Consider the following 65940-nt stretch of genomic DNA (forward strand, 5'->3'; position numbering starts at 1 on the left):
ATACATGCCAAATCACAGGTGCCCCCATTAACCCCTCTCCCGTCAATAACGTTATACATGCCAAATCGCAGGTGCCCCCATTTCCCCATGCCAAATCACATGTCAAACGAATCCTTGATGCAGAAAAACAGCATCAATTATTTTTTTGCCTCGATTACATCAATTAAATCGATGAATCGTTTTAGCCCTACGTCCCTCTTTGCCCCGCCAAAAAGTTCGGAGGTGTCTGTATACCTCCAATGGAAAGTCCAGCAAGGGACTAAACACAGTGTGAACCCTGCCGGACATGTAAGCGGCTGTGCCTGGCGCTACTACTGATCCCATTGGATACTATTACCTTGGGTGCAACTGCAGTCACTGCGACCTCTGTAATAACTGCCGGTACCAGGCCACAGATATAAACTCAGCATATTTGCCTCAGAGACCAAGCATCAGCAGTGACTAAAGTGGTGCCAGAAAATGGACAGCCCCTTTAATTCAACTCCAGAATCTGTTTTACATAAATAGGTCAGTAATTAACGTGCTCTCATTATTTATCTGCGTCTTTTATAACAGCTTTTACATTGCTGCAGCTTGACAGGAATTCAGTAATTAAATAAGCAGGTTATATATAACACGACACAACATCGCAATGGCCGTCCCACGTTACACAAGCATATTTGTTTTGAATGTCACGGCCATGTGACCTAGTCGTCCAGTGGCCATTTTTGTTTTGGGCAACTGAACTCTTCCAATGAGCCAAAATGTTACCAATAAATGTTAAGCACAGACCCAGGATATCTCATTCACCTATATCAGAATGAAATTGCAAGTTTTTTCTTTTCCATGACTAGAATTTATAGAACAGGCGCAAAGGCTGCCCTAAACAAAAATGGCAACCGGCTGATAGTACGTGACGAGGGGCGGGGCAGTTTCCTTGGCAGCGCTTGGGGGTCGGTGACGTCACGTTGTATATATAACGGACAGCGAGTCGTTGCTGCGTCAGATAGAGCGCTGTGTGATATCGACAGTCAACGGAGGTTCCCGCTTCAACAGTGATTGGACGGAACCTATTAACCCAGAACCATGAGCTCCCAGGTCCGTCAGAATTACCACCAGGACTGTGAGGCCGCCATCAACCGCCAGGTCAACCTGGAGCTGTACGCCTCCTACGTCTACCTGTCCATGGTGCGTATTTAGCCTGCACAGCTGTGTACGCCTCACGGTCTCTTGTTTGTAACCTCTTTATGGCAGATGTTGTGATGATATTTTTAATAATAAGGGGTGATAGAGCACGGACGGCGCTATTGCCGTAAAGTATTTGTTGTGGAGCTGTAAGTCATAGCATGCTGTAGTTGTCCCCCCTCCCCCCCCCCCCCCCCCCCCCCCTCCTCTCTACAGTGGTACAAGCTTTCTATGTTAGGATTTCAGCTATGGAACGATCCATCTCTGGGGGAGTGGGGGTTTGCAGTGGTCTGCTATTTGGAAGTGGTTAGGTATGGGAGACTCCCACTTGAGAAGATGGTTTCCCCTCTAACGTGGCGGGGGCCTCGGTTTTGGGAAGCAAAGGGTTATTCTATTCCATTTTATCCACCCACTGATAGGGGCCTTGGATCTCATGTGGTTGGATTGCAGTAGATCAAGTTACTTGTGCCAGGGCTGGGTAGGATTGTGTAACTAGCTGTGCCACTGTCTTGGGCACTGATCTCGGTGCCAGGTCTATTGTTTTTATTGTGAAACCATCTTAAAGGCGTCCTTTGTAGTATCATTTGAGCTGCGTGAGGATGCCTGCTTCATGGCTGTGATCTGAGGTGTGGAGGGTCTCCCCAGGATGTGAGGAGGGGGTCTTGCAGTTCCTGATGCTTGCCTCAAACATCCAGCTAAAGTGGTAGGAAAGTCACCAGTAAGGGACTGTAAACCTAGATCCAAGAGGGCGGACTAGATGGACCGCTCGTTCCGGAGCATTATATCACAGGAAAGTGCCCAGTCATTGGCGGCCATGTGCGTGGACGGATTGTTGGCAGCACATGGTCCTGTGTTGTGGTAAGTAGCAAACAAGTTCCTGGGCACATTGTGGCCTGGCAGCTGGATCTTCATGCACATTACCACGAAAGCCCATCCAGCACTGGTACATGCTAACTGGAAGAAATGGCCTGGTGATTAGTGGCGGTAAAATGCAAGGTCTATGGGACATAGAAAATTAAGGTCCCACAAGCAATTTTTGCTACTTCTGTTTTCCTTGATGGGAGGTGGCTTTTCCAAAACCTTGGCCATTTTTGCCTTTTTCTCATGTTCTGTACAGGAGAGAAATGCGAGGACACGCTAGTGGGCAAAGCCACTGTTTACAAACTAATAAGTGGAGGCCAAAAATACCGCATGCACTGGGATTTTTGGGGATTTTTTATTTTTTTTAGTTCATGTGTTAGGAGCCCAAGGCTGGGTTTTCATGTTTTAGGTTTTCTGATGTAGTTTATAAGGCCAGGAGTGGATCCTAAAGGGAGAGAGGGGATAAAGGACAGAACTTTTCCACTTTTTACAGTCCACTCCCGGTACGTAAAATGTGTCGGCACCCTAAGGGCTCCTTCACACAACCGTCCTTTTCTTTCCGGATCTGATCTGCAATTTTGCGAACCCATTCACTTCAATACAAAATGTGCTGACAGTACACCGTGTGCCATTCGCACTTGTTCCGCAGCCCAGCAAAAAATGTAGCACCTGTCCTATTGTCTGTATGGAGGACGTTCTGATCCGCAGAAGGTACGTGGCTGGTATCTGTATTTTTGGAATCTGCAATTTGCGGTCCGCAAAACCTGATTGTGTGAATGAGCTCTTAGGCTACTTTTACACTGGCGTTTCTGGGTCCGCTTGTGAGATCCGTTTCAGGGCTCTCACAAGCAGCCCACAACGGATCAGTTCAGCCCCAATGCATTCTGAATGGATAAGGATCTGTTCAGAATGCATCAATTTGGCTGCGTTTGGTCTCCGTTGCGTTTTTTTTATACGGTCACTAAAACGCAGCTTGCAGCGATTTGGTGACTGTCTTACTATGCAGAGCCAAACGCATCCGTCCTGACTTACAATGTAAGTCAATAAGGAAGGATCTGTTTTTATTGACACAATATGGTGCAATTGAAAACGGATCCGTCCCACATTGACTTTCAATGCAAGTCAAGATGGATCTGTTTTGATTTCGACTTTTTTTTTTTTTAATGAATAATGCAAACTGATCCGTTCTGAACGGATACAAGCATTTGCATTATTGGTGCGGATCCGTGCAAGACGCATTATTTGTTCGTTACTTCCATCAGTGACTAAGCCAAAACCAGGTGTGGTTCAGAAAACGCAGAACAGGAGGAAACCTTCCATTATACCTCACCTCTATGGAGGCTTCACTACTGGTTTTGGCTCAAAATCACGGATGGAAATGACCGATCGTATAACTGAAGTGTGAACGTGGCCTTAATGGACACTAACACGTTTTATGGCTTCACTACTTCATGTAGATGGGCCCTTTATAGTGTCTCAGCCTAGTAAACCTAAGGCCTCATGCACACCACTATATGTGTTTTGCGGTCTGTGGGCTTTCAAAAAGGTAGAACATGTACTATTCTTGGTCTTAAAATGCGGACCATGGATCCATTGTAAACAATGGGTCTGCCAAAAACAGACGGCACATGGACAATCTGTTTTGCAGACTGCAAAATACATAGTTGGGGCTCATTCACATGACATGTATCTTGCTGTCTGCCTAAAAACAGATCCACAAAAAATACAGATGACTCCATGTGATTCCGTATTTTGCGGAACAGAACAGCTGGCCCGTAATAGAACAGTCCTATCCTTGTCCATAATGTGGACAATAATGGGACATGTTCTATTTTCTTGCAAAACGGAAATATATAAACAGAAAGAATATACATTTGTGTGCATGAGCCCTGATGTGTAGAAGACCAAAGGTGACACTCCACACCCCTATAATGCAAGGGGGAGACTACTAGAGTGGATGACTTTTTGGGGCTCTGCATTTGGATTTCTTGTGCATAACAAAAAAAACTCCAGTCCTAACCCAATGTCTGGATCTTTCTTCCTCACAGCGTTCGTGCTCCTTTATCATGGTTTCCCCACTTTGGCTCCTGCTGTATTGGGGGCTGCACCTTATGAAATTGTCCTCATTAAGCTGAACCAGCTCCAGGGCTTGGTTGTAATGAGGCCAGTTTGATATCGAGACCCAGCAGATCTGTAGAGCAAAGGTGAAGGGTGTGGCCGATCGATGTACTGTACGCCCGGCCTATCTATGGGGTGCAGGTGGCTGGAAACTGGGTGTTGGTGACTTGTCATGTAGTCCACGATATGGGGCTGCTCTATGATCGGCTATTGGAGAGCAAGGGGCCCCTGTGTGGTTTTTGCCTGGGGCCCTCTGCAGTTTGTGTATGATGGGTCAGTGCTCATCAGCTTTACCCTCGTCACTGACTGTATTCTAATTCTTTGAAGGATGGTCTAAGGCCACTTTCTCAGTCAGTATTTGTAAGGGCTCATTCAGACAAACGCAAGGGCTCTGTGCCGTGTGCGCAGTGATGTGCACTCATTCGCTTGAATGGGCCCGCGATCTGCAAGCTCTGTCAAAAGATGGGGCACATCCTATCTCTAGAGGTGCAGAGGCACTGACCTGAGCGCCCACGAAAGCGTAGTTTTTCCGTGGGCTTCCAATCCATGCATCCATTCCACAAAAGATAGGACATGTCTTATCTTTGGCTGTGTCTTGCAAATCGCGGACCCATTCAAGTCGGTGTTCATCCGCACCACTGGGTACACTCGGTGGGTGCCCCTGTTTATTGCAGACTTGCATTTGTGTCCTGCAATATGGGCATTTAGCCCTTATAGCTGTATGAATGGGGCCTAAGCCAGCGCTAGTAGCGGGTCCAGAACTTGGAAAAGAGACTAATCTTTCCATTATAGGTTCTCTGTAGGATCCACCCCTGGTTTTGGCTGATGCATTATTCTGCTTAAATTACTAACTTGGAGAAAGTGGCCTAAACCATAGGTCTCCAGCTGTTGGTACTACAAGTCCCAGCAGGATGCATGGACAGTCTTGTGCTGAATAGTAGTCTCACAACGGCTGGAAAGCCTGGTTTTAGTGTCCCCTCCTAAACCAAATTCGGGCTGCCCCTGCTAGACTGTTCCCCTCACATACATACCATTAGATGTACTAACTTTATAGGTTCCATCACCCGAATGTTGCATCCATCTTGCACAGCTGCTCAAAAGTGTTCGGCGAGCAAATAACAGGGTAGTGTGGTGTGACCGTGCAGCTTAAAGGCCTCTCGGGTATTATGGGGGATGCTTCAGGAACCTTCATCTTAGCGTACCTTAAGACCTAGTCTTAGAAGTTTCTCAATGTGACGTGCAGTTTTTACAATGGCTGCATCAATGAGAGGGTTAAAAGGCGAAGAGTTAACTTTGTCGGTCTTGCGCGCGTATGATACAAAGGCATGGTGACCTCTAAGAAGGCTTGTGTGTGATGGGAGGGGACTTTGTGCCATGTGCGCGCCATTGGTAAAGGATATGGTTTCACTGCCCTCTGCTGGCCAGTGTCTGCCCTGTATATGGTGCTGGGAAGTGGAGGACGCTATAGCAGTTGGGAATGATAAGTAGGTAAAATTTAATAATTGTCAATGAAAAATTGTTCACTGCAAAAGGGGGGGGGGGGGGGGGGTTGGGGGAGTGAAAGGCAGTAAAGGCATTAGAATTGCTGAAATTCCAAAATGGGCAAAGTCTTCGTCCTATGTGTTGATACTAAACTTTTAAATCGTTGGCTCATAAAGTCCACCCTATAATCCTACTGTGCTGATAGAGAAGGAAGATCAGCAATGACCGCAAATTGGTGTAGAGAAATTCCAAGCTTGGCCATCAGAATAAACCCTGGATCAGGGCCCATCTCTACAGATCTAGTGCCTGTAAACTGCAGGGTCTTTACATTCAAGAACGGCGTCCAGGCCCCTCCTGTGCAATGAATGAACCGTCACAACTGCTCTTACAGTAAAGAATCTTTGATGTTGATGGGAAAACCTTCTCTCCTTTAGATCTAGAAATGCCCTTTTGTCACTACGGGTCTAGGTATAAAGATTATTATTCCTTTAAAGGGGTTCTCACTTCAGCAAATTGCGTTCATCATGTAGAGAAAGTTAAAGGGGTTATCTGATTTCAGAAACATTCCCCCGTGTACCCAGCTCCTTGCACCACTCTTGGTCCTCGCGCTGCCGCTTCTCCCTGTACACGGGTGAAAACATTCAGTGGGGGGATGAGCCTCCCTAGCATCATGGGCTTCCAGTAGCAGACGGGATGAGCTGTGCGCTGCGATTGGCCAGCGCTGCAGCAAGGGACACGCCTAATACAAAAAATCCGTCCAGTACAACAGAGGGAGCTGCAGACACCGGAGCCTATACCGGGCGAACGGAGCGGCACCCAGACATACTAGTAAGTGCAGGGGGACCACTGATATAGTTAGTTTTTAGTTTGTAAACTAGTGAAAGGTCCTCTAAGTATGGAAATATTGATAGAGATTAGACTTTACATGTACAAATGATTAGTTCAGTGATCTGTGTTTAGCCTCTCAGTACAGTTGGACCTAAATCCATCTTAAGTAATGAACTTAAAGGGGTTTTCCAGGAGTTTTGCACAGATGACCTATCTGCAGCCTTCTCTCAGCTCACCAAGCACAGCGCCGCACATTGTATAGTGGCTGTGCTTGGTATCGCAGCTGTCACCCAGTTTTTCTGATCCTCCACCATCCTGTACATGCACCAGGAAGCCCTGGATACACTTCCTGGTCCCTCCCTGACTGAGCATGCTTCTCTGGTGATGGAAGGCCACGTGACAACTTGTAAATGTTTCTTCAGATGTTCATGTTGTGTTTTCTCCTCTTGTAGTCTTACTACTTTGATCGTGATGACGTGGCACTGAGGAACTTCGCAAAATACTTTCTGCACCAATCCCATGAAGAGCGCGAGCACGCCGAGAAGCTTATGAAGCTGCAGAATCAGCGTGGAGGAAGGATTTTCTTGCAGGACGTGAGGGTAAGCAGACTTTGACTTGTCAAGGCCAAGCATATCCTCTAATGATTAAACCTAACCAAATAAACCTGACCTTCAGCATCAGACTCGATGGCTTGTTGGCAAGTAGATGGTGGGTGGCGTGAAAGGCAGGGGGGGTGCGAATGATCAAAGGATTGGTTTCCACCTTGTGCCCCCTTACCCCCCCCCCATTGGTAACTTTGATTTGTCGTCTTATACATGCACGTCCTGGTAGGTATAGCAGGGGGCGATCCTGTGTAGACTTCTAAGAAACTGCTTCAGAATGTTGATTCATGGGGAAGGCGAGTTTTTACAAAAACCAGTCCAAAGGTAACTAGGTTGAAGGGAGTCTGTCAGCAGTTTAAGAGAATAGGTAGATGAGGGGTAAAGCTGCTTAAAGAGAACCTGTCACCAGGATTTTGTGTATAGAGCTGAGGACATGGGTTGCTAGATGGACGCTAGCACATCTGCAATACCCAGTCCCCATAGCTCTGTGTGCTTTTATTGTTTAAAAAACTGATTTGATACACATGCAAATTAACCTGAGATGAGCCCAGCACCGCCCTGCATCCTCAGAATCTCCTTGCTCCCTGACGTCAGAAAGCTAGAGCGCTGTAATCTCGCGTTGCGTGAGCTAGAGCATGTGCAATGTCTTCAGTGTTCCTTCCCTGTGCTGGCAACCTCGGGGAAGGAACTGCCCATGCGCTATCTTGTGTATTGTGAGATTACAGCGCTCTAGCTTTCTGATGTCGGGGAGCAAGGAGTTTGTGATGATGCGGTGCTGGGCTCCTTCACGCTGGACTCGTCTCAGGGTAATTTGCATATGTATAAAAATGTTTTTCTTACACAATAAAAGCACACGGAGCTATGGGGACTGGGTATTGCGGATGTGCTAGTGGCCATCTAGCAACCCATGTCCTCAGCTCTATACACAATCCCGGTGACAGGTTCCCTTTAAACACAGCTTAGTGGGTTCTCGTGCCTCGAGGAGAGGTTGTTTAGTTTTTTACCATTGATGACCTATCCTCAGGATGGGTCATCAATAACAGATCGGCAGGGGTCTGACTCCCGTAACCCCCACTGATTAGCTGTTTCTGCTCTGTGTACCTGGTCACTGCAGTGGTGAGCAGGTGTTATTACCAGTATGGCATCCTCATTCACTTCTGAGACAGTTCTGTAGTATTCACTTGAACAGACAGAGCCGTCCCATAGAAGTGAATGGGAACGCCATTACACCTGCTCACCACCATAGTTGTTGCAGCGAGCAGGTAAACAAAGCGGCGCTGGAAAGCACTGCCTTCTCTTGCATTTCTCCTCTGCAGTACCAACCTGGAATTGTAAGTATAAGCCGACAAATGGAAGTGTTCACCCAAAAGACCGCTAGAGCCATCGCTCAGAGGGGAGCGGTTGGGAAGAATTTTGTGTACAGAACCCCGGACACTGCACAGGAAGGCATTGCCCCATGGCACATGCAATCGCGGTATTAGAACTTTAGGTATTTAAAGAGGACCTGTCGCCACTCCTGACATGTCTAGTTCAATAATTGTCCTGTGTATGGAATGCCAATTCTGGTAACGTTAGTCTTCTATTTTGTGCCATTCCTCGATCTTGACTACTGGTTTATGAATAAAGGTACAGTTGCTGTCCCTGCAGTTTGACACTCCAGTCAATGCTGCAAGTGTTAGTCTGTGCAGGGGCACCCCTGACTGGTAACACCCAGTGGTACCTTTTATTCATGAATGTCTGTAGGAATAATAGAGGAATTGCACAACATACAGTTATGAGACTCTAGAATGGTGATGGGTTCTCTTCAAACATCCGTGTTTCAGTTCCCATAAGGTTTGAGTGGTAAGACGTTTGCCCTAAGGGCAGTCGGCGTTCATGCATCATGATTTGTCAGTACAAGACTTTTAATCCCCATCTTAAATTCCTTGTGTAACAGGGTGTGTCCACACATGACGCTACAGGATCTGCCATAGCATCAAAGCATATCTGTGGGTTAATGGAGACAATGCCTGCAATATGTAGGCACCACCTGCACATGATGCAGCATTCATGCTGTCACATCTAATCTGTACCAAAAAACAGTTGGAAATTGCGGAAATGCACTTGGATCCACACGGAAATTCTTGCAGATCTTATGGGCGTTCACCCTCTGTGTGCAGTCAGCCTTAGAGTAAAGGAATTGGCACAACTATGCTACGTAGTCCAACCAAATTCAGTGCAATCTGTATAATAATTGTGCACACCTACCCTGTTTTGTGGAATAGGTTAAAAGCGCACCACTGCATTAGACTGCAGTGCAGTAACATTTAGTGCATGGTTTATCACATACATTGGTCCTAATTTTTCAAACCTTGATTGGCAGATATCTACCATTTTCTCCAACTTTACTCTTCTGCATGTGGCAGACTAGAAGCTTTGGACAGTCCTAGTAAAAATGGTTTATGTAGCTGTGGCCAATGCAGTGTCATCACTGTTTGATATTAGGAACATAAAAATAGCTGTTTGTTAAATGGTTCATACATCTAGTGATTTGCAGAGCAGATAAAATAAATTGGGCGACTGTTGATGGGTTGGCGGTATCTCTGGAAAAGTCGGGCTCCTCATATGATACTAATGTTGTCTTGGACACTTGTGATTGCAGAAGCCGGAGCGTGATGAGTGGGGTAGCGGGCTGGAAGCCCTAGAGTGCGCCTTGCAGCTGGAGAAGAACGTTAACCAGTCCCTTTTGGATCTGCACAAATTGTCTACAGATCGGAATGATCCACATGTAAGTGACTGCTGAGACAGGAATTCCTAAACCGTCTGATATAGGCAATACGTAGGGTTTGTGGGGGCTGCACATAGATTACATCTACATGCACTGGGGCTAGAGATTTAAGGTTGGAGTGGCTCACAGCACTTTTAGTAATGTATCTAAAAATGACTAAATCAAAGTAAATTCTTAGGTGTCCTCTTTATGCCTCGTTCACACTTCAGTGTTCAGTTAGGTGCAGCTTTAAAGGGATTCTGTTATGACATTTGAGGCCTATAACCTAAAGATGTGGCCAGGTCCCTACTAATAACCTGAATCCAAAACTGTCCTTATTAAATGTGCCTGTGGCTCTATTAGCACATAAAACAGGTTTTTATAACCAGTCATTCACCTACCTAAGATGCCCAAGGGGACTTTGCTTCATACAGGGTGCCCGGCTGCAGCCATCTGTCTGGTGCCCAGCGCCGCCTTCCCACTAGAAATCACCGCCCTCCCTTTCTATAGAGCCACCTCCCTCACCTCAGCACCGCCTCCGAAATCGTCCGCTTTCTCAGCCAGATCCCGTGAGGATGGCTGCAATAGGGCGGTCAAGGCAGGTTTGAGCGGAGTGTGCTGGACGGCGCATGCGCACTTCACTCAACGAGGCCGATGCCAGGAGTCTGCATGGGCGCATCAGGTTATACCTAGTGCGCATGCATGGGATCTGGCTGAGGGAGCGGACAATTTTAGAAGCGGTGCTGAGGTAAGGGAGGCGGCTCTATAGCAAGGGAGGGCGGTGATTTCTAGTGGGAAGGTGGTGCTGGGCACCAGGCGGAGATGGCTGCAGCCGGGCCCCCTGTATGAAGCAATGGCCCCTTGGGCATCTTAAGTAGGTGAATGACTGGTTATAAAAACCTGTTTTATGTGCTAATAGAGCCACAGGCACATTTTTAATAAGGACAGTTATGGATTCAGGTTATTAGTAGGGACCTGGCCATATGTTTAGGTTATAGGCTTCAAATGTCATGACAGAATCCCTTTAAACACAACAGGTGCAGATATTTCCCTTATATCTGCAGAGGCTCCAATCCAGTTTTCACCTCACAATCATGGACATGTGAATGAGGCTTTATTCTGATAAATCTGGGGCAAGTTTAGGTACTTGGCCTAGGGTGGCGAGTATTTGATTTAGGTTACCCATCCCCAGATAGGGTCTGTTCATATGTGAAAAATGAAGTTTTATGATATGCAAATGAGCCTCTAGGAGCAAGAATAGGCTTGTTCTATTGTGGGCCTTCCGTTCTGCAACATGCAGAACACACACGGCCAGTATCCGTCTTTTGCAGACTTCAGAACCCTGGTCGTGTGCATGAGCCCCTATGTTTAGTCTCCACCATTTTGGCCCAGATAATAACAAAAAAAAATTGACTCGCTCACAGTTATTGTGATTTAACTTTTAACATCTAGACCTGGGTGCATGGAAAATTCCTGAAGTGGAAACACACTGACATGGTATTCCAGTGTATAAAAAAAAAAATTCTCAGCACTTAAAAAAAAAAAAAAAAAAAAAAAATCTATCCTCAATTGAAAATACATTAAAAACATTGTAGAAAAGGATAAACACAGTAATGGCATTTCATGGATAAGGACAAGTCTTGCGGTGTTGAAAATGCATGGGTTTGGTTTAAGGAGTTTAGTGAGATTTTAATACTGACTTGTACTCTGGATAGGTCATCAGTATCTGATTCGTGGGGGTCCGACACTTGGGACCCCACTGATCAGCTGTTTGAAAAGGCACTGCTGCACAGCCTTCTCACAGCTCTTCCTAGGCGCAGCCCTGCCCCATAAAGGTGAATGGGGCCGAGCACGGTGCCAGGCACTGCCACAATACCATGTTCGGCGCTGTGCTTGGCAAGCATGGATGTGGCACTCAAGGAACATCTGCCTTAAACAGTGTATTGGGGTCAGACCCCCAACGATCAGATGCTGATGACCAGACAATAGATCTCAGAAAACCCTCTTAATGTATTTACAATAAAAGGGGGGGGGGGAATTGTGGTTTTGGTAAAGTAAATCTCATTGAGCTGCACTTTAACAATACTGTTGCTGTTCACAGCTCTGTGACTTCCTGGAAACACACTACCTTGATGAGCAGGTGAAGTCCATGAAGGAATTGGGTGACTTCGTGACCAACCTTCGGCGAATGGGAGCCCCACAGAATGGCATGGCTGAATACCTCTTTGACAAACACACAATGGGGGAATCCCATGACTAGTATCCCACCCATGTCCTGCTTGATCTACGCTTCCCTTTAGGCTAGGGATACATGGCGACAGGACACACGGCAACATTTGTTGCGTGACACTACTTGTAATATATTTCAATGGTGTCACAATGCGGCCTACTGATGAGACTGTCTCTTGGTGTAGCGCATTGTGAAACAATCAAATCCATTATGTGGACTGCCATGTATCCCTAGCCTTAATGCTCGTTTGTAAATTTTTATTTGTTTCTTGCCATATTTTGCAACCAATAAAGCTCTTCAACTAGTACATCCGATTGAAGTATCTCTTCTGTTACTACTGTATTACCAGTGCGCGTTATTTCACAGCCTGCATTGCTTTATGGTTTACACAAGTCAATAGAGAATATACAATCTCCTATAATGTGACTGACAGGGGAAGGGTGCAGGGTATTTTACATATGAAGTCTTTACTAGTGAAGTTTCAATTTTTTTTTATAGTAGTAACACTTTTATGGCTGACATGTCTATTTAGTAACTGCATCTGTTCCTCATGTAATAGCAGTTCTGAAATACTCAATCTTGCAACTTTATGTGCCATTCCTTTTATTCCTGCTAAAGTTATGAATTGGTTACTAGCAAGCTGCAATGAAGGTACAGGTGGGTGTTACCAGTTGGATGTGTCCCTGCAATCTGATAGTGGCAGACTGTGGAGGGACACGCCCCAACTGGTAATATCCTGCTGGATCTTTATTGCAAACTGCTAGCAATTCATTCAAAATGTATCTAGATGAAATGAAGGAATGGCACATCATCGTACAGGGGGTCAGCAACCTTCAGCCCTCCAGATGTGAAACTACAACTCCCATCATGCTATACTTTTTTGGGAGTTCTGAAAAGCGGCTAAGCAGGTGTACATGCTGAGAGTCCACTGTAGTGTGCTACATATTTTGCACAGAAATGCCAGCTTATCCCCACGGAATGACAATGGGGACAATCCTTGTGCGCATCTGTGGCTCAGTCACTCATCTTGTAATAAAATGTGGGGTGTGCAATATAGAAATTTGACACCTACTGGGCCTGGGAAAGAGTCCTGGCCACCTGAGAAGAGTCCTGGTTATTCATAAATTCCTGCTCTCCTGCTGATGGACAGGCTTCTACCTAGTTTTCTCCCTTTCTCTCTAGGAGAGAACTGCCAATCAGCAGAAGGAGATTAGGAATAACCAGGACTCTTCTCGGGTAGATTTGACTCTTTTCGATGTCTGCGCTGCAATGACTATGATGCTGTTTCTTGGCAACCACTTTTAGCTCATGAGTGACAGACCGCTGAGATCAGCATTTGTCACTATTTTATGCTAGCCTCACTGAGGTCAGCATAAACTTGACAGGTTCCCTGTAGGCCTCCTGCACACGAACAGGCCGCAATGCACAAACACTGACCGTCTCCTATTCCAGCTCCATTTTAGCATGCTCAGTAGAGATCAGACTAGATTATGGACTCCAGACGGGAGGATGCCATCTTTACCACTCAATTTTAGTCTCAACCCAAGGAAAGAACCATCCCAATAGCGCCACCGTGTGAAAGTGATTCCCTGGGTGATGCTTTGGATGTTCTGCAAGATTTTTATTTCTTCCAGAATGCATACAATAGTCTGTGTGCAAACAGAAAAGAGCATTGAGATGCTGAGGGAAGGAAGATGACCTTGTATGAATAAGCCCTTGAGTTGTGTATCAATCTAAAAATGTAGACTATTCCAAGGCTGATCTTCAATGACAATTTATGGCAAGTGTTCTGATGTAATCTTGTTCCAGTTCTTGTCTGATTTAAAAAAAAAAATTCCTAGTACATTTAAAGTGATACTTTCAATAAAACATGTTGTATCATGTGCTAACAACCTATACTTTACTATGGTATGTACACTTTTCTTAAAGGGTTGTCAGTTATTTTTATTGATGACCTATCCTCAGCTGGTGGAAGAGGTGTGCCCACTCAGCCTTCTCCATTGCTTATCTGCTTGCCGTTGGCATTGTAACGGTGAGCAGGTGTAATTACAAAAAGCAGTCCCATTGAAGTCAATGGGATGGGTTGTTCCCTTTAATAAAAATGTGGTGGTTTCTATTCTTTTTTTTTTTCCTCACTCCATATAAAGTGCATTTGGAAAGTCTTCAGACCCTTTTACTTTTTCCACACCTTATGTTGCAGCCTTGTGCTAAAATAAAAGTTAAAAACAATTTCTTCTGCACTTAATACCCCCCATAATGAGAGAGTAAATATGCAACGACATTTTAGGCCCTTAGCACTTGGTAGAAGCATCTTTGGCAGTGATTACAGCCTCCAGTCTTTTTGGGTATGACGCCACAAGGTTTGCACATCTGGATTTGGGGATTTTCTGCCATTCTTCTCTGCAGATCCTCTCGAGCTCTATCAGGTTGGATGGGGACTGTTGGTGGACAGCCATTTTCAGGTCTCTCCAGAAATGTTTAATTGGATTCAAGTCAGGGCTCTGGCTGGGCCATTCAAGGACAGTCACAGATTTGTCCCTAAGCCACTCGTGTGTTGTCTTAGCTGTGTGCTTAGATTCATTGTCTTGGAAGGTGATCCTTCTGCACAGTGAGGTCCAGAGCATTATGATCAGCTTTTCATTAAAATATATTTGCCCCACCCTGACCAGTCTCCTTGTCCCAGACGCTGGAGCATGATGCCGCCACCATGCTTCACTGAATGGATAGTATTAGGCAGGGTATGAGCAGTGCCTGTTTTCCTCGACATGACACTTTCATCTGTCTTTTACTGAGGAGCAGCTTCTTTCTGCTATAAAGCCCACATTGGTGTAGTGCTGCAGTGATCGACCTTCTAAACGTTTCTCCTATCTGCTCGCAGGATCTTTGGAGCTCAGCCAGAGTGACCATTGGGTTCTTAGTCACCCGTCTTACCAAGGCCCTGCTCCCCCGATTACTTGTTTTGATGGGGAGGCCAGCTTTAGGAAGAATCCTGTTCCAAAGATCTTTTGTTTAAGAATTATGGAGGCCACTGTGCTCCTGGGAACTTTCATGGCAGGAAAAATGTTTTGTTCAGATCTGAGGCTCCACACAATCCTGTCTCTGAGCTCTACAGGCAGTTGTTTTTTGTCAGCTGTGAGACCTTATATATAGGCAAGGATTCCAATGAAGGTGTAGAAACATCTCAAACATGATCAAGAAAAATAGGAGGCCCTTATAGCTAAACTTCAAGTGTGTTAGCAAAGAGTCTGTATGTCCAGACAAAATGTACGTTTTTCATTTTTAATAAATTTTGCAAACATTTCTAATTCAGTTTTCACTTTCTCGTTATGTGGTATTGAGTGCAGATTAATGGAGGGGGAAACTTTTTTTCTCTCTCTATTTTAGCACAAGGCTACAACATAACAAAAAGGGAAAAATGTGAAAAGGTCTGAAGACTATCAGAATGCACTGTCCCTGCCTGGGACTACCTCTCTGTCTGGATTTTTGGCAAGGCAGACAGTTTCAATTAAAATGGATTGTCTGGGCTACAGATATTGATCTGACCCCCACCAATCTGATATTGATGACCTCACCTTAGTATAAGTAATCAATATCTGTAGCCCAGACAATCTCTAACACTCAAAACCAGAAAAATCACAGAAAAAACATCCTGCACGATATGATAGATAAATGTGTGGATGTCCCTGGCCACATTCATGAAAAAAATTAAATTACAGAAATAACATAATAATGCACTTAGTAAAGTAGATGCAAGCACCATATATGGACAAAGTCCTCACTCTGACGTGATAAAATCTGAGACACTTAGCCAATATATTTGGATTCAAACACATCTGTGCCCACCTACCAAGCACCAAGGTGGTCTCAGGTCAGGCGGAACCTACCTAAGCTGTTGGGCTTCTATGTTTAGGAGCGCAGACCCTGCACATATGGTGTGCTGCTCCTAGTCACCTCCATGTGCATCAAGCAGCTGATGGGAGGAGGAGCAAGCACAGCCATATGTACCACCTAATCAAGGGGGTCTATGAGATGGGAAGGGCAAAGGAATGCTAGTCCCAAGATAAAATAGGTGCACATTCACACTTGAAGGTGCCACTACCTCAAGCATATACTACATAAACAGAAAACATCCTGCAGTTGGTAGGCGGGCACAGATGTGTTTTGATCAAAATATATTGGCTAAGTGTCTCAGATTTTATCATATCGGAGTGAGGACTTGGTCCATATAGTGCTTGCATCTACTTTACTAAGTGCATTATTATCTTATTTCTGTGATTTAACACTGAAAAGGAATATGTGAGGGGTGATGGCTCAATTAAAGTATCGCACCTCCCCAAAGTTATCCTAGTTTGACTGGTCAGGGTTTCTCTCATTACACTTATCAATACATTGCTCCTGTTGATCTAGGCCTATGACGAGAACAATAGAGCTGCCATGCTGCAACCAGGTGAGGAGTACAAAGACAAGTGTGTCTTGCCTACAGTCAAGCATGGTGGTGTCATGGTCTGGGGCTGCATGAGTGCTGACTGGCCAAGCATGTCTCCAGACCTAAACCCTAGTGAGCATCTGTGGGGCATCCCCAAACAGAAGGTGGAGGAGCACAAGGTCTCTAACCTCCACCAGCTCTGTGATATCGTCATCGAGAAGTGGAGGAGGATTCCATTGGCAACCTGAGAAGCACTAGTGAACTCCATGCCCAAGAGAGTTAAGGCAGTGCTGTAAAATAATGGTGGCCACACAAACTATTGACACTTTAGGCACAATTTGGCCATTTTCACTTAGGGGTGTACTCACTTTTGTTGCCAGCGGTTTAGACATTAATGGCTGTGTGTGTGGAGTTATGTTGAGGACACACCAAATTTACACCGTTATACAAGCCGTACACTGACTACTTTCCATTGTGTCAAAGTGTCAGATCTTCAGTGTTGTCCCATGAAAAGATATAATAAAATATTCACAAAAATGTGAGGGGTGCACTCACTTTTGTTAGATTCTGTATGTCCTGGTGCGCTTTTTGCATCGTTTACGTACATCACAATTTAGTTTGTTGATTAGTAAATCATTTCTCATGACAGTCTGTATAGGAGAAGAGGGAACCTTTTTGCCGGCGCTGTCAGCAGGAGTCAGATGCCAGGTAAGGCCTCTTTCACACTTGCGTTGTCCGGATCCGGCGTGTACTCCACTTGCCGGAATTACACGCCGGATCCGGAAAAACACAAGTGTACTGAAAGCATTTGAAGACGGATCCGTCTTCAAAATGCTTTCAGTGTTACTATGGCAGCCAGGACGCTATTAAAGTCCTGGTTGCCATAGTAGTAGTGAGGAGCGGGGGAGCGGTATACTTACCATCCGTGTGGCTCCCGGGGCGCTCCAGAATGACGTCAGAGCGCCCTATGCGCCTGGATGACGTGCCATGCGATCACGTCATCCATGCGCCTGGGGCGCCCTGACGTCACTCTGGAGCGCCCCGGGAGCCGCACGGACGGTAAGTATGCTGCTCCCCTGCTCCCCGCTACACTTTACCATGGCTGCCAGGACTTTAGCGTCCCGGCAGCCATGGTAACCACTCTAAAAAAGCTAAACGTCGGATCCGGCAATGCGTCGAAACGACGTTTAGCTTAAGGCCGGATCCGGATCAATGCCTTTCAATGGGCATTCATTCCGGATCCGGTCTTGCGGCAAGTCTTCAGTTTTTTGGGCCGGAGCAAAAAGCGCAGCATGCTGCGGTATTTTCTCTGGCCAAAAAACGTTCCGTTCCGGAACTGAAGACATCCTGATGCATCCTTAATGGATTTCACTCCATTCAGAATGCATTAGGATAATCCTGATCAGAATTCTTCCCGCATAGAGCCCCGGCGACGGAACTCTATACCGGAAGACCATAACGCAGGTGTGAAAGAGCCCTTAGTATTGGAAAAGTAGACAATAAATTTTATTTTAAGTCGATGCGTTTCAAGGGCGGAGCGCCCCCTTCATCAGGACAGTAAACAGAGGTCATCATCATGCAACAGTTTAAAACCCCCTTTTTAGCGCGCAGCCCGGGGGGGTGTGAGAGAGGGGAGGGGGAGGGGACGGGTGTGTGTCTGCATAATTTTGCATATCAGCCTATATATAGGTAGTGCAGGGGGAGGGTGTATTGAATGTTAATAAACAGTTACAGGAAGAAAGGAAGTCATAATAGTTTTTATCTGTATTTTCTGTGGGCGGTACGGTTGCGCAGCCAGCTGTGTAACAGTATCACAAGGGCGATCGCAGCTATGTGACAGGTACGATCGCGCTGTATGTTAGTGACAGAAGATGCTATGGTGGACTGAAAGGGGAGGTTATGCATAGGGACACGGAGTGTATGTTAAACCATCAGCTGGTTCTTGGCTCGCAGGAGCGATCGCGCTGTGCACTTGCAATATGAGAAATGCAGCGGTGAGCTGGAGGAATGAGTGCGCAGAGCGGACGAAGGTACCGCAGTTGTCTGACAGTACAATGTATTTAACAGGCAACTGTTTGTATTGTAGCCGGAGACATGTGGGACTGCAGTCTGCTCCTATGAGTGGGGGGCTGTCTGGTGATGAGAATACATGACGGTACAGTGTGTCAGTTCAGTATTTCTGGGATAATTGCGTGTAGCCCAGTGAATGAGGTTATGCAGGGCATATACGCTGCTCATATGGATAGTAGGACGGTGGGGTGGGGGGAGGAAAATGCGAGTACACATATTGCCATTGGTATGGGTGGCACAATGCACATAAAAATGTATATAAGTATAAATATAAAATACATTGCAATATAATACATGTGGTCTATACAGTGGATATAAAAAGTCTACACACCTCTGTTAAAATGTCAGGTTTCTGTGATGTAAAAAAAATTAGACAAAGATAAATCATTTCAGAACTTTTTCCACCTTCAATGTGACCTATAAACTGTGCAACTCAATTGAAAAAAATAAACTGAAATCTTTTAGGTAGAGGGAAGAAAAAATATACAAATAAAATAATATGGTTGCATAAGTGTGCACACCCTTAAACTAATACTTTGTTGAAGCACCTTTTGATTTTATTACAGCACTCAGTCTTTTTGGGTATGAGTCTATCAGCATGGCACATTTGTCTTCTTGGCAAAAACACTCCAAATCTGTCAGATTGCGAGGGCATCTCCTGGGCACAGCCCTCTTCAGATCACCCCACAGATTGTCAATCGGATTCAGGTCTGGGCTCTGGCTGGGCCATTCCAAAACTTTAATCTTCTTCTGGTGAAGCCATTCCTTGGTTGATTTGGATGTATGCTTTGGGTTGTTGTCATGCTGAAAGATGAAGTTCCTCTTCATGTTCAACTTTGTAGCAGAAGCCGGAAGGTTTTGTGCCAATATTGACTGGTATTTGGAACTGTTCATAATTCCCCCTGGCTTAACTAAGGCCCCAGTTCCAGCTGAAGAAAAACAGCTTCTTGCATGATTCTGCCACCACCATGCTTCACTGTGGGGATGGTGTTCTTTGGTGATGTGCAGTGTTGTTTTTGCACCAAACATATCTTTTGGAATTATGGCCAAAAAGTTCAACCTTGGTTTCATCAGACTGTAACACCTTTTCCCACATGCTTTTGGGAGACTTCAGATGTGTTTTTGCTAAATGTAGCCTGGCTTGGATGCTTTTCTTGGTAAGAAAAGGCTTTCGTCTTACCACTGTGCCCCATAGCCCAGACATATGAAGAATAGATTGTTGTCACATGTACCACACAGCCAGTACTTGCCAGATATTCCTGCAGCTCCTTTAATGTTGCTGTAGGCCTCTTGGTCGCCTCCCAGACCAGTTTTCTTCTCGTCTTTTCATCAATTTTGAAGGGACGTCCAGTTCTTGGTAATGTCACTGTTGTGCCATATTTTCTCCACTTGATGATGAAGGTCTTCACTGGTTTCTATGGTATATCTAATGCCTTGGAAATTCATCTGTACCCTTCTCCTAACTGATACCTTTTAACAATGAGATCCCTCTGATGCTTTGGAAGCTCTCTGTGGACCGTGGCTTTTGTGGGATGGGACCAAGAAATTTTTTGGAAAGACCAACTAGAGCAGCTGAACTTTATTTGGGGTTAATCAGAGGCACTTTACATGATGGCCGGTGTATGCTGACTCCTATTTAACAGGATTTTGAATGTGATTGCTTAATTCTGAACACAGCTACATCCCCAGTTATAAGAGGGTGTGCACACTTATGCAACTACTTTATTTTATTTATTATTGTTTTTTTTTCTTCCCTCCACCTAAAAGATTTCAGTTTGTTTTTCAATTGAGTGGTACAGCTTATAGGTCGCATTAAAGGTGGAAAAAGTCCTGAAATCATTTATCTTTGTAATTTTTTTTCAGCACAGAAACCTGACATTTTAACAGGGGTGTGTAGACTTTTTATATCCACTGTATAGAACGAGGGTCACTTAATAGAGAGGGGGATGCGGTACCATAAGATCACATTGGAGAAAATAGGTTGGTATAGGTACGATGTGTACACACTGGGTAGGGTATTTTCAGTAGATAGATAAATAAATAAATAAAAAGATACATAGGAAATATGTGGATATGGCGAGGTGGATGGAACAGTAATAGATAAATTAATTAGATAAATAAATGTAAACATAAATACATCAGAAACACGTGGGTGTGGCAATGGAGAAACTATTAAGACTATAAAACGCCTGAATTTGTTGTCTAATGGAAACAAGTCTTCATAAGTAATGATCAAATTAGTGATCATAATAATAATGAGAAAAAGATAAATAATAATAAAACATATAAAATATAATGGAAATTGGCAACAAAGTTATGAATCAAATGCCAATGGTTCTAATATAATATGGAGAAGGTAAAAGGGGTTATAAGATGTGTTAAAAGATGGTCTTCGTTATCTCATTCAGTCCGTGCGGCGCAAGAGTGTCTAGTTGATAGATCCAGTAAACCTCTCGTTTTTGGAGGCTGCTGAATCTATTGAACGGATTTTCGGGTATGTGGTCTATGGGTGTAATTTTCCACGAGTGTTTTTCCTTTTCAGGCATAGATGCGCAATGCCTCGAAAGACTATGTTTTTGATATTGCCTCTGGATATTATATCTATGTTAGTTCACACGACAATGTAGTGCCTGTGTCGTGCGACCAACATATTGGAGCCCACAGCCACATTCTATGAGATAAATGACGTAACAGGATTGGCAAGTCATGTGGTGTTTTATATTAAAAACGGTCCCATTTTTGTTAGAGGTAAAATTTGTGAGATTGTGTGTAGTTACGTTACAGCAAAGGCAATGTTTAATTCCACATTTGAAGCTACCTATTTTAGGGTGGGGGAGGAGGGGGGGGGGGTTTGTGTATACTGTTGGAGTTGGCCTTTATGTGTTGCTTGGGTTTGCTTGGAGCCAGAATGTTCCTAATCGTAGGGGCCCTCCTGTAGACCGTTCTTGGTTTTGGTGGTAGATATTTGGCTAGATAAGGGTCCTGTAATAAGATGTGCCAGTGTTTTGATACACTGGCACAGTGTACAGTTTTATTCGATGGTACAGTTTTATTCTATGTATTGTACTGGGTAATGAAGTTTATACTTGTTTGTGTATTTTTTCTTTTTTTTGTAACCTGTAGGCAATCCTCCTGTGTGTTCGAGGTGCTCTTGATGTAGGTGTTTATCAGTTCTTTGGGATACCCCTTATCAATAAATCTTTTTTGCTGAGTTTTAGCTTGTGTTTTTAAATCCTAATTTTCTGTACAGTTCCGTCTGAGGCGTTTGTATTGGCTGTATGGAATATTCTGCAGCCATTTTTTGTGGTGGAAGCTGGAATAATGGATATAACTGTTTGTATCTACTGATTTTGAAATACTGTATGTTTTTGTTAGTAGCCGGTTATTTTCAATGGCAACGATAATGTCCAGAAACTCTATTTTGATCTTATTGTAATTCGAAGTGATCAAAATCCCCCAGTTGGTGTTGTTCAGGGTGTTACAGAATTCTAATGCTGTATTTTGGTCACCATCCCAAATAATGAAGATATCATCGATATATCTCTTATAATAGATGATTTGCTGTATGGGGGGTAAAACGTTTAGGATATGCCATTTTTCAAACTCCCCCATAAAGAGGTTTACAAAAGATGGCGCTACTTTCGTCCCCATTGCGGTCCCCCTGCATTGGTGATAGGTCACGTTATTATATATAAAATAATTATTCTCTAGAGTAAAACGTAGACTCTCTAGGAGGAATTCCACCTGGGGTGGTTTTAATTTGGGGTCCTCATCTAGGGTATTTCTTATACATTGAATACCCAAATCATGCTGAATGTTTGAATATAGGGCAGTAACATCCATGGTAAGTAGTGCATATGTATCTTTCCAAGTTAACCAACCTATTAACCACTGAGGAAGAGGTCAGCAAGACCTCGAAACGCGTCTGGGGATATACTGATGCTTTGAAAGACTCCATTAAGCATGGCCATGCGATTGAAAAACTCTATGAACGAGTGCAGCGATTTATGAAACGATCTCTCAGCTATACTCGAATATTGCGCGAGAAGAAATTTAGCCCGTGATTTCACATCTACGTTTTTGCAGGAATTACATACAGAGCAACACACAGAGCGGTTTGAACAATTACACGCCAGCCGGATCTCATCCCAGGTCATTGACCTGCTCCAAGTTTGTGCACACCGAACGCACACCAGCCAGCGTGAAGACCGCATGTTAGGTGGGATGAGTGCTCAGTGAGCAAGATTTTATTACCCGCACGTTGACACTTTATGGCGGACATGAATCCTTCCAGCCTACGGTTCTGAGACAATTCGAACAAAAATCGCAACGCTAGATCATAGCTTGCGTGAGCCGATACATATAGGCCATTATCGAATCAGCTGCTATATATAGGTTGTCACGAAATTAGTGGAATCATCAGATGCGCAAATAAGGCCTATACCTTGATTTCCTTGCTTCCGAAACCTCAATGCGATTATTCCTACGATTTTTTAACTATTATTTTTAATACGATTTTATTGTTATTGTGCCATATTAATCGCGATTTTTGATATTGCATTGTATTTTGTTGTGTGTATTATTTTTTTCCATTTTTGCAGCATTAAATATTGATAGCTTATCTACATTGTTAGCTCCATGATGTTTTGAGTGCTAGCCCACCAGCGTTATTGTATATATACCACATGTATTATATTGCAATGTATTTTATATTTATACTTATATATATTTTTTATGTGCATTGTGCCACCCATACCAATGGCCAGACTCGGACTGGCACACAGGGGTACATGTGAATCCCCCGGTGGGCCCCTGAGCAAGATGGGCCCCTAGTCTCCCACCCCCTGCACGAATGGCACATAACACAGTAGACTTACTGCACTACATACATATATTCAGTGTACAGCACCTCAACCAGCCGATGTTCATATAAAACACTTGACAGATTATTATAGAAACTCCCCAGTTTATTATTATAGACATGATCAGACCTGAGACGACTTCTAGGTATAGAGGAAAGCCACCAGTGTCCTCCTCTCCCCAGGACCTACCTTCTCAAAGCTGCAAATCATCTGGTAGCATCTTGCTGCTGTGTGAGCAGGTAATATTTTAATAATGTATCCGTACGGTGGGCCCCCAAAATAAATTTTACTGGTGGGCACCCCAGTCCCATACTGCCAATGGCAATATGTGTACTCTCTTTTCTCCCCCCCCCCTCACCACCGTATCGGCCCCTCATGCCGTCCTACTATCCATATGAGCAGCGTATATGCCCTGCATAACCTCGTTCACTGGGCTACACACACAAACAATTATCCCAGAAATACTGAACTGACACACTGTACCGTCATGTATTCTCATCACCAGACAGCCCCCCACTCATAGGAGCAGACTGCAGTCCCACATGTCTCCGGCTACAATACAAACAGTTGCCTGTTAAATACATTGTACTGTCAGACAACTGCGGTACCTCCGTCCGCTCTGCGCACTCATTCCTCCAGCTCACCGCTGCATTTCTCATATTGCAAGTGCACAGCGCGATCGCTCCTGCGAGCCAAGAACCAGCTGATGGTTTAACATACACTCCGTGTCCCTATGCATAACCTCCCCTTTCAGTCCACCATAGCATCCTCTGTCACTAACATACAGCGCGATCGTACCTGTCACATAGCTGCGATCGCCCTTGTGATACTGTTACACAGCTGGCTGCGCAACCGTACCACCCACAGAAAATACAGATAAAAACTATGACTTCCTTTCTTCCTGTAACTGTTTATTAACATTCAATACACCCTCCCCCTGTACTACCTATATATAGGCTGATATGCAAAATTATGCAGACACCCACACCCGTCCCCTCCCTAAAAGGGGTTTTAAACTGTTGCATGATGATGACATCTGTTTACTGTCCTGATGAAGGGGGCGCTCCGCCTTGAAACGCGTTGACTAAAAATAAAATTTATTGTCTACTTTTACCAATACTTACCTGGCATCTGACTCCTGCTGACAGCGCCGGCAAAAAAGGTTCCCTCTTCTTCTATTATCTCCTATACGGATTACCTTATCCCAACAACCGCATCCACGACACGGGTAGGAACCAAGGCAGCAGCGCAGGACCCCCGCACGCTGATCGGGCAATATCAGCCAAGCTGTACATAGCTGTTGTGACTCCTCACAACAAGAGTTGGTAAGCACAACTATTGTACGTTATTTCCTTTATTTGCCTCCTGTCTTTTTCTTCCTTTTACATTTCTCATGACCGAAAAGCGATAGTCACGACTTTAATGAAAAATTATTTTCTACAAACTCATCATATTTTCTATAATAACGTGTATAGAAAAGACTTATAGGTTAAAAGACTTTCATAGGAAGTCATTATTTGTGTAATTCCATTTTGGATATTCTGTAAAATGCTGAGGAACAGGCTGTATGGTCTATGACTGGAAGTGGAAAGCCCTCTTCTGCTGAGTGTAGTCATCGTATTGAAGCCTCTCGAACTACATTTCATATGTTTGCATGCTACTGCGTTTCCTTCACATAAGGTCAATGTATTTTTTAAATTAACCACTCTTGTCTTCTTGCTGACATGGCTCCCCAGCCTCCATGATTACTTCCATAAGCTTTGTAAAGTCTCCCTCAGTTAGACTTATGCCAGAGTCTTTAGGAGACGAACAGGGAGATCCATTATGTTCTTTGGTTCCTCCTTCACAGCTTATATCGGGCTGCCCGTGAGAGAATCTGGAAGCCGGCCTTTGCAAATTTGGGGAGTTTATAGGAGAAAATGAAAAGATAGGGCGTGATGTCTTGTGCCCTGGGGTGTGTAGACCATCAGGTGAAGCCAAGGACTGGTTTTCATGGAGTAATGCAGATAAGCGTTGGGCTCGTAGTAACCTTTGGGGCATCAGTATAGGACTCTGCACATTTTGGTCAGTTGTTTTCAGTGAAGAAGTACTTTTAAGACTATCTAAAATGGCTTCCTCTTGTTCCTCCATGCTTCCTAGTGGCCACACAAAACACTCTTTAGACCCAGGAGATAAACTGGATGCCTCGTCTCCACTTTCATTAGATGCCCCCACCTTCTTGCTTCGTGTGTGATAAAGGTTTGGAGTTCCATGGGCAGGAAAACGAGGACAGTATGCAGGCCCTCCATTAAGTGGCGTTTGAGGAGCGCTATAAAATCCTGGCCTCTCATACAAAGGGGTAGACATAAAAACATTTAGATCGCGTAGGGCTTCTCCACTCCTGTTTCCCATGTCTCGGTGGTTAAAATGTCCTGGCGGAATACCACTCCTCCTTCTCATCAACAAGCTCAGTCTAGAGTTGGAACGCGGAGGAATTGGAGAATGCACTCCCAGTAGACGTCCAAGTGGTCCAATTAATGGAGTAGAATGGTTGGCCTCTTCATTTTCATTTATCTGCTCAAGTGGAAGAAACTCCAGATCCTCTTTTTGCAAACTGTAAGGGGAAGATGGATTAATAACACTTTAATTGTAAATATTGTAATTCATCATAAGATATGAGTGTTGGTGCTGTTTTATTTCTAAGATGTTGCGGTTCTTCTGTTTTGGGCCTCAAGTGTCTGTTATACAATAAAGTGAAACGTCTTTGAGACGACCAACCAAAATTGCAATAAAAAATGTTCTTTTAGAAGGGTGGTCCTCTCCAATAAGATGACTATTATATGCATATAGACTTGAAAATCTGATCTAGATAAACAGGTGGTCTTCTCAAAAAGGTAGTCTTTTGGGGAGGTTTTAGTGTATGTATGTAACAGCAAGAACCAAAAGATTGGGGTAGGAAATTAATATAAACAATGTATTAAAGGGAGTCTGTCACCACATTTTAGCATGTTAGACCCATCAAATAGGGTTATGTGATCCACCCAGAACATAAAAACGGTACCTTTGTTGTAGAAAACTGACTTTTCTTTTTGCTGAAAATGAACTTATAAGATTATGTTCTGAGCCCTCTCAAGTGCCCAGGGCGGTCTCTCAATCCTCGGAGCCCCAGGCAGCACCTCCTCAACGGCTCATAACCCCGCCCTCCGTGCGCCTCTGCCCGCCCGTTTACTCCCCTCCCCTGTCCTTTTCCACTGTGGCTGTGCGGTCCAAATCGTAGCGGGCGCATGCGCAATGCGATGCCCGCTCCTGGCAGGGCATCGCAATACCTACTGCGCATGCGCCCGCTACGATTTGGACCGCACAGCCACAGTGGAAAAGGACAGGGGAGGGGAGTAAATGGGCGGGCAGAGGCGCACGGAGGGCGGGGTTATGAGCCGTTTAGGAGGTGCTGCCTGGGGCTCCGAGGATTGAGAGACCGCCCTGGGCACTTGAGAGGGCTCTGAACATAATCTGTACTGTCATAGGTACGGGTGGTGCAGAGGTCGTAGTTGCATTTGTGCCCAGGTGCATAAAAGGGTCTTGAAAGGCCTTCTGCTTCATAAGAAGACACAATCATTATACATATATATGATAGTAGGGCAGGGCACTGCTACAGTTTTGGTTCCAAGGCCTGAAGCTTCAAGTTATGCCTCTGTGTGGTGGAGACTATTTGGTAGGCCACCAGGAAGCAGATGCATTCCTTCCAGCTTGGTCACTAGGGAATATTGAAGGACATCTACTATGCCTTTTGGGTGACCTGAGATTGAAAATATAAGTATACATGGCCGAGAGCAACATTGTAGACATGGTCGAAGTTGCAACATTTGTGCAACTTTATAATTCCCTAATGTCTGTCCTAAACCTAATTAACATAGGTAACTAAGCCCACTTTTCAAAACTGGAGTGAGTGGCATAAAAATTACAAAAATTTAAAAAAATTTCCACAAGTAAGCCCAAAGAGTTGCAAAAGCCCTGTTTTTCAACTTTTTGACACCAGAATTCTCGAATGCAGTTCTTGATAAATCCTCCTTTCTGAGCATCTCAGTCAAAGGGGTTATCCATGAAAAGGTATTGATTACCTATCTTCGGTATAGGTCATCAATATCAGATCTATGGGGGTCCGACAATTGGGACCCCCGCTGATCAGCCGGGCGCTCCATGGCCAGTGATGTGATGTCACCATACATCGGTCACATGGCCTAGTTGTGTTCAAGTCAATGGGGCTGAACTGCAATACCAAGCACGGCCACTATACAATGTAGGGTGCGCTGCTGGGAGGCTTCTTGAAACAGCTGATCGGCAGTGGTTTCCTGACTCAGAACCCCACCAATGTGATAATGATGACCTATCCTGAGGATAGGTCCTCAGTATTATTTCCAGGATAACCCCTTTAAGGCCTCATTCCCCTTTAAGGAATGGACACGGTATTTTCTTTCCGTGTCCATTCCGTTTATTTTGTGGACTGTATACAGAACCATTCATTTCAATGGGTCCACAAAAAAAATGTAAGTTACTCCATGTGCATTCCATATCCGTTCCATTAAAAAAAAAAAAACATGTCCTATTATTGTCCGCATTACGGACAAGGATAGGACTGCTCTTTTAGGGGCCAGCTGTTCCGTTCCGCAAAATACGGAATGCACACGGACGTCATCTGTATTTTTTGCGGACTGCAAAATACATACGGTCGTGTGCATGAGGCTTAAGATGTAGGAGGCCTCTGATGGAGTGTGCATAAGTATTTAAAAAAAATTACCAAACCCCAGCCAAATTATTTAGTTTTTCATTCTTGTGGGGCTTCTTCTTTACCTTATATCAAAGGCAGAACCCATAAAAGATGGTCTCCGAGTCTCTACTGTAGAGGCAGTGTACGGAGGCTGAGGATCTGAGTCATTCCAATAGATATCTTTTTCCAGTGGAGGAAGATTTTGGTGCATTTCATCCACTCCTAGAAGAGACACCTGGTGGAGGAGACAATGACAATATTGTCACATTGTATTTTGCATGTCCTCCAAACATTCATAGGGTAACTCTCCTGTGCCATAGGATACAAGTTCACCTATTGTTGAATACTATTTACTATATACAAAAAAAAAACTTTCCCAGGCCTTCCCTGTTGATCGCCTATCCTTAGGATAAGTCATCAATACCAGATAAGCGGGGTTCGGCTTCCTACATCTCTGCCGATCAGCTGTTTTGATGAGCTGTACCGAGCTGAGTAGTGCTGGTGCCTGATTCCACCACCGCAGCTTGTGAAATAGCTGATCGGCACCAATCTGAGATTGATTACCTTTCCTAAGGATAGGTCATTGATAGGCAAGTCCTCGAAACCCCCATTAAGGGTCCATTCACACTTCTGCAAAGTGGGTCCGCATCCGTTCCATTATAATGATGCCCCCTGGTGTTTAATCTGTATAATAACGTGCACATCCGCCTACTGAGCTGGATGAGCATGGTTGTACCTTCAACTCCCACCAGCCGTATCTACTGTTTGAATTTGTCACAGCTGCAAGGAGTGAGGTGCAGCAGAAAGGACACCCCCCCTGAAAAAGCACACACTCTCTGAGCTGTGATAGGGAGAGAGCTGCAACAGAAAATACACCTTCCCCCCACCATTGAGTTGTGAAAGGGAAAGAACTGCAGAAGAAGAACAGCAGAAAGGACATGCATCCTTAGCTCTGATAGGGAGAGAGATAAAGCAGAAAGGACACCCCCCAGTGAAGGACACACCCCTGAGCCGTAATACCGAGAGAGCTGAAGCAGAAAGGACATGTGCCCTGATCTGTGATAGGGAGAGAGCTGAAGCAGAAGCGCCACACACTCTGATCTGTGATAGGGAGTGAGCTGAAGCAGAAAGGGCATATCCCTGATCTGTGATAGGGAGTGAGCTGAAGCAGAAGGGCCACACACCCTGAGCTGTGATAGGGAGTGAGCTAAAGCAGAAAGAGCATATCCCTGATCTGTGATAGGGAGTGAGCTGAAACAGAAAGGGCATATCCCTGATCTGTGATAGGGAGTGAGCTGAAGCAGAAAGGGCATATCCCTGATCTGTGATAGGGAGTGAGCTGAAGCAGAAGCGCCACACACTCTGATCTGTGATAGGGAGAGAGCTGCAGCAGAAAGAGCATATCCCTGATCTGTGATAGGGAGTGAGCTGAAGCAGAAAGGGCATATCCCTGATCTGTGATAGGGAGTGAGCTGAAGCAGAAAGGGCATATCCCTGATCTGTGATAGGGAGAGAGCTGAAGCAGAAGGGCCACACACCCTGAGCTGTGATAGGGAGTGAGCTGAAGCAGAAAGCGCATATCCCTGATCTGTGATAGGGAGAGAGCTGAAGCAGAAGGGCCACACACCCTGAGCTGTGATAGGGAGTGAAAGGGCATATCCCTGATCTGTGATATGGAGAGTTTGGAAGCAGAAAGGACGCCTCTGGAGCTGTGATAGGGAGAGAGCTGAAGCAGAAAGGACACGTCCCCTGTGAGGTATAGGGCTGGTTCTAGCTTTATGTTTGATTCTCATGTGTTACGTTAATCATGGCATTACCCTAATTTAACCGTTGTTCTAACTTTACCTGAAAGTTTCTGTCAATTAACCAATTGGTGTCAAAGTCATCATCATCTTGTCCAAAGGGGTTAATTAACTGCTCGGCCACCTGGAACATACACAAGGCTGTTCATAGTCATGTCATTTCTATGAACGTTTATCTATGTGTGGATGTAGTGCAACCTACCGCAGACTTACCTTTAACCACCCAGCATAGAAAAAGAACTGTAAGAGGGTAAACACTGGGACATAGAGGTCCAGATCATGTCCTCGGTATCCCTTCTGAGGGTCCAGAAACTGGCGGCCAATGAGGCAAGCCAGAAAAAAGCTGTACACGGCCACGGTGACCACCTGAGGAAGAAAAACCAAGCACCACATGAGTATGGAATACTGGATTTAAAGGGATTGTAAAGGATTTTTTTTTTTTAAAGATGGCTGCTTTCGTGCAGAAATACTGCCATACCTTTCCATGTGTTGGGCATTATTTATTTATTTAATCACTTTATTAAATCCTTCAACTCATTACATAAAACTCAATTATTACAGAATAGAAAGAAAAAATAATAATATTAAAACACGCTCATCATTGTTCATCATACAGAATCTACAAACTTGTGGACATTTCTAATATAAATGATTAAAGGGGTTGTCCCATAAAAAATATTCTACAGTTTTCAAACCGGCTCCTGGGTCTGAATACTTTTGTAATTGCATGTAATTAAAAATTTTGCATAGCCACTGAGTTAGTCACTAAAATCTATCTGTATAGCGCCACCTGCTGTTTTTTTTTCTTATTTCTTTGTCCTGCTCACTGAGAAGGTCGCACATGCTCAGTTTCATCCTTTAACTGCCTTCCTGAGCTGTGATAGGGAGAGCATGGACACGCCCCCTGAGCTGTGATAGGGAGAGCATGGACACGCCCCCTGAGCTGCAGCAGAAGAGACACTCCCCTTGAGCGGTCAGCTTGATAAAAATCTAGCAGAGCAATGAATGGAGACATTCCCAAAAATGAAAAATAAAAGGAACCATAAAAAAGTTCATATCATAGGTATCCCGTACTATTTGGCCCCTTTCACACAGGCGAGAATACCGCGCGGGTGCGATGCGTGAGGTGAACGCATTGCACCCGCACTGAATCCGGACCCATCATTTCTATGGGGCTGTGCACATGAGCGATGATTTTCACGCATCACTTGTGCGTTGCGTGAAAATCGCAGCAGGTTCTATATTCTGCGTTTTTCACGCAACGCAGGCCCCATAGAAGCGAAACGGGGCGGCGTGAAAATTGCAAGCATCCGCAAGCAAGTGCGAATGCGGTGCGATTTTCATGCATAGTTGCTAGGAGACGATCGGGATGTGGACCCGATCTTTATTATTTTCCCTTATAACATAGTTATAAGGGAAAATGATAGCATTCTTAATACAGAATGCTATGTAAATTAGGGATGGAGGGGTTAAAAAAATTAAAATTAAATTAAACTCACCTCATCCACTTGTTCGCGCAGCCCGGCTTGTCATGTGATGGACCATGTGATGAGCACAGTGACGTCACCACAGGTCCTTTTCCTCCCAGGTCCCCAGAGAAGAAGAAAGAAGACAAGCCAGGCTGCGCAAACAAGTGGATGAGGTGAGTTTAATTATTTATTTTTATTTTTTAACCCCTCCATTCCTAATTTACTTAGCATTCTGTATTAAGAATGCTATTATTTTCCCTTATAACCATGTTATAAGGGAAAATAATAAAAATCTACACAACACCTAACCCAAACCCGAACTTTTGTGAAGAAGTCCGGGTTCTGATCTGGGTACCAAACATGCCGATTTTTCTCATTAAAATGCTTTGCACTCGTGCGTAAAAATCGCGCATTTTCCCGCAACGCACCCGCATCTTGTCCGGCCCTCACACGCGACGCCCGTGTGAAAGAGGCCTTAAAATATAAAAAATTTAATCCCGTACGGAAAATGGCAAAGCAGAAAAAAAGTCAAAATGGCCGATTCGTAGTTTTTGTGTCACTTTTCCACCCACAAAAAAAAATCATAAAAAGTGATCAAAAAGTTGTACATGCCCCAAAATGGTGTCACTGAAAAGTACAGATCGCCCCACAAAAAACGAGTCTTCACATAGCTCCGTATACATGAATACAAAAAAGTTATAGGGGTGAAAATATGGAGAATAAAAGAAAAATTTTTTTTTCAAGCTTTTAATTTTCATATTTTTTTTGGTATAAAAATGCAACAACAAATATATATATGTGCTATTGCGGGATTTGTACTGACCTGGAGAATAAATGTACCTGATCAGTTTTATGATATAGGTAACGCTGTAAAAACAAAACCCCAAAAAACTGTTCTGGAATTGTCTTCTAAAATCTATAATTTTTTTCCCCGCTTCCCATCGCATTGCTTGCAACCGTCAATAGTGCCATTAGAAAGGGCATCTTGTCCTGCAAAAAACAAGCCCTCATACATGTGAACAGAAAAATAAAAAAAATATGGCTTTGGGAGGGCTGGGAGTATAAAAAACTAAAAAACAGATAATCGCACGTCATGAAAATGTTAAATAATTCCTTTAGTTCTAAAAGGCTATTAACAAAATGTTACCCCTTATCTTTCGTTGCACTCCCCACAGGACATAACTGAATATATTTATGTAGATTGTAAGCCCTCACGGGCAGGGCCCTCTCTCCTTCTGTACCAGTTTGTAACTCGTCTTGTCTATGATTAGTGCTATTGTCTGTTATGTATGTGCACCGCTTATCACATGTACAGCGCTATGGAATGAATGGCGCTTTAATAATAAATAATAATAATAATATTCAAACTGTATCCTGTTCACTGTGCCATGATGCAAACCCAATGACAAACATTATTTAAAAAAATGCCCTGTTAATTTCAGTCCTTCTCCATACCAAACTCTAATATTTTTTATTTCCACTAATTTAATCTCTTTAACCCCTTGAGTCCTGTAGGATTTTTTAGTTTTTTTTGCGTTTTTGAAGCCAGCCCCCCCCCCCCCCCTTCCCGTCTTCCGGAGTCATAACTTTTTTTAATGTTCCGTTCACATAGCCGTATGAGGGTATGTCTTTTGCTGGACAAGTTGTACTTTCTAATGGCACCACTTAATATTACATACAATGTAGTGGGAAGCTGCAAAAAAATTCCAAAAGGGGTTTAATTGGGAAAAAAAAAATGCAATTCCAACCATAGTTCTATGGGTTTTGTCTCTACGGCCCTCCCTACGTGGTGCAACTGACCTGTTGTCTTCATGCTCTGGGTCAGCACGATTACAGCAATACCACATTTATATAGTTTTTGTTGTGTTTAATAATGAAAAAAAAAAAACGTGAAAAAGAAATAGTTTATTATTTTCATCACCATATTCTGACTTTTCTATAGTTACGTCAGGAGCTGTGTGGAGGCTCATTTTTTACAGGATGATCTCTAGTTTTTATTGATACCATTTTAGAGTGTGTCACTTTTGATCACATTTAATAAAAAAAAAAAATTGGGGTAAGTGAAGCGATGAAAAAACGGCGAATCAGCAATTGTGATATTTTTTTTTCGTTATCCCATTCGCTGTATGAGATAAATATTTTTGGGAAAGCGGCCATGCCAATGATGTTTATGTTTTTTATTGTTAATTTATTTTCATTTTAATTCTGGGGAAAGGGGCAGATTTAAATTTATTTTTATTTTATATTTTTTAAGGCTTTTTTTTTTTTACTTTCTTTTTCACTTTTTCTTAGCCTTCCCCAGAAGGCTAGAATATGCAATCTTCTGATCACTTTTAGCTTACATCGTACTTCAATAGAACTACAAAGTGAGCCCCATTTTCTGTTTTCCTGTGGAGCTGTGCCACCTGCAGGCCTCCATAGAAACGACAGCTCTTCAGAGAGACCCAGCACATTAGAGTGAAGAAACAGCTCCCCCAATCGCCACATGGGGGAGCCTTTCTTCGCCTGGAAGCACATGCTCCCTGGTTTACAGCCTTTAGATGCCATGGTCACATTTGACCACAGCATCTAAAGAGTCAGATATCCGCGATTGGCATTATTGCCGGTTGCTGACATTAGCTTTGTGTCTCTGCTACTAGAAACAGCAGAGACACAGGGGCTCTGGCGCCCGCTGCGCTCGTGAGTGGGTGCCATATATAAAACCCCTCCTTCCTCCATGCATGTATGGCAATGGGACTCAAGGGGTTAATGTCCGATAGGGGCTGATCCAACCTCTGTACATATCTCCAGAACAGGGCCTCATCTCATGGCCACTGTGACTGGAGAGGTGGCCAGGCATGTGCAGCGCTCTCCATTGAGTTCTATGAGAATTCAAAAAAAATAGCCAAGAAGGTGTGAAGAATTATTTTTTGGTAAATGAGGCGCCTTGTGACCCACCTTGTCTCGGATGCATGGGATTAATGAGAGGCTGATAAGAAATAACACAATGTTGCAGAATAAAGACTGATGTAACAGAAAGATAATAGTGTAGGCACCTGAGTATAGACCAGAGGAATGCTGATCCAGTCATATCCGAACAGCCTCCCGCATTGTGTACGCAGAGAGTTCAGCTCCTGAGAAAGGGAGAAGGCGACAGTGCTGGATTAGTCCACGTAAGGTTGTCTAACAATATCAGTGAAGAGCAACGTGATTCATAGGTGCAAATGTCATGAACAGGTTAAAGGGATTGTCCAGCATTTGCTAAGTGACGGCCTATCCTTGCTGCTCGACGGGGGTCCAACACCCCGAAACCCCGCCGATCAGCTGTTCGGGTGTAGCTCATTAAGTCAACGTTGGAACTGCACAGCCCTGTCAACCTTGTAGGTTCTACAACGCTGCTCCCACTGAAGCCATCGCTTAGTAAAGGCTGGAAAACCCCTTTAAATTGTGTAGAATTGGATATGTTAGAATTTTTAGGTGTTTGTGGAGGGAGTTTTTACTGTTGTATCACTTGAAGTATGTTATACTTTACTAGAAAATGTTTTGGGGTCACTGCAGTAGGGCTTTAGTAGGGACGTTTTAGTGTGTTGTCTAGGGCTGTAGTTGTGTGCTGGGGAGAATGGGCCCCAACCATCATGACTGACAGGAGCCAGGGCGGTGGTGCTGATGTTTTGTGACCTCCCATCACCCATGTGGGCTGAGACTGGTATTTAGGGTATGGCGGGGCTCGTTTCCCATCAAGGTTTGTCTTAGAGCCTGCCTGACCTGGAGAAATCTGTGGTTGGGGGACATTCAGATGATTGGAGCTAGATCCAACTGAGCGTGGGGAAGAGTAACTGCTGGTAAAAGAGGAGAGAATATTTAAAAAAAGAAAAACTGCTACAAGAGGACATAGTTTTAAATTAGAGGGGCAAAGGTTTAAAAGTAATATCAGGAAGTATTACTTTACTGAGAGAGTAGTGGATGCATGGAATAGCCTTCCTGCAGAAGTGGTAGCTGCAAATACAGTGGAGGAGTTTAAGCATGCATGGGATAGGCATAAGGCCATCCTTCATATAAGATAGGGCCAGGGGCTATCCATAGTATTCAGTATATTGGGCAGACTAGATGGGCCAAATGGTTCTTATCTGCCGACACATTCTATGTTTCTAGAACAAGTGCCCCGGGGGTTTTCCTTTATGGAGCTGTCATTTTGTAATGTGATTGTCTTACTTTTATTGCTCCTATTTCCCATTCTGGGCTGTGGTCACATGACCATGTCCATGCAGCTCTTATTTCCTATGTGTTAAGTCCATGGGCGGGGCAGTGATAGGGGAGTGTCTAAATAACTAGCTGGTGGGAGGAGCTATAAACTAGCTGAGTGTTGTTATGGGAAGTCATAGGGGAGTGTCTATATAACTAGCTGGGTGGGAGGAGCTATAAACTAGCTGGGCGTAGTTATGGGAAGTCATAGGGGAGTGTCTATATAACTAGCTGGGTGGGAGGAGCTATAAACTAGATGGATGTTAGGGGCAGTGATAGGGGAGTGTCTATATAACTAACTGGGTGGTAGGAGCTATAAACTAGCTGGGCGTTGTTATGGGAAGTGATAGGAGAGTGTCTATGTAACTAGCTGTTGGGAGGAGCTATAAACTAACTGGGTGTTGTTAGGGGCAGTGATAGGGGAGTGTCTATATAACTGGCTGGGTGGGAGGAGCTATAAACTAGCTGGGCGTAGTTATGGGAAGTCATAGGGGAGTGTCTATATAGCTAGCTGGTGGAAGGGGCTATAAACTAGCTGGGCGTTGTTAGGGGCAGTGATAGGGTAGTGTCTATGTAACTAGCTGGTGGGAGGAGCTACAGACTAGCTGGATGTTGTTAGGGGCAGTGATGGGGGTGTGTCTATGTAACTAGCTGGTGGGAGAAGCTATAGACTAGCTGGGTGTTGTTAGGGGCAGTGATAGGGGTGTGTCTATGTAACTATCTGGTGGGAGGAGCTAGAAAACTAGCTGGGCATTGTTGGGGGCGGTGCTGGAGCTGTGGCAGTGAAAGGAGAAGTGCATCATGTGTTTGGTTGGAAGCAACAATAGGAAGTGCTAAATCCAGAGGGATTGTTTTACATGGTGAAAATGGATCAGGAGAGCCCAAATTGAAAAAACAAATCACAGGAAATATGTAGATGAGACAAAAATCTACATGGGCATATCTGTTAAAAACAATAGTAATCCTGGAAAACCCCTTTAAGCTGAACTGCGTTATTGCCTTGTGCCTGGACATTAAAAGTTATTTAAAGCAAGAACGGTGCTGTGCATCCTTCCTCTGCCTGGTCCCTTTAGCTAACCTGCAGCAACTGGGCCTTACACAGTCACAAACATATGTGTATCCCTCAAATGTCCTAAATCTAGCAGAAACTCTGTCCCTGGAGTAACCTCCCCCTAGCTACTGAGTCCTGAATGATTCCAAGAGGCAAGGGGACCGGATAGACTTGGGATGTAGTGTGCCTTTTTACTAGTTAGACTTTTAAAGGGGTTGTCCCATGAAAAATATTCTACAGTTTTCAAACCAGCACCTTGATCTGAATTATTTTGTAATTGGATGTAATTAAAAATTAGCATAGCCACTGAGTTATTTAATAAAATGTATCTGTATAGCGCCATCTGCTGTTTGTTATTTTGTCTTATTTCTTTGACCTGCTCACTGAGATGGCCGCACATGCTCAGTTTCATCCTTCAACTGCCTCCTGAGCTGTGATAGGGAGAGCATGGACATGCCCCCTGAGTTGTGATAGGGAGAGCATGGACACGCCCCCTGAGTTCTGATAGGGAGAGCAGAGACACGCCCCCTGAGCTGTAATAGGGAGAGCTGAGACACGCCCCCTGAGCTGCAGCAGAAAAGACACTCCCCTTGAGCTGTCAGCTTGATATAAATCTAGCAGAGCAATGAATGGGGAGATCTCTGGATCCATGCGAGGTACAGGGCTGGTTCTAGCTTTGTTAGAAAGAGATTGTCATGTACTATATGATGTCTGATTTTCATTTTTTACGTTAGTCATGGAATAACCCCTTTAATATCTTGGAGGTGATATTACTACAGTAACTAGCAGGTGCTAGTATCAATAGCAGAGAGGCACAGTCAACCTGCTAGTGATGCTGCCATCTACGTGAAGAACAGCAGTGTGGTGGTGTGAAGGCCAATATGGGACAACTGAGATGGCCTTTTGGTATTAAGATGATGGCTTGAAGCTGACACTCCTGTAGATGTCCATATTTAATAAATTAAACCTTTTGACTGTTGCAGCGCATGTTATAAAGAGTGATATTGAACTATCGTATATATTGAAGCGTACAGTATATGGCATGTGAAATTCATTCTCATTGAAGGGACAATATATTTTTCTTCACACTAAAAACTAAAAATTCCCAGTTTCTTGTCATGCTATGCATCATTCACCCACTTACTTTGAGGATGAGCGTCAACACCACGCTGTCCCGTATCCGTCCCTCTGTCCTGGCGGTGACCGCTAGGTTAGCAAACCAAACACACGGAATCCAGAACTTGTTGTGAGGAGACGAAATAGCCTCATATTTTAGATGTTCGGCTGGTGTCATGAAGCCTGCGTTGATCAAAAAGGAAAATAAGACAATCGTACCTGTTTACAGTCCACTGGTGCCTTATGGGGTATTCCGGTAATTTAAAGTTATCTTCTATCCTATGGATAGGGGGTTAATTCGGATTACTTGAATACCCCCTTTAAAGAGGACCTGTCCCCTCTCCTGACATGTCTGTTTTTGGAACTACATACATTCCTCTTGTAATAACAGTTCTGGAGCATCTATTCTTATGACTCCATGTTGTGCCATTCCTTTATTATTCCTGCTAGAAGCTATGAATGAATTACTAGCAGTCTGCAGTGAAGGATTAGATGGGTGTTACCATTTGGGAGTGTGTTTCTGCAGAGTCTGACACTGGCAGCAGTGATTGGATAGTGGCAGATTCTGCCGGGACACCCCCACCCCAACTGGTAACACCCATCTGGACCTTCACTGCACACTGCTAATAATTCATTCATAGCGTCTAGCAGGAATAATATAGGAATGGCAAAAGATCGAGTCATAAGAACAGATTCTCCAGAATTTCTATTACATGGAGAATGCGAGTGGTTATACAGACATGTCGGGAGAGGGGACAGGTCCTCTTTAAAGGGGTTGTCTCTCTTCAGCAAACGGCATTTATCATGTAGAGAAAGTTAATACAAGGCACTTACTACTGTATTGTGATTGTCCATATTGCTTCCTTTGCTGGTTTAATAAATTTTTCTATCACATACACGGCTCGTTTCCAGGGGTTATGGCCACTGCTGCCGCGCAGATACGAGGTGGCCAGGACAGAAGCTGCTGCACATGTGTGAGTGTGCACGCTCCCGGCCACCAGAGAGGCTGGAGCTTTTATCTATAGTGTACAAGCATGACCACTGCTGCTAGATTGCAGGGTGGTCATAACAACGGGAAACGAACATTAGTAAGTGGTCGACACAAAGAGGAGCTGGTCACCGCTGCAGCCTGTAATTGCCTGCAGCAGTCAAGTGTCCCCCTGTCGATGGATCTCAGAGCGGCAGGGAGAGGAAGAGTGTTAGAGACCAAACCCAGCGGCGGAGACCAGGTAAGTATAATCTCCACCATGGGTCCGCCACTCTGGAAGGACCGTCTTAGGGCTCATGCACATGAACGTATTTTCTTTCTGCTTCTGTATGCGGAACCATTCACTTTAATGGGGCTGTAGAAAATACGTAAGTTAGTCCGTGTGTATTCCGTTTGTCTGCATGGCCGTTCCGCAAAAAAGTATTGCATGTCCTATTATTGTCCGCAAATCACTGTCCGAGGCACCATTCAAGTCAATGGGTCCGCAAAAAATACGGAACGCACACGGAACACATCCGTATGTCATCTGTATTGTGCGGATCCATATGCTATGCCCAGCCCATATTGCTCATGTGTTTGGTAATTAATAAGTTACTGTTTCCGTTTCCGATCCGCAATTTTTTTAAATCAAATACGGAAACCATACGGATATGTTTTGTGCAATAACGGAACGGAAGAGGACTTAAATCAGAGAGAAAAAAAAACTCAGATACGGAACAACGGATCAGTGAAAAACAGACCGCAAAATTATGGTTGTGTGCATGAGCCCTTATTCTTGGATAACCCCTTTAAGTCCTTCAGATCATTAGTGAACCCCTGGATCGCCAAATTTTCTAACCTTCCAAGGCCTCATGCACACAACAGTATTTTTTTGCGGTCCGCAAAAAGGGGTTCCGTTGTTCCGTGTCCGTTTTTGTTTCCGTGTGTCTTCCTTTATTTTTGGAGGATCTCCAGACATGAAGGAAAGTAAAAAAAAATCAAGTTTGCCTTGCAAATGATAGGAAAAAAACGGACGCGGACGACAATCTTGTGTGCCTCCGTGTTTTTTCACGGACCCATTGACTTGAATGGGTCCGCGAACCGTTGTCCGTGAAAAAAATAGGACAGGTCCTATTTTTTTCACGGACTGGAAACACGGATCACGGACGCGGATGACAAACGGTGCATTAGCCGAGTTTTCCACGGACCCATTGAAAGTCAATGGGTCCGCAGAAAATCACGGAAAACGGAACAACGGACACGGGACACAACAACGATCGTGTGCATGAGGCCTAACATCTATGTATCTCCCCCTTAGGAAAGTCCTGGCTCCTAGAAAATGGATTATCTGGGGATGTCCTGATCAGTAGTCATGTACGGGTACGTATCCACTTTGTGGTCCACATCTGCAAAATACGGATGCGGTCTGTGTGTATCCTGCACGGGGCGGACTGGGAACTTAAAGTGGCCCTAGAAAAAAAAAATACTAAAAGTGGCCCCGTTTTGTAGTTTGGTCCAAATTGATGTAAGGCAGGGCCAGCGATACCATATTGTGGCACATTATACCGCCCCAACAGAGCCAAATCACAAAATCCTGCCAGCAGCACAAAATACATCCCCGAAAACTTACACTGGCCGGCCGTGAGGAGAACTCAGGTGGCCCCCTGGGCATCAGCCCACCGGGAAATTTCCTTGCAAAGTCTATGGCCAGTCCGCCCCTGATCCCACACTTTTTGGCTCCATTCACACATCCGCAATTCCGTTCCGCATTTCCGTTCCCGAAAAAAATAGAACATGTCCTATTCTTGTTCGCAATTGTGGACAAGAATATGCATATTCTATTAGTGCTGGCAATGTGCAGTCCGCAAAATGCGGAACGCACATTGCCGGTGTCCATGTTTTGCGGATCCGCGGATCTGCAAAACACACACGGATGTGTGAATGAACCCTTTAGAGGAAGCCATTGAAAAAATACCTATTCTTGACTTCAAAACGGACAAGAATAGGACATGTTCTACACGTTTCGGCTCGGCAGCACAGATGTGGACAGCACACGGATGACGCATTTTTTTGTGCTTCCCATAGAAATGAACGGGTCTGTGTCCGATCTGCAAATTAAAAAAGCGTATCGGATGCGGAAAACAAAGTTGTTACTAGAGTGTTTGTATTTGCCGGCATTTCAATGTGGTCTACATCCCGATTGTTTCCTGACGGATGGACACAATCAGTTGGGAGACACTTTGAAGTCGGGGGGATTATTGGGATATTCCACCAGGCCCTTATTTTCTCCATGTATGTTGATGACGGAGGTTTCAGAAACCAATGAAACTGTGTATGAGACAGATGCAGGCTGAAGTTCACCGTACTTTCGGTTGTCGTATATCCGGCACTGTACTTACCGGCATTCACGACATGCTGCAGAGTCGGGAATCTCTTGTAGACGGCAGTACTAACTGAGCGTAGGATAAGAACTCCAGAAATACTGGCGTAGCGCATAAGTGTTCGCCGTATCATCCTCCCTCGTTCATCTGTGCCGTGCACATTGCTGGACACCAAGCACATGAGGCGATCCAACCAGGGTATGCTCTCGTACTGGGCCCACCAACGGGAGACCACCAAAGTCACATAGAAACCTAACGGAAAGTGAAGACCTGAACTTAAAATGAAGCACAATCTACAGTACGTGGTGCATAAGACATTCCTCACTGATGATACTTTAGTAATAGAGTTTGTAAGGGCGGCTTTTCCGCTTTGGAGAATTTCTGCTTGTTTTAGGGCTCATGCACACGACCTTATGATTTTTTCGTCTGCAAAACGCTGATCCGTAAAATACAGATGACGCCTCTATGAAGGACATGTTCCACCCCTTTGTGGAACGGACATATGGATGCGGATATTTGGATCATTTGGGTGCTTTCTGCATCCATATGTCGGTTCTGCAAAAGATAGAACATGTCCAATACTAGTAAAAAAAAAAACGGACGCAACACGGATGTCACATAGGGGCTCCATCTGTATTTTGCGGATCAGTGTTTTTCAGACTGCGAAATACATTTGGTTGTGTGCATGAGGCCTAAAAAGGCTCTTCTGTTGATTTCAGGGTGTCCGACCACTAGGTCTCCTACAATAGTCAGGAGGGGACCTCAGTGACTTCTATGGGAGAGTTTTCTAGGTCTGCTCTGTGCCCTGTGCAGAGGTCGTTGTACAAGGAAAGAATAGATAAGCTGTGACAATCACCTATTGTGAATGGTGGATCTATGTCTTATCTATACACAGAGGTGATATCATTACAGGCAAGATTAGAATGACAGATAAGCAGATAACTGCAGGAAAGTGATCTGTACAGACCAAGAAGTGGTGCCTATTATTAGGTGCCAGTACGAAGGATCCATTGGGCATCACTGCAGCACCACAGCCACCGCCATCTATGTGCTGACTGGGAAGGGTTCCAGGGGTCAAAGCCTACTGATCAAGCATTCATTGCCTATCCGAATGATAGATATCAGCTGTTAAAGGGAACCTGTCATCTCCCTATATCCAACTATGCAAAATACTGACAAAATGGTAGCGCTAAATTATTAGAAATTAAAGCCAGTGGCAGACCCAGCACGTCCATGAATTAAATGGAATGCCAGGTAATGCCGCATTGCCTCTTGAACAAGGCTGGTTTTTAAAACAACCCCTTTAATGTATGCAAAAAGTTAAGGAGGACCTGCCATCTCTCCTGCCATGTCTGTTTTAGTAACTACTTAGATTCCCTTGTAATGTGACAATTCTGGAGCATCTATTCTTATGACTCTATGCTGTGCCATTCCTTCTATACGTTATGAATGAATTGCTATCAGTTTGCAGTGAAGGTCCAGCTGGATGTTACCCGTTGTGGGTGTGTCCCTCTGCAGTTTTACACTGGTAACACCCATCTGGATCTCTATTGCAAACTGCTAGCAATTCATTCATAACTTCTAGCAGGAATAATAAAGGAATGGCACAACATAGAGTCATAAGAATAGAAGCTCCAGAATTGTTATTACATGGGGAATGCAGGTAGTTACTAAAACAGACATGCAGGGCCGGCGCTACCATAAGGCAGACCAAGCGGCTGCCTTAGGGCGCGCCCTGCGCAGGGCGGAAGAACGGAAGAATGAATGTATGCCGTTTTTTTTTTTAGCACTTGCTTGTGCTGCAGCGCCGCCGCCGTCAGTGAACCTGCCCGCCCCCAGCCTGCGTGTGCCGGCCGGAAGCCGTGGCACTCATCGTAGTCAGGGCAACAGTACACAACACAGTCACCTGCAGAGGGGGCGTGACTGGTGTGAGAGTGGCACGGCGGCGGCGGGTAGCGCAGGTACCATAGGCGAGGCTCGAGCTGACTGTGTCTGAGTCAGACAGACACAGGCAGCTGCGCCCGCCAGTAAGATGAGAGCAGATGATTCAGATCAGAGTCAGATGCACACTGGCACTCTGGCAGCCAGCAGCAGCAGGAGACGTGGTCAGGACAGGACAGGTCAGGACTTGTTAGGGTAGGCGTAGGTCCGAATTGAATTTTGAATGCTATTTTATAATAATTAATATCAGATCATTTGTTTTAAAATTAATTCAAAATGATGAGATGAGCGCCCATGAGCGAAAAGTGCTAGGCTAGTGCACACACTGACTAGCGCCAGAGCAGAGGCGCTCAGGCTTAGCATGGCATCAATGATGTGTTTAATAAAATTAATTACAAAACAATCATTAATATTGGGGAGGGGGGGTCACACCCCCCCCCCCCCTAATATTAATTATTGTTGTTTTGTAATTAATTTTTTTAAACACATCATTGATGCCACGCTAAGCCTGAGCGCCTCTGCTCTTGCGCTAGTTTGTGTGACCGTGACATGATGGAGGGAGGGCAGGGGGGACAATGTAAATGTCTGTACTCTGAGTATGTCACTGTATGTGACATGGGAATGGGGCCAGGCCGCCAGGAAGGGTCGGCCGGGGGCTGGGGGGGGGAATGATGTTCCATGGGGGGGGGGGTAAAATGTGACACAATAGGGGGTAATGATGTGATCATGGCAGGGGGGGGGATTAAGTGCCATGGGGGGGGGGGAGAAATGTGACACAATAGCCTATTGTGTGTCACATTTCTCCCCCCATGGCACATCATTCCCACCCCTCCCGCCCGGTCGGCCCTGGCCCCATCCATGATCACATCATTACCCCCCCTTGTCAATAGGGGGTAATGATGTGATCATGGATGGGGCCAGGGCCGTCCGGGCGGGGGGTAATGATGTGATCATGGATGGGGCGGGGGGGGCGCCAAAATGTAGCTTCGCTTGTGTTGGCAAAAATCCTTGCACCGGCCCTGCAGACATGGCAGGAGAGGTGAGAGGTCCTCTTTAAGGCCGAAATACTGGATCCACTCCAGCTTTGTCCTACTAACCTCACAAGGTATGTATATATAACAGTACATTTATTTCTTAATGAAACCAAGGCATTAAATATACAAAAACAGCCCGGACCTGTAAATATTCCTTCTTGCAGGACGGCATTGTTGAAAGTAGCTAAGAACTTTTAATCTGATTATAAACTTGCTTAAACCTCTCCCTTGTGTGGGCAGCAGAGTGTACCGGGAGCCATACTTCACTTTTCTAATGACTATTGCATGTCTGATCGGTATAATGCAGGCAATAGTAGACTTAAAGGGAGTCTGTCATCAGCATTTCACTTTTTTAACCCTTCCCATAGCTCCCTAGCATGCTTACAGTTAATAAAAACGTTACCTCTGGCATCAATCCTGGACTTCTAAAACCATCAATAAATATCTTTATAACATATGCAAATGAGGGCTCGCAAGTGCCCAGGGGCGGCGTTACCCTCGTAGGTGCCCTGCTAGCTCAGCCTTTTCATTGCTTCCCCCCGCCCCTTCCTACCCTCCGCCCGCCCATCCTTTCCCTCTGACCGCCTATCTACCAACTTGTTATTCCGCCGAGATCACAGTAACTATTGCGCATACGCCGGCTAACGACACGAAAACACAACAAAGGAGGCGGTCCATCGGCACATGCGCATTAATTACTGTGATGCCGTACAAGGAATGGGCATCGCAGTGCCAAAGGAATGAGTGCGCAGGCCCGGGATCTCGGCGGAATAACAAGTTGGTAGATAGGCGGTCAGAGGGAAAGGATAGGCGGGCGGAGGGTAGGAAGGGGCGGGGGGAAGCAATGAAAAGGCTGAGCTAGCAGGGCACCTACGAGGGTAACGCCGCCCCTGGGCACTTGCGAGCCCTCATTTGCATATGTTATAAAGATATTTATTGATGGTTTTAGAAGTCCAGGATTGATGCCAGAGGTAACGTTTTTATTAACTGTAAGCATGCTAGGGAGCTATGGGAAGGGTTAAAAAAGTGAAATGCAGGTGACAGACTCCCTTTAAGAAGGAGATCAAAATGTATGGAAAAGCAAAAATTGTGGGGAATCTGAAACGATAATCTGATTACAGTGAACACAGGGATTAGCTGTAATCTTGCCTAGCTAAATGTAATGAGGGGTCTTGTTAACAGTCCATATATGTAACGGGCATCTTAGGCTACTTTCACACTAGCGTTTCTATTTTCCGGTGTTCAGATCCGTCATAGGGTCTCAATGCCGGAAAAAAAAAGCTTTAGTTTTGTCCCTATTCATTGTCAATGGGGACAAAACGCAATTGAACAGAACGGAATGCTCCAAAATGCTTTCCATTTGGTTGCGTTCTTATACCGGAGAGCAAACCGCAGCAAGCTGCAGTTTTCTTTCCGTCATGACCCACAATGCAAGTCAATGGGGATGAATCCGTTTAACTCTGACACAATCTGACACAATAGAAAAGGGATCCGTCCCCCATTGACTTTCAATGGAGTTCATGACGGATCCGTCATTGGTATGTTAAAGATAATACAACCGGATCCGTTCAGATGGTTGTATTATCCGTAACGGAAGCGTTTTTGCTGAACCCTGCCGGATCCAGCAAAAACGCTAGTGTGAAAGTAGCCTTATTGCCCCCGTCTGTGCCCCCAGATCAGCACCAGTTTGTCCTCTAGCTGAAGAGCTAAGTAATCTACAGCATAGACATAGAGAAGCCGCAGTCATGCGATGTCCTCCTCCATCTCAACCTGCTTTATTAATCATTATACCGTAACTATTAAATTATAGATTCAAAGGCTACAGACACCATTGGGGCATTTTTTATTATTGTGTTTTACTAATTTTGGGCTAAAAATCATTTTCTCAATTGGTCTTTATTAAAAATTTTCAACTCTATTTTCTCTAGAGCTTTCATTGTCAGTGTATCTCCAGACGATGACCCTCAGGGAATCCCCCAGGGAGCTGCTCTGACGGTTCTACCTGTAGCCCCTGCCTGTACTTTCCTGACGTCTCATACACTCGTTATAACTAAACTCTCATCAGTTTGAATGTATCTATAATAAGTCTTCATGAGCTGTCAAAGTTCAGAGATGAGGGCTACAGATCAAGCCATCAGTGCAGCTCCCTGACGGATTCACTGTGAAACAGAGAGCCATTGCATTGAAATTGAAATCTGTCGATGAAATACTGTTGACAATTCTTAATAAAGACTAACCGAAAAAACGATTTTTAGCCCAAAATGAGCACAATGCAATAATAAAAAAAAACTGTCCTCAAAGGTGTCCATGGCCTTTAAAGATAGAGGTGTAGCTGTAGGTGCTACAATGGTAGCAGTTGCATCTGGCACCAGCCTTAAGGTTTATAATCTACAGCGCAATGATAAGAAATGGGATTGTACAAAGATAGATGAAACCCCTTAAATATCATTACATACAGTGGGAGAGGAGGTCAGCTTGGGTATAGCATTTGCACCACAGCCCAGCACATCCAAATTATGTCTGGGTGGCAAAACTGTAAATACCGTTGCATACCTCCCAAGTTTTAAAAAGCCCAAAGCAAATATTTTGACACTAAGCAACGCCTTTAAAGAGGTTGTCTCATCATGGACAATGGGGGCAAATCGCTAGGATATGCCCCCATTGTCTTATAGGTGTGGGTCCCACCGCTGGGACCCGCACCTATATTGAGAACGGAGCCCCCTTAAGGTGGTGGCTGGAGGACTCCAGTCTAGCCACCACCAAGCTGGCTCCCCATAGTGCGGCCCCCACTCCCATTCATTTCTATGGAGCCGAGGGAAATAGCCGAGCCCCAGAGAAAATAAATGGAGGGCGGCTGCACATGCGCAGTGCGCCCTCCTTCACTTGCGGGCCTCCGCTCCGTTCTCGATATAGGTGCGGGTCCCAGCAGTGGGACCCACACCTATAAGACAATGGGGGCATATATATCGAGAACGGAGCCCCGCAAGTGAAGAAGGGCACACCGCGCATGCGCAGCCGCCCTCTATTCATTTTCTATGGGGCCGGCAAAAATAGCTGAGCTGGCTCGGCTATTTCCCTTGACCCCATAGAAATAAATGGGAGTGGGGGCCGCTTGGTGGTGGCTGGACCGGAGTCCTCCAGCCACCACCTTAAGTGGGCTCCGTTCTCCATATAGGTGCAGGTTTAACTCCTATTCTCGGAAGTCCCCTTTAACTCCTATAGTGCCTATCTATACATTACCAATCCCATCCCCTTCACAATAGAATGCTCGTTTTGACCCCCCCACACACACTGTAGTGATGCCCCTCAGTGTCCCCGCACACAGCAGAAAGCCCCCTCAGTGCCCCCTCACAATAATGCCGCTTCGCTGCACCCCTTACAATAGCATAGCTTGTACCGTAAAAAAATAAAAAATAAAACAATAATAATAATAATACTCCCCTGGCCCCGTTCCCCCGGCGAAAGGATACGTCATACTCCCCCCAGCAGCAGGTGCAATGACATGACATTCTTGCACCTGATCATAATTCCCTGGTCTGGGCGCTATCTTATTCAGCCCAGCCAGAGTGATGACGTCACTTCATGGCTTCTGCTGTGGGGGAGAGCAGTGGCCAGGCGAATGGTTGAGCAGGGAGCGGACGGCTTCCTGCTTTACCCAGGGCCGGTGCTACCATAAGGCAGACCAAGCGGCCGCCTTAGGGCGCACCCTGGGGGAGGGCGGAAAAATGTGACATGGAGGGGGAGAAATGTGACATGGGGGTCTGATGGCTGACATTAGGGGCTGATGGCTGGGGGATGATGTCTGACATGGAGTTCTGATCTGAGGTCTGATTAACATTGGGGGTCTGATTGGGGCTGTGAGCTGAGGTCTGATTAACATTGGGGGTCTGATTGCTGATCTGACCTGAGGTGTAATGGAAAATATATTTTTCTTATTATCCTCCTCTAAAACCTAGGTGTGTCTTAGAGGGCAAAAAATATGGTACTTAAAAACCAGCCATTGTCTGAAGCCAAGAGAAGATACCTGGACCACAGAGAGGAGAAGCGTGGGGGGGGGGGGGGGTGCCAAAATGTAGCTTCGCTTGTGTTGGCAAAAATCCTTGCACCGGCCCTGGCTTTACCATTGCACTCAACTGCCTCTGTATCCTCAACTTGCAGAGACAGTTGAAAAAGGGACATAACTGAGCCCTTCCGGGACTGCGGGACAGTTGCCGAAAACCGTGACTGTCCTTACGGATTGGGGACGTTGCATTTTATATTATATCCTATATAAAGTCCCATGAGCCTTACCTAGGACAAATGACACCGGAATCAGCTCTGCATAGTTGTCGCAGTACAATGCCAGCTTCTCAAAGTAAGTTCTCTGCTGCTGGTTAAGAAAGAGCCTGTAGGACAGAAGGAGGTAAGTGACCGGCTGGTGACCAGTGTTCTAGAAACGGCTCATTAATCGGCATAGGGGAACAAACAAGCGTTCAAAGAAGCAGCAACATCTAAAATATTATAAATGTGAGCTAAACAAATGACCAGGGCTTGTCACCTGAGAACCTTACAGCAAGACTAACCTCCTGGAAATATTGGATAGTAATAAAATATAAAGAATGGGTGTGTCCCTTTAAATGCATGCCAACTGTGCCATGTTGTATAGCCTTAGGTTCCATCAGCTTTCTGGACCTGTCTGTTTTAGCGCATACGTGTATTCCTCGTGGAACATATGTTCTGTGTTGTGTCATTCCTCTGTTATTCCTCCTGGAAATGTCAGAATAAATCGACAAGTGGGCTTTTCCATCACCCTTTTCAATAGGGTGTGCCCCTACACAGTCGATTACTGAGAAATGTATGTACTACGTATGTGGCAGGAGAGCTAACAGTCCCCCCTTAAGTTGTAATATGGGACCACCCTTCCAATAATGCCGAAAATCATCTTCCACGCCCGCATACGGACATAAACAGTAGTGGTGACCTCAATGGCTGAGTCACTGGCTGGAGTTTGGAAATTGCATAGTTTAGAATAGATTGCTCATGTGTTGTTTTCTGTGTTACTCATCTCCATTTATGAAGAATTAAAGGTCACAGATGTAAAAATGTGATCTGACTCCAAAAATAATAATTTTCAATCGTTTGCAATGATGGGTGTTACCAGTTGGGAGTGTGTCCCTACACAGTCGCAGCACTGATTGGTTAGTGTCAGACTGCTCAGGGACACCCCCCCCCCCCCAACTGGTAACACCCAGGTGGATCTTCATTGCAAACTGCTGTCAATTTATCCATAACGTCTAGCAGGAATAATAAAGGAATGGCACAACATAGTCATAAGAATAGATGCCCCAGAATTGTTATTACATGGGGGATGCAAGTAGTTGCTAAAACACACATGTCAGGAGAGGGGACAGGTTATTTTTAAGAAGTGCTGTAACTAGGTAAGGAGCTGTCGACCCCTTGCTGTTCCCATTTATGTGACACCCTGTACTATACCGACCTATGAAGTTGTCATCCAAGTTATGAGTCCTATTAAGTGTTGCATTATCTTTCAGTTACACTTGCAGCCACTGAAACCCTTTATAGTACAGTATTATACAGTAGTAATAGGTTTTTGTGGCCATCATTCTCGCTTTCCCATTTATAACATGGAGATAACTACGTGATCTTGTTCATGGACATATAAAACAAAACCCACAGAGCAGAAGCCTCTAAATTACTCAGGATTCATAGCTGGCGCTGGCATACAAAGTCCATCCTAACAAACAGAACTAATAGTTATATAAAGTATTTTTTTGGACTATAAGACTCACTTTTTTAGAAAATAAAATAAAAGATTTCCTAAAAAGTGCCTGCATCTTATAGTCCGCAGTCAGGGTGCACCAGCAACACAACCTCCCCGATTGCTTCTCATCTTTGACATTGGAGGCATATCGCTAGAATATGCCACCAATGCCAGATACAGTAGGTACGGGTTCTACTTCTGGGACCTGCACCTGTCTCCAGAAAGGGGCCCCCAAACTGAGTGGACAACAGCCATGCATGCTGAAAATAGCTGGGGGGTGGCTGGCATAGACGTGAATAGAGCAGTGGTCACCCTTGCGCTCTTTGTATTAATGTCTATGGGACTTCCGAGAATAGCCGCGTACACTTGGGTATTTTCGGAACCAACATGGAAATGAATGGAGAGTACACATATGTGCAGTTCTTCTTCACTTTCGGGGGCCCATTCTGTGAACAGGTGCCAGTCCCACAGGTGGGACCTAAACCTTTGTGACATTGGTGACATATCCTAGTGATATACCACCAATGTCTACAACCCCTTTAATGATCCAGCAGAGCGCTCATACAGCTTTTTGCGGGATCAATGAGAGAGGTGTGCGTCTGTACACTTCTCTCTCTCCCTGCCCGACATCGATCTGCGTGCTCAGTGCAGGCAGGAGGCTGAGCCATCATGGAAAGGACTCTGAGAAACACCTCCCTCCTCATGCTCCTCAGGCAGCAGGGAAATATATGAAAGCTCTGAAATTAGTCACATGTAACATCTAGACGAGTACCTGTAGGTGATGCTGATGATGAAGTAGAAGCCAACAAAGATAAGGAACTCCTGGTAGAGCAATTTGTAGATACTTCCTCGCCATCGGAGAAGCAACCTGGAGAAGGTGCCAAGCTTGGCATCTGCCACGCGATTACTATATGTGACCGTCATGTATACAGATGCTCCTACATCTTGTGTGGATAAGAAATGCATATAACATAGATAATATGTTCTGATACATACAATTTTTATTTTTATTAAAGTGGTTTTCCAGGCTCCTGATATTGATGAGCTCTCCTCAGTATAGGTCATTAATGTCCAATGGGTGACGGTCCAACCTCCGGTGCAGAACTGGCTCTTGAATAGAACAGGAAGCACAGCTCTGTTCAAAGTGTAGTGGCCATTCTGGGTTACTGCAGCTCATTGAAATGAATAGAAGCTGAGCTGCAATAACCCGGCTCAGCCACTACACTTTGGAACGGCGCTGTACTTCCTGTTCCATTCTAAATCCTAGTTCCAGCATCGGAGGCTGCAGGAAGCCACTGATCAAGGAGGTGCAGGGTGTCTGACCATCATGGATCAGATATTAATGACCTATCCCGAGGGGTGTAAAAAAGATAATGCACAATATTTCATTTTGAATGACTTTTAGATGCAGACCTAAAGGTGGCAATACACATTGCAATTAGGTTGGCCAAACCCGGCAACTGCGGTGGGACTAGCTGACCATTTAGGCTGGTTTCACACGGGCGTTGCCGGAAAAGGTGCGGGTGCGGTGCGGGAACATGCACGATTTTTCCACGTGAGTGCAAAACATTGTAATGCGTTTTGCACGCGTGTGAGAAAAATCGGCATGTTTGGTACCCAAACCCGAACTTCTTCACAGAAGTTCAGGTTTGGAATCGGGGTTCTGTAGATTGTATTATTTTCCCTTATAACATGGTTATAAGGGAAAATAATAGCATTCTGAATACAGAATGCATAGTACAATAGCGCTGGAGGGGTTAAAAAAAAAATATATATATTTAACTCACCTTAATCCACTTGCTCACGCAGCCGGCATCTCTTCTGTCTCTTTCTTTGCTGATTGCAGTCAAAGGACCTGTGATGACGTCACTCCGGTCATCACATGGTCCATCACATGATCTTTTACCATGGTGATGGATCATGTGATGACCGGAGTGACGTCACCACAGGTCCTTTGACTGCAATCAGCAAAGAAAGAGACAGAAGAGATGCCGGCTGCGCGAGCAAGTGGATTAAGGTGAGTTAAATAATATATATTTTTTTTAACCCCTCCAGCGCTATTGTACTATGCATTCTGTATTCAGAATGCTATTATTTTCCCTTATAACCATGTTATAAGGGAAAATAATAAAATGATCGGGTCTCCATCCCGATCGTCTCCTAGCAACCGTGCGTGAAAATCACACCGCATCCGCACTTGCTTGCGGATGCTTGCGATTTTCACGCAGCCCTATTCACTTCTATGGGGCCTGCATTGCTTGGAAAACGCACAATATAGAGCATGCTGCGATTTTCACGCAACGCACAAGTGATGCATGAACGCATCCGGACCTAATCCGTCACGCTCGTGTGAAAGAGGCCATATACCAAAAACACATGCAGACCCTGTCAAACCGAGTATGCATGTACAGTATATGAGGAGTTCATTTAAAATATGGGGACCAGAAGCGGATGGGAATAGAGCAGCAGCATGACCACACAAAGGTTAGTGTGATTTTTTATGGGGCACAGGTTAGAACCATTGTTTATAGGCAGGACAACCTGTTTAATATAAAAAATATCTTATGGGGGCGGGGGCTGTACTCCATCAGGGAAGTATAAAAAAAATATAAAATAAATGATAATGAATAAAAAAACATTCCTGCAAATGGACATACCCTTACAGCCTAATTGCAATAGGATATATAGGATATAATGGCACTGTATGTCCAGCGGATGGCAGGGGCGCAGGAGCTGTGTCTGTGCCACCAACAGCTGGAATACCAAAAATAAATTTGATATATACAGTATATATATATATATATATATATAATTATATATAAAAAAAAAATAGTAAATGCATATGGAGTCAAAAATACAATGACATCATTGCCATGTCATTCCTATTCTCCCTTTTTGAAAAAAAAACTTTAAAAAGTTAAAGTGAAACTCAAGCAATAAATTATAAGTACCCCAAATGGGTCAAGAAAACTGCACCTTTCATGAAAAAACAAAACAAGCTTTCATGTGACTTGTCAATAGAAAAATAAAAAATGGTCTTTTAAATTGGCAACACAAAATGTTTCTTCCCCCCCCCCCCATAAAACATGCTTTTATTCAGCCAAAGTACTAGCACATAAAAAAAAAGTAAAGTTTGTATCACCATGACAGTAACAGCCTATAGAATAACGTTATGACATTCTTTATACCTTATGCTACATGGCAAGAATAGCAATGCAAACTGCAAGATTATTATTTTTTTCTTCCCTCCCAAAAAATTATAAAAAAGTGAATGAATAAGTTATACATGCCCCAAAATGGGGCAAATAAAAACTTTACTTCAGGCATGCTCAACCTGCAGCTCTCCAGCTGTGGTAAAACTACAATTCCCACCATGCCCTGCTGTAGGCTGTCCGGGCATGCTGGGAGTTGTAGTTTTGCACCAGCTGGAAGGCTGCAGGTTGGGCATCCCTGCTATTATTCACCCCCCCCCCCCCCCAAAAAAAAAGCTATCTAAAAACACAAGTCATGCTACAGCTTCGTTGCTAGAGAACGTTACGGCTCTTGAAATGCCGGAAAAAAGTGTAAAAAAATTGCCTTGGTCCTGAAGGCCCAAAGTAAGCTAGTAATTATGGGGTTAAGCAGAACATTACATTCAGGGAATGTGAAAAGCGGTGGATCCATAGGTAGTGGGCATTTAAAAGCTATGTCTAGTTCATACCAGCTCTGTGATTCACTAGGGATGGAGTTTCAGAGGGCAACCCTTCAACCTGGGTTCCTAAATTTTATGGACATATCAATTGGACAGTCATTCTGCTGCACCAAAGGTAGATCAGACCTCGGGAACCTACACCATTATCCTCTGTTTGGACGCAGCATACAAATGGTTGTACAAATAAAACGAAAGGCATTTTTTTTAAACCACAAATTTCACAGCTCCGTCTAATGGTGTCCTAGACATCCGCCATCGCACCCTTCATGGTTTTACTTAACGGACTCATAAAAAAATGTTATGGAGACTTTTGACTTTAAATATTTTTTTCTTCAGACATGATCTTCTCAAGACAATTATTCTGACCAAACCATAGGAAGACAAGAAAAGAAAACCAACAAGAAGATTACTGGAGATCATCGATGGATACCTACCATATTTGAACCCTCCATGAAAAACTGACAATGTAGAACTTGACCTGACATGATCATGCTAATAGCTTGTATGGTTGTAGTAGACACAGGTCTAGACATCTTCCTGTCTTATATTGCATGGTGGAAACTCATTTCTCAAGCTGTACGTTGAAAGTTACTTACCAGTCACTACTCAAACTTCATGTCCAACTTGGTCCTGTCTTCACCCATCAGGCTCTGTAGCAAAAATAACCAAATCTGTTCTGTGGTCCTGTGATCCCATAATCCGCTCTTACAGTATTTGCTTTGTTGTCCCCATAACGAACCAACCCCCCCATCCCACAGTCACCGCGCACAGTTGTGGGCTTAGTGTACGTAGCTCCTGGCACTGCTTTCTCTGGTCCAACGTAAACTGTTTGCTCTTTAAATCTTTTCCTGTTTGGATTTTGCTGGAGATTAATAGTGACAGAAAGAAAAAAAACTTCATAATATGCGAGGTAGACAAAAGATGTCCTAATGCCTTAATGGAGTGTTGAAAATATAAAATCATCTGCTTCTGACCAGGTTCACATCTAAGAACAAATTCAGAAGTGAACGCAATCATTTGAGAACAATTATGGGCACTATCGCGTTTTATGGTAGACATCGGTTGGCACAAGATGCTAAGGACAATGTATGGCCGTTGCTGGATGAAATGGTGACTCAGCGTGTAGTGTAGTATAAGAGGTTGCTGATGGGCATAGGACCATTATGGGCCTTTATGAAACCTCTGTGTGCTATGTTGACTTGAGGAGGCCTAAAGTCCATACAGTGTCCAGTCTACTCCCTTGCCAGGCACATAGAGAGTAGTTTGGGGGGAACCTTTAGAGCATTAGAAGAACAAGGGAAATATGTCCTTGTTTTTACAGGTCTGTACTAACAGGTTCTCCTAAAAGTATATAATTACTTTCAAGTGGTTGACCATCAGCGCTGGGACCTACCATGATCAGAAGTAATATGTTGGGAGCTTTTTATCCTTATGTGTATGTTAATAGGATTTTCCAGGATTTACATATTGATGGCCTATCCTCAGGATAGGTAATCAGTATGAGATTGGTAGAGGTCTGACTCCCAGGACCCATGCCCATCAGCTGTATGAAAAGGCCGTGGCTTCTTCCTACTCCAGGCTGCAAGTGGCAAGCCGTGACCACCTGCTGAAAAAATGGACAGTCATTGGCTGCTGTGGGTGGGTGTCCCTAACAGAGCTATGAGTCTCAGCCTAACAGGTCAGAAAAAAATCAAAAAGTGATGCCATGTACTAAGACATAATCACTTCTGATCAGTGGTGGTCTGACAGCCAGGACCCCATCATTCCTGAGAATGAAGAGGCCACTTCCAGTCACCACTGTGAAATTGTAACACACCTCTATTCAATTAAATGGGGCTATGCTGCTGTTCCCTACCCAGTCACTTCCTTCATGCCAAGGATCAAAACATGATGGTGTAGTCTAACGATATGACATCACTACTCCTTGAATGTTTCCATTTACAGCCAGCAAACAGAGATCTTGACAATTCTGAGGAACTGAGATACAAAGTATATTAGAAAGTTGCCTAATTTAGCATTATTCAATAATAGGGTTTCATTCAGACCATGATAGACAACCCCTTTAATTGTGTAGACATTCTTTGAGGGTGTATTCACATGCAGCAGATCTGTTGCAGAAAGTTTCCCATCCATCTGACTAGGTCTTGTGGAAATCCATGTGCTTGTCGCCCGAACAATGAATGGAACTTATTTTCAGTAACAAATCAGCAGCATGTGTATGCACTGTAAAAGGCTGTGCTGATTTTCAGTTTGGTGGTGGTTGGTAATGGTCAGTATTATTATCCTCTGGATAGGCCATCAGTATCTGATTTGCGGGGTCCAACAACCAGCAACCCCAGATGGATGTAGCTGGTTGCTGCAGCACTGCTCCCACTGAAGTAAATGGGAACAGTGCTGCAGTAAGCAGCTGTGTCCACTGCACAATGGGAAGGAACTGTGTAGTTCCAGGACCAGAGCTATTGCAGCTACTGCAGAACAGGAGGGGGAGGGGTGCAGGGTGTCTTACCCCACTAATCAGATATTAATGGCCAGAGGATACTGGAAACCCCCTTTTGAATACAGGCATAGCAATGTTATAGATACAAAACAATCCCAACTGTGTTCTTTTCTGTTCTGTATTCTTATATCCTTCAGCACCTAATAAAATTCTGAATTATAAAACAATCCAAGTTGTGAAATTAACATTTTCTGTACTTTCTAAAATCCTAGGTAACATCATGTTGGTCACGTTAAAGCAAACATTCACTTTAGATTTCTTTACAAGATTTAACTGTAAATATGTCTTATCAGCTCTTACCATCATAAAAGAAAAAAATCCCAGTACATTCAGGCCTGGTGACATGGACTACAAACCCCATCATTTGCCGATGCTCAGCATCTAAGGATGTTGTTCACTTGGATATCTAGTAGACGGCAGGCAAAAGAGCTGACGTAAAAAAAAAATGACATTATAAAATGTCTGTGAAGGTTCTCATTCATCCAGGTCATGGTATATCAGTAGTAATAAGTCACAGCAATTAGACTTACAATGCTGTTCTAACACCTCTGCCGAGGCAGTTTAATCACACCGAATAGCTTCTGTCATGCAAATGCAATCACCAGACTTTAAAGTGTAACTGTCATTTACGATTTTTTTCTAATATGTAGGGGAAGTGATAAGGGATGTTTTTGTATTTTACTTTCTGCCCTGCCTCCCTGCCAACTGTACACTCTTGAGTGGTCAGCGCTGACAGTGTGTTTGCTCTCTGTATTCCCCGATGCATTGAATAACTAACAAGCCACCAGGAGATGCAGAATATGAGGCTGTCAGCGCTCGCTATTGTAAGTAAGTATAGATAGTATATAGATAGTATATCTTGTAGATTGCAAGCTCTTTCCGGCAGGGTCCTCTCCCCCACTGTACCAGTCTGTTGATAGTTCCTTGTTTATTGTATTTTATATTACGTATTTGCAGTCCCCTCTTGATGTACAGCGCCATGGAATTAATGGCGGTTTCAAATAAATAGTATATATGGTGACACAGTAAGAGGTTTGGTCTGGGAAAATAGGTATTTTCCTCCCAGCATGTGCTGCTGGGCTGATTTACAGCCAGGTGAGGTCAAATACCGGACCAGATTTTAAGTACCGGTCCGGGTTTTGGCAGCACCTGGCTGTCCTTAAATAGGCAGCTGGGCTCAGAAGCGAGGTCTCTGTGTTGGGATCTGGGAGCCTTGTGTCTGGATGAAGGCTTGTTACCTGTTTGGCATGAAAACAGGTTGGTGCTGCTATCAGCAAGGACTCTTTGAGGCAGAATTGCCGCATGGTGTGAATTACCACCAACACCGCAAGGTGGCTTTTTGTTTGTTTATGACTGCTTGTTTTGTCACTTGTCTAAAGTGTGAATAAAACACTGAACTGTTTGATCCAAAGAACTTGTTGTTGCCTCTATACTGCGTCCGCTAATCCTGTCTACCAGAGCGAATCCCCACAGTATATATAGTATAGATCATCAGTGCCCAACCTGCAGCCCTCCAGCTGTTGTAAAACTACAACTCCCAAAATGCCCTGCTGTAGACTGATAGCTGTAGGCTGTCCAGCCGCGCAGGGAGCTGTAGTTTTGCAACACCTGGAGGGCCGCAGGTTGGGCATCCCTGGTATAGATGGTTCATAGGAGGGAAGCAGCGAGGGCAGCAGCAGTGAGCCGGAAGCATCTTGACTGTTCAGTACTGAGCAGTATTTCTTATTAACAATACTTTAGAGAGTCCTACTTTGTCTACTTTCACACCGGCGGCACTACGATCCAGCTGCCTGATTCGGCAGACAATGCTGGCCGATTCTCTGCATGTTTGCCCGAATGCGTCCGAATCTCTGCTGGACACCATTATATTTAAAGGGGGGCGGCAGACATTCCAGTTGCATCTAGCACCGCCGGAATTCAAGTCGCAGGTATGAAAGTAGCCGAAAGGACAATCCAGTTTGTTTATTTATTTTTTAAATAGAAACGTACAAATGCAACTAATAAAGTTTATTACAAAAACATTCCTTATCATTTCCCCTACATTCCAACAATAAATAAAATAAATGAAATAGTTACACTTTAAACTGATTTTCATATATTGGCAGGCATTGGTCTTTGCTGGAGCAAGCTTCATGTAACTGGCAGGTTATTTCGGGTTACCAGAACCTTCTGCGCCCAGAAGGATAATTTTCATACTAAGGAAACGCATTAGTCTCATTTCTATGTTTAAAATTTAAAGGGAACCTATCACACAGAGGGCAGCATAGTATAGTGACTGACCCGCTGATCTCAGGGGGCTGTCTCTTCTGGACTAGCACTCAGTACTGTTACAGTAGTGACAGGATGCGCGCTGCGCGGGAGATGAGTCCGATGAGGCTCACCGCCTCTCCTACCTCCTACTCAGGACTGGCAGGTTTATTTTCCTGTTAACCATAACAAAAAGCAGGAGGCGGGGGGAGGATTGGGGGGTTTTAAGGCCACGAGTCTCCTCAGACTCATCGCCCTGTAAAAGTACTGAATACTAGCCCAGAAGTGACAGCCCGCTGAAATCAGTAGATCTGTCATAATACTATGTAGCCCTCTGTCAGTGCAATGTAGTAGGGGTAACAGGTTCCTTTTAAAAAAGCATCTGCCAGCAGAATCAACCCTATACATTTTGCTTGGGATTGATTCTGCTGAGTAAAACGATGCCTCATGTATCTCTTTCTGTTGAGCGTTTTTTTTGGTATACAAATGATATTATTGGTGCACCGAGAAAGGACCCAAGCCTCTCAGAGCACCAGGGTTTTACTGTCCTGCACCTACAGCCATATCTCCCAACTTTTTCGATGGTCAAAGAGGGAACTTTTTCGATGGTCAAAGAGGGACACTTTCAATTTTTCCTGCATATTTATACACTTCAATTACACAATGGCTCAAGAAGTTTCTTAATTTAGAGATTTCTAAAAATCCAAATTGCTTCAAATATTGAAATAATATACAAGGCGGGCTCTAATATACAGAGAGGAACCAGAAAAACACTTTTTGGATCAATATTGTGAATGTAATATTGAAAATCTATACTTCAGATCAAAAAGAGGGACACTTAAGGAGTAAAGGGGGACAGAGGGACTTGGGTCAAAAGTAGGGACTGTCCCTCCAAAAGAGGGACAATTGGGAGGTCTGTCTACAGCCGCTACCACCTTCCCCATGATTGACAGGGCCCGGTATCTCACCTGGCTCTGTTATAGCACGCCTGCGCTGCACTTTTCTATATCAGCACATGTGCAGCGCACCGGCTTATGTTTTCTTAGCACATGCACTGATATAGTGAACTACAGATCCCAGGTTCAGATGAGACGCCTGGCCCTGTCAATCCAGGGGCAGGTAGGTGGTAGTGGCTGTAGGTGCAGGGTGGTGAAGATCTGATGCACCGAGATGCTCAGGCCACCCCTCAGTGCATGGATATGTTAATTTGCATAATATATTGTGATGGTGGTGTGGCTTCCTCCTTCAAAACTATTGCTAGGTGCAAGAGTACAACCATGATTCTTGTGTGTACATGCAGTGGATGGCCACTTGAGGGCAGTAGAGCTGAATTAGATTTATACATTCCTGCATTGTTGATAGAGAACTCATTCACCTGCTCCTGTATCTCCTGCCAGTGTCGGACGGGTCTAGGGCCCACCATACGGATACATTCAAATATTACCTGCTCACACAGCAGCAAAATGCTACAAGGTGATTGGATTTGGGGTCCCTGTAGCAACTTTGAGAAGGCAGGTCCCTTGTAAAGGATGACACTGGATGTCCTGCCTCTGTACCTATAAGCCATCTCATCCACATGAATGGGTCTATAATAGTAAACTGGGGAGTTTCTTAAATATTCTACCCATGCCCCTGTGGGCCAGTCTGAGCCTGTCTCCTGCTGTATCTACTGCTGAATCTGCTCCTGTATCTGCTCCTGTATCTGCTGCTGAATCTGCTTCTGTATTTGCTGCTATATCTGCTCCTGCATCTGCTCATGTATCTCCTGCTGTATCTGCTCATGTATCTCCTGCTGTATCTGTTCCTGTATCTACTGCTGTATCTGCTCCTGTATTTACTGCTGTATCTGCTCCTGCATCTGCTCATGTATCTCCTGCTGTATCTGTTCCTGTATCTACTGCTGTATCTGCTCCTGTATCTGCTCATGTACAGTATATCCTGCTGTATCTGTTGCTGTATCTGCTTCTGTATCTGCTCCTGTATCTGTTGTATCTGTTCCTGTATCTACTGCTGTATCTGCTCCTGTATTTACTGCTGTATCTTCTTCTGTATCTGTTCCTGTATTTGCTCATGTACAGTATATCCTGCTGTATCTGCTCATGTACAGTATATCCTGCTGTATCTTCTCCTGTATCTGTTCCTGTATCTGTTGTATCTGCTGCTGTATCTGCTCATGTACAGTATATCCTGCTGTATCTTCTCCTGTATCTGTTGCTGTATCTGCTTTTGTATCTGCTCCTGTATCTGTTGTATCTGCTGCTGTATCTGCTCATGTATCTCCTACTGTATCTGCTCATGTACTGTATCTCCTGCTGTATCTGATCATGTATCTCCTGCTGTATCCGCTCCTGTATTTGCTCCTGTATCCCCAGCTGTATCTGCTCATGCAGTGTCCCTGTGATGGTCGTGGGACTTCAAACTGTTGTATCGCCTATCGAATGTATTTCTGTGTAGACTGTAAATTCCTTAAAACAGGCTGTTTTAGAGGAGAGTGTCATTTCATCTATTCACCCCTAGGTGGTGCTGGCACCACTTACATATATATATATATATATATATATATATATATAGCCTGGGGATTGCTAATAAAGTTAGTTGAGGAGATTCAGTTGATTGTTGAGAGGAGAACAGAGAAGAATGAAGGAAGTTAATGGAGGAGCAGAACAGGCCTAGTCCACAATGTTAAGTGGGGTAGACGGCTCTACTTTTCAAGCAAATGGTAGAGGTGCAGAAGCTGCTAAGTCTGACTCACCCAGTCAGAAGAGTAGAAATTGAGAAAGAAAAGGATAAGCAGGCACACTCTTATATGGGTCAATCTATTTGGCTTTATTTATAGTATTAAAATAATGTTGTAGTTGTGGTGTGTTTTTTAAATAAATAATTATATATTAAAATATGTATGAGTGCTGGCAGAATAGTCTTTCATAAATCAATGAAGATATGCGTTGATGATCTTGTATTGGGCTAGGAACGATCTTCTTTAAGGAGGTGTAAGTAACAATATATGTGTAGTACAAATAGCTGTATTATTGTACAATCCTGTGGGGAGAAGAGATGCCCTGTGCCTGGGTGCGGGTCCCGCACTGTCTCTGGCTGCAGAGATCACTTTCCCACCAACCGGCGCTGTTTTCCCAGATCCTCCAATGACGGTCGGCTGTTCCTGGGAGAGTTTGCGGAGTCCAGCACGGTTTGGAGAAGACGTCGGCGTACCTCGTGTTGCCTAGGACGCCGGGGGGCGTGGTTCGCGCGTCTGGAGTGTGACGCGGGCGGTCCCGTGATCGCGATCTTCTCAATGTTTTTTCAGAGCGCTCCTTTTGGTATGGTTAGGATGGTACACCGTAGTTAGTGTTCTGACAATCCTCTATAGCTGGGATGCTCAACCTGCGGCCCTCCAGCTGTTGTAAAACTACAACTCCCACAATGCCCTGCTGTAGGCTGAGAGCTGTAGGCTGTTCGGGCATGCTGGGAGTTGTAGTTTTGCAACAGCTGGAGGGCCGCAGGTTGAGCATGCCTGCTCTATAGGCTTCTTAAACGCGTTTCGGGTGACTCTCCCTTCATCAGTAAGTATGCTGCACAGGGCATCTCTTCTTCCCACAGGATTGTACAATAATACAGCTATTTGTACTACATATATATTGTTACTTACACCTCGAAGTCTTGATTTAAAGAAGATCATTCCTAGTTCATAAACGCATTTCTTCATTGACTTATGAAAGACTATTCCACAAACAGAAGCATCATTATAAAAGGCGCATCATTCATCTTCTATCTAGTGGCGATTACCCATTTTTATTTTTTCTATATTTTACCATTTTTACCATAAAGGACATTTTTATAGACTCATCTTTGAATCATTAATCCTATATATCTTATATTTTACTACCAGCACTCATATATATTTTAATATATATTTTTTTTATAAAAAAACACCCCACAACTACAACATTATTTTAATACTATAAATAAACCAAAATAGATTGACCCATATAAGAGTGTGCCTGCTTATCCTTTTCTTTCTCTAGTCCACAATGTAGCTGCCATTTTAGCCCCTTGGCTCTGGCCAGGCTAAGGGAGCACAGAGAACAGTATTACAGCAGCACAGACCAGGGGGTCTACGTCTGGATGTAGAGAAAGTCTAGTGGAGGTTGGAGCTAAATCAGCCGATGGACTTCACAAGCACCAGTGACCGGGAGGCACCTAAAAGTACCTGGACACAGCCGGATGATTAGTGAGCAGAATTATCCTTGACCACATGCCTCTATGGACATAGTGGACCGTAATTCTTCAGTCAGCATCCTTTCCAAAGAATGGAGCAGAAGACTGATGCCTGCCATTAGGGAGGCGCCCTGTGGATTGTACTGACCAGATAGCGTTAGTATATCCAGTACCTGAGCGCTAGAGAATGGGCAAAGTATAGACAGATATAGAAAGAAAGAAAACTCTACTTAACTGACAACTGTTCAGGATTACAGCTAAACCAATATCTGGGTCATATCTTTATGCCATATAAATGAACTGTACTGACTACCTGGAGACAAGTGATTTAAGGAAAAGTTCCTCTGTTTTACTTCAACCGACTCCTCATCTCTTCCACCACCAACCTTTGCACCTAACGGTGCTGGCGTCACGAACACCAGGGACCCATCCACCAAAGCACTCAAAACATCTACACCATCAAGGGCACCTGAACTTCCATCTGGCTGGACAATCCCTGGACTAATAGAGAGTCCCCCGAGGGATTTTGTGCCGTCCTTCCCTAAACTGCACGTCGGCCCAGGGAGGCTCTGCTAACCGTGAGTACAAACAACTACTACCCCCATCGGCGCACCGTAGCTCACGTGTTGCCCTTGCGGACCGGTCGCTGTACTCATATATGGGCTCTTCTATCTGCATGGCTTAAACTTAAATTTTTTATGTCCAGCACTGCCCTGGCTAAACTGAAGATTGGAGATAAAAGATGGACAACACTTTAAGCATTATAGAGTGACCAGTAAATTCCATGCATTGTCTGTGTAAGGCAGGACAAGTCCTCCAGAGTAAGTGAGGTCTTTTTAATAGCTCTCCACTTAGCCAAGAGATAAGCAGAGGACCCGCTCTATTAAAGAAGCACCCCCACATTTTTGTTTACTCACTGGCCCCTATTGTAGTGAAGGTAATCTTCTTAACGGTCACTGTATTTGTGAGTTATAACCTCCCTTCTGATCCTCAGCTGTGTCATGTGACCAGCACTCGGACTCTCCAACTGAGACAGTGTCTTACTGTATGTGTGGACAGGAAGTCAGTTTCTCTATTCAGTCTGCGGGACTCACATGGAGGTTTCCCTTAGGAGCGAACAGAAAAACTGACTTCCTGTCTGCACGTAAGGCGCTGTGTCAGTGGGCAAGCCAGAGTGTCAGTCACATGACACAGCTGAGGATCAGCAGGAGGTAGATACATCACAAATACACTCAGCAGTAAAAGGGTTACCTACACTACAATTTACAAAATGTACCTTTACAATGGCCCAGACTGAGGATAAATAAATTGTGGGAGCGCTTCTTTAACTCTTTGAATCCCTGGTCGCTCTAGTGCCGCTGGTCCTGTGGTTCTACATGTTCATGCCCGGAGAACCCCTTTATGGTTTTAGAACATAGCTTAGTTCTGTCTACAGGGATTGTGAAAAGGCTGGAGTGCATCAACCCTGGACTGCCTGTCCATAATAGATATCGGCAGCAAACGCGTTATACCAGTGGATATAGTTAAACCCAGACCCCCAAAACTACAAAACGTATGACATATTGTGGGCTGTTTTTAATGTGGTTGTGCCATAAAAAATATTCCAAATTTTTCAAATCAGCCCCTGGATCTGAATACTTTTGTAATTGCATGTAATAAAAAAATTAATTATGCAATAAAATGTGTATAATCTGTATAGCGCCACCTGCTGTTTATTATTTTTCTTATTTCTCTGTCCACTTCGCTGAGGTGGTCGCACATGCTCAGTTCAATCCTTCGTTCCATCTGCCCCCAGCTGTATCCACAGTTGGAAGCTGTGACAATTACAGGAAGAGAGCTACTGCAGAAAGGACACCCCCCTACAGGCTGTGATAGGGAGAGAGCTGCAGCAGAAAGGACACACCCTGGGGCTGTGATAGGGAAGGATCTGCAGTAGAAAGGACTAGTCCCCTTGAATTATGATAGAGAGAGAGAATAGCATCAGAAAGGACCTGCTCCCTAAGCTCCGATAGTAAGGGGGCTGCAGCAGGAAGGGCATGCCCCTGATAAAGGACACATTCCCTGGGTTGTGATAGGGAAAGAGCTGCAGCAGAAGGACATCTGGGGCCTTGGATTAGAAACGCCTATTCTTGTCCGTGATAGAAACGCCTATTTTTGTCCGTGGCTGCGAACAAGAATAGGACATGCTTTATATTCTTATGCGGGGCTGCGGAATGGAATTACGGATGCGGACAGCACAGGGTGTGCTGTCCGCATCTTTTGCGGACCCACTGAAATGAATGCGTCTGCACCTGTTCCACAAAATTGTGGAACGGATGCGGACCAATTCATACAGACATGTGAATGGACCCTAAGTCTGTTTTTTAAATGAGGCCTGCGTGGAGTCTGTACGTTCCCCTCATGTCTGCATGAGTCTCCTCTGGGTGCACTGGTTTCCTACCAGACTCCAGTACAAATACTGCTACTATACGGCTTCCTATAAAACTGTAGTGTACATGTGAGAGGCAGAGGAAGTGAGACTGTAAACGTCATTAAGGACAGGGACTGATGAGTGATGTGCGGTGCTACGGAATATACAGAATACCCAGTATGAAAGAAATATTATGAAGAATCAATGCGTGAAATGCGCTGCACCAGAAAAGCGGAGCCCATTTGGCTGTTTTGTGGTTGGCGTAGACTATTGCGCCATTTTTAGGGCGGTTTGCGGACAGATGTTTTGTGGGCGGAGCTACATTTTTAGCCAGATATATCATTTTAGAACCAAGCAGACGCTCCATATGGAAGAGCAAAAAGCTGCATATCCATCTCCAGCTGCGCTGACATTACTGTACATCAGGGATGTCAAACTCGTGGCCCTCCAGCTGTTGTAAAACTACAACTCCCATCATGCCTGGGCATACTACAGCTATCGGAATGATGGGAGTTGTAGTTTTGCAACATCTGGAGGGCCATGAGTTTGACATCCATGCTGTACATGGTAGCCTTAGACACACCTGCGTAGTCAGCAGGAAATGATCCTACGGGGTTGTCCTCTACAGCAGTCCATTGTACGGCGTATACTATGGTACTAGGAACCTGCTTGGATACTTTTAATTGTTCTCATTATCAACATGTATCAATTTCCACGACCTCAAGTATCTCAAGTACCAGGGGTGTAATCAAGATCTATGGGGCCCCGCACCACAATGACCACCTACTTTGCTCGAATATGAAAAGTTTAGGATGATATTGGTTTTCCTAATACACAGGAATGATGCCCACAGTGATGTCACAATGGTGGGATAATGCACACAGTGATGTCACAATGGTGGGATAATAGACACAATGATGTCATAATGGTGGGATAATGTGCATTGTGATGTCACAATGGTGGGATATAACATGCAGTGGTGTCACAATGGTGGTATAATGCAC

At 44.5% G+C, this 65940-nt stretch overlaps 2 protein-coding genes across 2 annotated transcripts; one reads left to right on the top strand and one right to left on the bottom strand.

The window, feature by feature from the left end:
- The first annotated feature begins 972 nt into the window (after positions 1-972).
- Positions 973-12338, top strand: FTH1 (ferritin heavy chain 1). The gene is made up of 4 exons (XM_044269813.1): positions 973-1167; positions 6906-7052; positions 9697-9822; positions 11903-12338. The coding sequence occupies exons 1-4, from the start codon at positions 1066-1068 to the stop codon at positions 12059-12061; spliced, it is 534 nt and encodes a 177-aa protein (XP_044125748.1). The 5' UTR covers positions 973-1065; the 3' UTR covers positions 12062-12338.
- A 12749-nt stretch (positions 12339-25087) lies between these two features.
- On the bottom strand, positions 25088-50800 carry BEST1 (bestrophin 1). The gene is made up of 9 exons (XM_044270752.1): positions 50649-50800; positions 48406-48500; positions 41159-41392; positions 37821-37975; positions 34440-34517; positions 30149-30301; positions 29979-30059; positions 28217-28368; positions 25088-25982 (listed from the first exon to the last, which is right to left on the bottom strand). Exons 1-9 carry the CDS (start codon positions 50798-50800, stop codon positions 25088-25090), a joined length of 1995 nt encoding a protein of 664 aa, XP_044126687.1.
- Between the last annotated feature and the right edge of the window lie 15140 nt (positions 50801-65940).

Source organism: Bufo gargarizans, chromosome 10, assembly GCF_014858855.1.
Source record: "Bufo gargarizans isolate SCDJY-AF-19 chromosome 10, ASM1485885v1, whole genome shotgun sequence".
Lineage (NCBI taxonomy): Eukaryota > Metazoa > Chordata > Amphibia > Anura > Bufonidae > Bufo > Bufo gargarizans.

Excerpts from the sequence above, each read along its gene's own strand:
- FTH1 (XM_044269813.1), top strand. The coding sequence starts at position 1,066 with ATGAGCTCCCAGGTCCGTCAGAATTACCACCAGGACTGTGAGGCCGCC. Across the intron at positions 1,168-6,905 it reads CCTACGTCTACCTGTCCATG|TCTTACTACTTTGATCGTGA; the intron begins GTGCGTATTTAG and ends CTCCTCTTGTAG. Across the intron at positions 7,053-9,696 it reads TTTTCTTGCAGGACGTGAGG|AAGCCGGAGCGTGATGAGTG; the intron begins GTAAGCAGACTT and ends TTGTGATTGCAG.
- BEST1 (XM_044270752.1), bottom strand. The coding sequence starts at position 50,800 with ATGACGGTCACATATAGTAATCGCGTGGCAGATGCCAAGCTTGGCACC. Across the intron at positions 48,501-50,648 it reads ATCATCAGCATCACCTACAG|GCTCTTTCTTAACCAGCAGC; the intron begins GTACTCGTCTAG and ends TCTGTCCTACAG. Across the intron at positions 30,060-30,148 it reads TCTATGCTGGGTGGTTAAAG|GTGGCCGAGCAGTTAATTAA; the intron begins GTAAGTCTGCGG and ends TGTATGTTCCAG.